Source organism: Carcharhinus amblyrhynchos, chromosome 23 (assembly GCF_965287045.1).
Source record: "Carcharhinus amblyrhynchos chromosome 23, sCarAmb.v2.hapA, whole genome shotgun sequence".
Classification (NCBI taxonomy): domain Eukaryota; kingdom Metazoa; phylum Chordata; class Chondrichthyes; order Carcharhiniformes; family Carcharhinidae; genus Carcharhinus; species Carcharhinus amblyrhynchos.
Genome location: NC_137346.1, coordinates 3,032,788 through 3,104,650, shown reverse-complemented (window position 1 = coordinate 3,104,650; position 71,863 = coordinate 3,032,788). Strand labels below are relative to the sequence as shown.

The 71,863-nt window shown below is 47.5% G+C and overlaps 1 protein-coding gene across 1 annotated transcript; it reads left to right on the top strand.

Annotated features, from left to right (window-relative positions):
* The first annotated feature begins 12,142 nt into the window (after positions 1 to 12,142).
* ncbp3 (nuclear cap binding subunit 3) lies at positions 12,143 to 52,924 on the top strand. The gene is made up of 13 exons (XM_080210321.1): positions 12,143 to 12,357; positions 21,920 to 21,985; positions 23,964 to 24,069; positions 29,937 to 30,062; positions 31,823 to 31,951; positions 33,448 to 33,563; positions 41,363 to 41,471; positions 43,648 to 43,747; positions 47,778 to 47,884; positions 48,491 to 48,755; positions 50,886 to 51,064; positions 51,735 to 51,887; positions 52,474 to 52,924. Exons 1-13 carry the CDS (start codon positions 12,178 to 12,180, stop codon positions 52,743 to 52,745), a joined length of 1,908 nt encoding a protein of 635 aa, XP_080066447.1. The 5' UTR covers positions 12,143 to 12,177; the 3' UTR covers positions 52,746 to 52,924.
* The last annotated feature ends 18,939 nt before the right edge of the window (positions 52,925 to 71,863 follow it).

The window sequence follows — 71,863 nt, the reverse complement described above, 5'->3', positions numbered from 1 at the left end:
CTGCTAACCCACCATGCCACCCTGGTGTTCCCAGGCTGTACCAAGTTTGGAGATCTCGGGTGAGGGGAGAAGCCACCCTGACACAGCTTTACCTGTACACAGGCCACCTTACAGTGTAATAATAACACCCCAAATCTGACTGTTCAGTGACTGAGGGAGGGAGGGGGAGTGGAGCAAGGTGAGAGGGAATAAGGCACAGTCGCTGAGACAGGCCAAGAGATGAGTGGGGTAGTCAGAGAGTCTGAGAAGGATTGTGTCTCCCTCTGCCCCCTCAACCCAGGAGCAATGGGCCCAGGTCACTGAGCAGAGGGGCCGTGTGAGTCATGTCACTAATCTGCTTAGTAACACGTCACATTACATTTGACCCTCATTGGGCCATTGCTCAGTGAGCTGTTAACTCCAGTGAACATCAAAAGGGGCCGAGAAGAGGCTCTGGGGAAAGGTCACATCTTTTGGGGTTGCTGTAATTCCTCTGCTGAACAGACAAGTGTGTACATCAGTGAGTGACACACTGGCAAGGGATGGAGCCAGCCAGCTGGCTCGGAGCATAGCTGAGAGGTCAGGCAGCCTGTGGAGGCGTGCTTGGCCTCATCTGTCACAGCAACACATTCCAGCCCTGCACAGAACCCCCCCCTTCATCCCTGTGCCCCCCTCGGTGACCTCCCTTGAGAACTCATCACACACTGCAGGCTGAGGGTCATTTGACCGGGCGGGGGGGGGGGAAGGAAGAACTGGATAAGAGGAGGGGAGTGGGGGAGAAGATGGGGAGGGGAGGAAAGTGGGAGAAGAGAGGGACCTCGGGGTCCTTGTGCGTGAGTCGCAAAAACCCAGCTTGCAGGTGCAGCAGGTGGTCAGGAAGGCAAATGGGATGCTGGCCTTCATAGCGAGGGGGATTGAATATAAAAGTAGGGAGGTCTTGCTGCAGCTGTATAGGGCATTGGTGAGGCCGCAGCTGGAGTACTGTGTGCAGTTTTGGGCGCCGCACCTGCGCAAGGATATTTTGGCCCTGGAGGGAGTGCAGAGGAGGTTTACTAGGCTGATGCCGGAGTTGAGGGGGTTGAGCTATGAGGAGGGGCTGAATAAACTAGGCTTGTACTCGTTAGAGTTTAGAAGAATGAGGGGAGATCTTATTGAGACGTATAAGATGATGAATGGGATGGATAGGATAGAGGTGGAGAGGCTCTTCCCGCTCAGAAAGGACAGTAGGACTAGGGGGCACAGCCTCAAGATAAAGGGGGGCGGTTTAGAACGGAGTTGAGGAGGAACTTCTTCACTCAGAGGGTGGTGAATCTCTGGAATTCTCTGCCCGTTGAAGTGGTGGAGGCTGCCTCGCTAAATATTTTTAAGAAGCGGGTTGATGGGTTTTTGATAAGAGAGGGGATTAAGGGTTATGGGGAGAGGGCGGGAATGTGGAACTGAGCCACGACAGATCAGCCATGATCTTATTGAATGGCGGGGCAGGCTCGAGGGGCCAGATGGCCTACTCCTGCTCCTATTTCTTATGTTCTTATGTTCTTATGAGGGGGAGGGACAGGAGGGAAGAAGGATGGAGAGAAAGGGTGAGAGGAAATGAGGGGCAGGGAGTGGAGGGGATGGAGAGGAGGAGGGGAGGGGGAGAAGAGGGGACGGGGAGAAGAGGGGAGGGGGAGAAGGCAGAGGTGGGAAGAAGTGAGGGTGAAGGGATGGAAGGGAATATGGAGGGAAAGAGGGGCAGGGTAGAGGAGGAAAAGGGAATCGACACCTCCAGCCTCGACTGTTCCCATGCACACTACTTCTGTCACCTTCATCACTGTGTTAACCTCAGCTGATCTGGAACCTGCTCCCTGAATCCCAAATTGCACTGAGCCCTATTCACCCATCACCTCCTGCGTTTGCTGACCAGCACTGGCCCCACCTGGCAATGCCTCATCCTGGATATTCTCATCCCCTTGATGGCCTGCTCCTTTCTGATCCCAGTCCCCTTCTCCGACCGTCGGACATCTCTGTCCTCCTCCAATTCTGGCCTCATGTGGCCCTGATTTTAATCACTCCACCATTGGCCACTTGGAGGGGGGACTAAGCTCTGGAATTCCCTCCCTAAACCTTTCACCCCCCCCTCCTCCTCCCTCTCCCCCTCCCTGCTCCGCCCATTCCCCTTCCTACACCCCTCCCCGCTCCCACTTCCTACACCACTCCCTCCCCCACCTCCCTCTCCCTCTCTGCTCCCCCTCGCCCTTCCTACACCTCTCCCTTCCCCTCCACTTAAAACCGACCTTTCTCACTCAGCTTCGAGTCAGTGTGATATAAGTGTTGGGCATCTACAGGGTTAATGTGGTACTGCCCAATCAGTGATGTCAGAAACTCGTAGCCAGGGTCACCAAGTGCTGGACAGAGCTGAGTGTACTGGCCAGCATGGAGAGAGCTCTGAGCTTGTAGTCTTTGCTGTTTATTTGTAAATTGTTGTAAAACTCAGTAAAGGCTGACAAGTTCATCCATACTGAAATGAAAACTTCTTCAGACCTACTGAACTGTAACCAACACCCAACAACACTCACCCTATCTGAATGTCCCCTGGTGTTGCTCAGTGTTACACACTGCCTGATTTAAGGTCCAGTGTAGGGTCTCGGGGTTTTACACAGAATCATAGTAAAGTTTATTTATTAGTCACAAGTAGGCTAACATTAACAGCGCAATGAGGTTACTGTGATATTCTCCTAGTCGCCACATTCCAGCGCCTGTTCAGGTCAATGCACCCTAACCAGCACATCTTTCAGACTGTGGGAGGAAACCGGAGCACCCGGAGGAAACCCATGCAGACACGGGGAGAATTTGCAGAGTCCACACAGACAGTGACCCAAGGCAGCACTCGAACCCAGGTCCCTGGCGCAGTGAGGCAGCAGTGCTAACCCACTGTGTCACCGTGCCACACAGTGAGTTATGTGAATGAAAGTTGTTTGTGAATTTTGAAGCTTGGTGAGTTTTGCTCTGGGTGATCTGGAAGATTGGGTGAGTTTTGCTCTGGGGGATCTGGAAGATTGGGTGAGTTTTGCTCTGGGGGATCTGGAAGCTCAGTGAGCTTTGCTCTGGGTGATCTGGAAGGGTTAATGGGACAAAGTTGAAGTGGCTCATGGAAAAATGAGCAGAGATAACGGTGTGCGAGCAGCTGGAACAGTCTCTGCGTTTCCTGGGATTCTGGCTGGAGCTGATAGGAATAGAATGAGCGGGACTGTGAGGCTGGGATCTGTTATCGGGAGCGCCTGTGAGAAAGGGAGAGAGTTTCAGTCCCCGAAGATAATGGCATTACATCAGAGGAGAGTAAACCTTCCGTATTATCACCAGTGAATGTCACTGGAGATTTAAGAGCTGCTGAACCTCAGATAGCACCAAGCGATAGAAATAACAGCAGCACAAACACTGAAAGGCAAATGAGACACTTGCATTTACATAGCACCAGTAACAACCTCAGAATGTCCCAAAACATAAAGCATTTCTGAAACATAGTCACCGTTTTAATGGAAGAATATAAAGGAGAGTATTACAAAGGAGAGTATGAAGGAGAGTTATGAAGGAGAGTATTAAATTAAAAGCTGATGTGTTTAGAGTGGCTAAAAGTAGTGGGCAAGTAGAAGATCGGGAGAGGTTCAAAAATCAACAAAAAATGACTAAGAAGTCGATAAAGAAAGGAAGGATAGACTATGAAGCTAAACTAGCACTAAATATAAAAAAGGACAGTAAGAGTTTTTACAAATATATAAAGAGGAGGAGGCTGGCTAGAGTGAATGTTGGACCCTTAGAGGATGAGAGAGGGGATTTAGTGGTTGGAGATGAGAAAATGGCTGAGGCCTTAAATAAGTTTTTTGCCTTGGTCTTCACAGAGGAGGACGCGAATAGTTTGCCGGGTATTAAAGATAGAAGGATGGTAGGAGTTGAGGGCCTGAATGCGATTACTGTCACGAGAGAGGTAGTGCTTGATCGACTAGTGGGACTGATGGTGGACAAGTCCCCAGGACCAGATGGAATGCATCCCTGGGTTCTGAATAAATGGCAGAGGCGATAGTGGGCGCCTTAGTAATTATTTACCAAACTTCGCTGGATTCCGGGGAAGTGCCGGAAGTTTGGAAAACGGCTAATGTTACGCCGCTGTTTAAAAAAGGTAGCAGGCAAAAGGCAGGGAATTATAGGCCGGTTAGTTTAACGTCTGTTATTGGAAAAATGCTTGAATCCGTCATCAAAGAAGAAATAGCAAGGGCACCTGGAAAGGAATGGTTTGATAGAGCGGGCGCAGCATGGATTCGTTAAGGGGAAGTCGTATTTGACGAAATTATTGGATTTCTATGAGGATGTGACTAGTGCGGTGGACGGAGGGGAACTGGTGGATGTGGTGTTTCTCGATTTTCAAAAGGCGTTTGATAAGGTGCCGCACAAAAGGTTGCTTCAGAAGGTTAGGGGGCATGGAGTTGGGGGTAAGGTGTTAGCGTGGATAGAGGATTGGTTGTCTAATAGGAAGCAGAGAGTTGGTATCAATGGGTGCTATTCTGATTGGCGGTTGGTGACTAGTGGAGTGCTGCAGGGATTGGTGCTGGGGCCTCAGCTATTTACCATTTATATAGATGATCTGGAGGAGGGGGCTGAGTGTAGGGTGTCGAAATTTGCTGATGACACGAAGATGAGTGGAAAAGCAAATTTGCGGAGGGTGTGGAAAGTCTGCAGAGGGATCTGGATAGGCTGAGGGAGTGGGCGAGGACCTGACAGATGGAGTACAATGTTAGCAAGTGTGAGGTTATCCACTTTGGCAGGAATAATAGTAGGAGGGACTACTTTTTAAGGGCGAAAAGCTGCAGCATGCTACGGTGCAGAGGGACCTGGGGGTCCTTGTGCATGAGTCGCAAAAACCCAGTCTGCAGGTGCAGCAGGTGATCAAGAAGGCGAATGGGATGTTGGCCTTTATAGCGAGGGGGATAGAATATAAATGCAGGGAGGTCTTGCTGCAACTGTACAGGGCACTGGTGAGGCCGCAGCTGGAGTACTGTGTGCAGTTTTGGTCGCCGCACTTGCACAAGGAAATATTGGCCTTGGAGAGAGTGCAGAGGAGGTTCACTAGGCTGATACCGGAGATGAGGGGGTTGGACTATGAAGAGAGACTAAATAGACTGGGTCTGTACTCGTTGGAGTTTAGATGGATGAGGGGGGATCTTATAGAGACGTATAAGATAATGAAAGGGATGGATAGGGTAGAGGTAGAGAGATTCTTCCCGCTTAGAAAGGATAGCAGGACTAGAGGGCACAGCCTCAAGATAAGGGGGGGTGCAGTTTAGATCGGAGTTGAGGAGGAACTTCTTCACTCAAAGGGTGGTGAATCTCTGGAATTCTCTGCCCGTTGAAGTGGTGGAGGCTACCTCGCTAAATATATTTAAGTCACGGGTAGATAGGTTTCTGACAGACAAGGGAATTAAGGGTTATGGGGAGAAAGCGGAAAGTGGAACTGATCCACTTCAGATCAGCCATGATCTTATTGAATGGTGGAGCAGGCTCGAAGGACAAGATGGCCTACTCCTGCTCCTATTTCTTATGTTCTTATGTTCTATTGACAGCCATTTTGTGCACAGCAAGCTCTCACAAACATCACAGTGACAATAAACCAAATCGTCAATGTTTTCTGATATGGAGGGAGAGCAAATATTGGCCCAATGATAACAGGGAGAACTATCCGATTCCGCTTTAGAATAAGAATATTCCAGTTTAATGAAACTTCCAAACTACAGCATCACAGACAGTGCGGCACTCCCTCAGTACTGACCCTCTGACAGTGCGGCACCCCCTCAGCACTGACCCTCTGACAGTGCGGCACTCCCTCAGCACTGACCCTCTGACAGTGCGGCACTCCCTCAGCACTGACCCTCTGACAGTGCGGCACTCCCTCAGCACTGAACCTCTGACAGTGCAGCACTCCCTCGGTACTCACCCTCTGACAGTGCAGCACTGCCTCAGCACTGACCCTCTGACAGTGCAGCACTCCCTCAGTACTGACCCTCTGACAGTGCGGCACTCCCTCAGTACTGACCCTCTGACAGTGAGGCACTCCCTCAGCACTGACCCTCTGACAGTGCAGCACTCCCTCAGTACTGACCCGCTGACAGTGCAGCACTCCCGCAGCACTGACCCTCTGACATTGCAGCACTCCCTCAGCACTGACCCTCTGTCAGTGCGGCGCTCCCTCAGCACTGACCCTCTGACAGTGTGGCACTCCCTCAGCACTGACCCTCTGACAGTGCGGCACTCCCTCAGCACTGACCCTCTGACAGTGCGGCACTCCCTCAGTACTGACCCTCTGACAGTGCGGCACTCCCTCAGTACTGACCCTCTGACAGTGAGGCACTCCCTCAGCACTGACCCGCTGACAGTGCAGCACTCCCTCAGCACTGACCCTCTGACAGTGCGGCACTCCCGCAGCACTGACACTCTGACATTGCAGCACTCCCTCAGCACTGACCCTCTGACAGTGCGGCACTCCCTCAGTACTGACCCTCTGACAGTGCGGCACTCCCTCAGCACTGACCCTCTGACAGTGCGGCAGTCCCTCAGCACTGACCCTCTGACAGTGCGACACTCCCTCAGCACTGACCCTCTGACAGTGCGGCACTCCCTCAGCACTGACCCTCTGACAGTGCGGCACTCCCTCAGCACTGACCCTCTGACAGTGCGACACTCCCTCAGCACTGACCCTCTGACAGTGCGGCACTCCCTCAGTGCTGACCCTCTGACAGTGCGGCACTCCCTCAGCACTGACCCTCTGACAGTGCGGCACTCCCTCAGCACTGACCCTCTGACAGTGCGGCACTCCCTCAGCACTGACCCTCTGACAGTGCGACACTCCCTCAGCACTGACCCTCTGACAGTGCGGCACTCCCTCAGCACTGACCCTCTGACAGTGCGACACTCTCTCAGTACTGACCCTCTGACAGTGCGGCATTCCCCCCGTACTGATCCTCTGTCAGCACCTTCAGGAACTGTATCCCAGTGAGAGTCAGCACCTTGAGGAACTGTATCCCAGTGAGAGTCAGCACCTTCAGGAACTGTATCCCAGTGAGAGTCAGCACCTTCAGGAACTGTATCCCAGTGAGAGTCAGCACCTTCAGGAACTGTATCCCAGTGAGAGTCAGCACCTTCAGGAACTGTATCCCAGTGAGAGTCAGCACCTTCAGGAACTGTATCCCAGTGAGAGTCAGCACCTTCAGGAACTGTATCCCAGTGAGAGTCAGCACCTTCAGGAACTGTATCCCAGTGAGGGTCAGCACCTTCAGGAACTGTATCCCAGTGAGAGTCAGCGCCTTCAGGAACTGTATCCCAGTGAGAGTCAGCACCTTCAGGAACTGTATCCCAGTGAGAGTCAGCACCTTCAGGAACTGTATCCCAGTGAGAGTCAGCACCTTCAGGAACTGTATCCCAGTGAGAGTCAGCACCTTCAGGAACTGTATCCCAGTGAGAGTCAGCACCTTCAGGAATTGTATCCCAGTGAGAGTCAGCACCTTCAGGAACTGTATCCCAGTGAGAGTCAGCACCTTCAGGAACTGTATCCCAGTGAGAGTCAGCACCTTCAGGAACTGTATCCCAGTGAGAGTCAGCACCTTCAGGAACTGTATCCCAGTGAGAGTCCGCACTGGGGGTTTTGTCTGGGATGGAGCTGCGATTCTGTGTGGGCTGTGAGCCACTCTTACGCTGGGCTGTATTTAAGATTGGCAGTGGCTGTTTATCATATTGAGATCAGACGGGATAGCTATCTGAGCTTTATGAGGTTGTGTGCTGTGAGCTGTCAGGAATCCTCTCACTGTCTGAGATTCTGTTTGGAGTCAGGGTTTCTCTGTTTATTTGAAGCTTTCTCACAGCAAGAGGATTTCAGCCACAATCTAAACACCGTGTACACAGAAAGCAATCAGCATCAGGTGGAATCCAAAACCCACAGGGATCAGATCTGGATTGGAACGGGATCCGGATGGGAGAGGGATCCAGATGGGAGAGGGATCTGGATCGGAGCGGGCCAGATCATGGGGTCCGGATCAGAGCTGGATCCGGGTTGGAGTGGGATCCAGATTGGGATGGTTTCCGGACTGGGACTGCATTGACTGCACTGGGCTATGGTTTAAAAAGAGTTTATTCGTATCACAAGTAGGCTTACATTAATACTGCAATGAAGTTACTGTGAAAATCCCCTAGTCGCCACGCTCTGACCCCTGTTTGGGATCACTGAGGGAGAATCCACCCATGGCCAATCCACCCAACCAACACATCTTTCAGACTGTGGGGGGAAACTGGAGCATCTGGAGGAAACCCATGCAGACACGGGGAGAATGTGTAGACGACACACAGACAGTGACCCGAGTGGGGAATCGAACCCGGGTCCTTGGCCCTGTGAGGCAGCAGCACTAACCACCCTGCACAGGATACGGGGCAATGCACAGGGTGGGGACAATAAGCAGGGTGGGGGTGCAGTGTGCAGGGTGGGGGGTTCGTGAGCAGGGTGGGGGCGTAGTGAGCAGGGTGGGGTGGTAGTGAGCAGAGTCGGGGGGGGCAGTGAGCAAGGTGGGGGGGGTAGTGAGCAGGGTGGGGGGGCAGTGAGCAGAGTGGGAGGGCAATGAGCAGGGTGGAGGGGGCAGTGCACAGGGTGGGGGGTAGTGTGCAGGGTGGGGGCAGTGTGCAGGGTGGGAGGTAGTGAGCAGGATGGGGGGGCAGTGTGCAGGATGGGGGGGCGGTGTGCAGGGTTGGGGGGTCAGTGTGCAGGGTGGGGGGTAGTGACCAGGGTGGGGGGTAGTGAGCAGAGTGGGAGGGCAATGAGCAGGGTGGGAGGGCAATGAGCAGGGTGGGAGGGCAATGAGCAGGGTGGAGGGGGCAGTGCACAGGGTGGAGGGGGCAGTGCACAGGGTGGGGGGTAGTGACCAGGGTGGGGGGTAGTGAGCAGAGTGGGAGGGCAATGAGCAGGGTGGAGGGGGCAGTGCACAGGGTGGGGGGTAGTGTGCAGGGTGGGGGGTAGTGTGCAGGGTGGGGGGGTAGTGACCAGGGTGGGGGGGTAGTGACCAGGGTGGGGGGGTAGTGTGCAGGGTGGGGGGTAGTGTGCAGGGTGGGGGGTAGTGTGCAGGGTGGGGGGTAGTGAGCAGGGTGGGGGGGCAGTGAGCAGGGTGGGGGGGCAGTGTGCAGGGTGGGGGGTAGTGTGCAGGGTGGGGGGGGGCAGTGCGCTGGATTGGGGGACAGTGGTTAGAGTGTGGAATCGGACGGTGTAGGAAAGGCAGGGTCCTTTCTGCTGCAGCTGTAAGTGAGCTGAAGCTGTTCAGATTCCCCCCGATCCCAGGGAGGCTATCACACCCCCTCCCCACCCCTCGGTCTCTGTCTGCCCAGACACTAAGCCCAGAGAATGTCACTCTGCCCCTAGCAGTGCCCCCTGCACCCCCTGTCCCCCTCCCTACCCCACTTTTGCAGCATCAGTTCTCAGTGTCTGTGACAGTAAGAATATACCCAGCCACTCAGAGTGAAACACACCCAGACACCCAAGAAACGACCCACCAGAAACTACTCCTTCCCCAGAGACCACCCAGGACCCCCCCGAAACACCCCCTCCCAGAGACCACCTGTAAACCCCACCCACCTCAGACATCCCCCAGAAACACCCCCCCAGAGACCAACCAGAAACCGTCCCCCCTGCAAACACCCACTTCCCAAAAACACCATCCCAGAGATAACCCATAAACCAACCCCCCTCCCAAGAAACACCCACCCCAGAAACCACCCACAGACCACTCACAGACCACTCAAACACCCCAACAAAAACACCCCACCAGGAACCACCCCTTCCCCAGAGACCATCCTGAAACAACCCCTCCCCAAAAACATCCCCCCAAAAACACCCTCCTCAGAGACTGCCCATAAACCCCACCCACCACAGAACCACCACCCCCACCCCCAGAATCTCCCCCAAAAAATCACCCAGAGCCACCCCCCCACCCAAAACACCTCCTCCCCAGAAACCCACCCAGACGGTGGGACAGTCCTTGCTGGCAGGCAGCACAATCTCAGCACTCAGCTTGTCACAGTTAACAGGGAGGTTTGATTCTGAGAAAACTTCACAATGAGAACAATATAAAAAATAAATAAATCAAATAAATGATAAATTTGATCAAATATCTGAGGGAATTGGTGATTGGGTTTCACACAGGCCCAACGATTTGTTGGAATGGGTTTGTGTTTTGTCTCTTCCCACAGAGATGGTTCGGTCCCTGGCAGCTTTCCTGTTCCTCACTCCATGGCCCATTCCTTGGAAACTCAGTGAGTGTGGACAGAAGTTCAGCAAAGGAGTGTACCACGTTGAAACCGATGATATCCTCCCTGGACATCGTACAGCTGTATTTTTCCAAGATCAGGAGTGGGATCCTGGGCTGATTTCACCACCGGTGTCTGGAGATATTGAGGCAAATGACAGCCTGAGGCATTGCTTTGTTTTTCTTGATTTTGGGATGTGAGCATCGATGGCCAGGCCAGTCTGTTTTGCCCATCTCTAATTGCCCTTGAGAAAAGGTCATTAGGGAGGGAGCCTCGGGACTTTAACCCAGTGATGTGAAGGAACGGTGATATATTTCCGGATCAAGATCCTATGTGATTTAGAGGGGAACCTCCGGGTGGTGGTGTTCCCAGGTATCTGCTGCCCTTGTTCTTCTAGATTGGAAGGTGCTGCCAGTGGGACCTTGGGGAGTTCCTGCGGTGTATCTTGTAGTCGATACACACAGCTGCCACTATTTGTCAGTGGTTGGGACTGACTGTTTGTTGAAGGGGTTGCAATCAGGTGGGCTTCTTTCTCCTGGATGGCTTATTGAGTGTTGTTGGAGCTGCACCCATCCAGGCAAGTGGGGACTATTCCATCACATTCCTGATTTTTCCCTGTAGATGATGGACAGACTGTGGGGACCTGCTCTTGTAGCCACAGGTTTATATGGCTGGTCCAGTTCAGTTTCTGGTCAATGGTAACCCTCAGGACATTGATAGTGGGGGATTCAGTGATTGTAATGCCATTGAATATCAAGGGGAGGTGGACAGCTTCTGCTTTGTCAGAGATGGTCATTGTCTGGCACTTGTGTGACACAATGCCCAGTGCCATTACCACTGTACAACTGTCTCCACCTGAGATGCAGCTCAGACATCAATCAACATTTATAAAGTATCATTAATACTGTCAAATATCCCACTGTCTTTCATAGCAACATTGGATAGAAAATGACACAAAGTCAAAGAAGTTCAGAATAGATACACAGTCATGTAAGGGTAGGTGAAGAAATGCTTGAAGGCAGTGAGGTGGAGAGATTTAAGGAGGGAATTTCAGAGCTTAGAGGCAGGCACCTAGAGGCACAAGTAGGCTTACATTAACACTGCAATGAAGTTATTGTGAAAATCCCCTAGTCACCACACTCCAGCTTCTATTCGGGTACACTGAGGGAGAATTTAGCATGATCAATCCACCTAACCAGCACATCTTTCGAACTGTGGGAGGAAACTGAAGCACCCGGAGGAAACCTGCGCAGACCCACAAGGAGAACATACAAACTCCGCACAGACGGTGACCCAACTGGGAATCGAACCTTGGTTCCTAGCGCTGTGAGCAGCAGTGTTAACCACTGTGCTACTGTGCCACCCCATTCCAATAGGCTAGTGATTAAAGTCAGGGAGGCATGTGATACCAGAACTGGAGGAGTGCAAAGATCTAGGAGAGTTGTAGGACAGGTAGAGGTTCCAGATATTGTGAGAGTCGTGGAGTGGATTTTAAAACAAGGATGAGAATTTTAAATCAAAATGTTGCCAGATTTGGAATGGATGTAGGTCAGTGACCAGGAGGTAATGAGTGAATGAGACTTGGTGTAAGTTAGAACATGGTCAGGCAGCAGGATTTTGGATCAGTTGAAGGGTGGAAGATTGGAGAGTGTTGGAGCAGTCAGGGAGGGGACTTGCTCACTGAGTGCAGAATGGCTCTGTCAATGTTCTGCTGTGTGGCTGAAGTGACTCTCCGGGCCAGCAGGTGGCGGGGGCAGGTTTCCGCCGAGAGTCTGTGCGTGCTGGGTTCCCTCCTGTATCCGCTCACACTCGTTAGCGCTGGATGGTCCTCCGGCCGCGGCTCCGGCGGGCAGCGGGGCTGCTCTTGCCTCCTGGTGCTTCTTCTTGGCAGCAATGGCGGCGGTGCGGGGCCTGCGGCTCTGCTTGGAGCCTGGCGCCGAGGCCCAGCAGCCGCTCCCCGGCTCCGAGTCCGAGCGGGAGGACGAGGAGCCCATGGAGGTGGAGGAGGGAGAGATCGAGCCCGAGAAGCTCCACTCGGTCTCAGTGCGGAGGTCGCTCAAGGACCTGCTCCCGGTGAGGAGGCGGCGGCGGGGAAAGGCCGAGGCTTCGGCCGGGCCTAGTGCCGGCTACAGCCTGAGGCCCAGAGCCAGCGGCGGGAGGGAAAACCGCCCGGGGTTAACACCAGAACCCAGGGGGAGGGGCTACTGAGGGAGCGCCGCACTGTCAGAGGGTCAGTACTGAGGGAGCGCCGCTCTGTCAGAGGGTCAGTGCTGAGGGAGTGCCGCACTGTCGGAGGGTCAGTGCTGAGGGAGTGCCGCACTGTCAGAGGGTCAGTGCTGAGGGAGTGCCGCACTGTCAGAGGGTCAGTGCTGAGGGAGTGCCGCACTGTCAGAGGGTCAGTGCTGAGGGAGTGCCGCACTGTCAGAGGGTCAGTGCTGAGGGAGTGCCGCACTGTCAGAGGGTCAGTACTGAGGGAGTGCCGCACTGTCAGAGGGTCAGTACTGAGGGAGCGCGGCACTGTCAGAGGGTCGGTGCCGGGGGAGCGCGGCACTGTCAGAGGGTCGGTGCCGGGGGAGCGCGGCACTGTCAGAGGGTCGGTGCCGGGGGAGCGCGGCACTGTCAGAGGATCGGTGCCGGGGGAGCGCGGCACTGTCAGAGGGTCAGTGCCGAGGGAGCGCGGCACTGTCAGAGGGTCGGTGCCGGGGGAGCGCGGCACTGTCAGAGGGTCGGTGCCGGGGGAGCGCGGCACTGTCAGAGGGTCGGTGCCGGGGGAGCGCGGCACTGTCAGAGGGTCGGTGCCGGGGGAGCGCGGCACTGTCAGAGGGTCGGTGCCGGGGGAGCGCGGCACTGTCAGAGGGTCGGTGCCGGGGGAGCGCGGCACTGTCAGAGGGTCGGTGCCGGGGGAGCGCCGCACTGTCAGAGGGTCGGTGCCGGGGGAGCGCCGCACTGTCAGAGGGTCGGTGCCGGGGGAGCGCCGCACTGTCAGAGGGTCGGTGCCGGGGGAGCGCGGCACTGTCAGAGGGTCGGTGCCGAGGGAGCGCCGCACTGTCAGAGGGTCGGTGCCGGGGGAGCGCGGCACTGTCAGAGGGTCGGTGCCGGGGGAGCGCGGCACTGTCAGAGGGTCGGTGCCGGGGGAGCGCGGCACTGTCAGAGGGTCGGTGCCGGGGGAGCGCGGCACTGTCAGAGGGTCGGTGCCGGGGGAGCGCGGCACTGTCAGAGGGTCGGTGCCGGGGGAGCGCGGCACTGTCAGAGGGTCGGTGCCGGGGGAGCGCGGCACTGTCAGAGGGTCGGTGCCGGGGGAGCGCGGCACTGTCAGAGGGTCGGTGCCGGGGGAGCGCGGCACTGTCAGAGGGTCGGTGCCGGGGGAGCGCGGCACTGTCAGAGGGTCGGTGCCGGGGGAGCGCGGCACTGTCAGAGGGTCGGTGCCGGGGGAGCGCGGCACTGTCAGAGGGTCGGTGCCGGGGGAGCGCGGCACTGTCAGAGGGTCGGTGCCGGGGGAGCGCGGCACTGTCAGAGGGTCGGTGCCGGGGGAGCGCGGCACTGTCAGAGGGTCGGTGCCGGGGGAGCGCGGCACTGTCAGAGGGTCGGTGCCGGGGGAGCGCGGCACTGTCAGAGGGTCGGTGCCGGGGGAGCGCGGCACTGTCAGAGGGTCGGTGCCGGGGGAGCGCGGCACTGTCAGAGGGTCGGTGCCGGGGGAGCGCGGCACTGTCAGAGGGTCGGTGCCGAGGGAGCGCCGCACTGTCAGAGGGTCGGTGCCGGGGGAGCGCGGCACTGTCAGAGGGTCGGTGCCGGGGGAGCGCGGCACTGTCAGAGGGTCGGTGCCGGGGGAGCGCCGCACTGTCAGAGGGTCGGTGCCGAGGGAGCGCCGCACTGTCAGAGGGTCGGTGCCGAGGGAGCGCCGCACTGTCAGAGGGTCGGTGCCGGGGGAGCGCGGCACTGTCAGAGGGTCGGTGCCGGGGGAGCGCGGCACTGTCAGAGGGTCGGTGCCGGGGGAGCGCGGCACTGTCAGAGGGTCGGTGCCGGGGGAGCGCGGCACTGTCAGAGGGTCGGTGCCGGGGGAGCGCCGCACTGTCAGAGGGTCGGTGCCGGGGGAGCGCGGCACTGTCAGAGGGTCGGTGCCGGGGGAGCGCGGCACTGTCAGAGGGTCGGTGCCGGGGGAGCGCGGCACTGTCAGAGGGTCGGTGCCGGTGGAGCGCGGCACTGTCAGAGGGTCGGTGCCGGTGGATCGCGGCACTGTCAGAGGGTCGGTGCCGGGGGAGCGCGGCACTGTCAGAGGGTCGGTGCCGGGGGAGCGCGGCACTGTCAGAGGGTCGGTGCCGGGGGAGCGCGGCACTGTCAGAGGGTCGGTGCCAGGGGAGAGCGGCACTGTCAGAGGGTCGGTGCCGGGGGAGCGCGGCACTGTCAGAGGGTCGGTGCCGGGGGAGCGCGGCACTGTCAGAGGGTCGGTGCCGGTGGAGCGCGGCACTGTCAGAGGGTCGGTGCCGGGGGAGTGCTGCAATGTTGACGGATGTATAAGATCCGTGACCGCTGATTTGAAGAAGAGCAGGGAAGTTTATACTGTGAACTGGGACAAAGATATTCAGGCAGCATCAGTTAGCTGGATAGCTGGTTTGTGATGCAGAGCAGCGTCAACAGCGCAGGTTCAATTCCCGTACCAAATGAGGTTATTCATTGAGGTCCCCACTTGTCAATCCCCTTGCTTGAGATGTGGTGATCCTCAGGTTAAATCATCACTAGTCACAGCCTGTGTTCATCAGGAACTAAGGAGACTTTACCTTTTTAATCTCCTCCAGCCCCTCAACCCTCCGAATTGTCTGTACTAATCCAGTTCTGCTCTCAGTCCATTCTGATTTTAATCAGTTCACAATTATGGCTGCACCTTTACCTTCCCGGGACACTATCTGTGGAATTGCATTCCTAAAGCTCTCCACTTCACTTTCATCCTGTAAAACACTCCTTAAAATTTCCTCCTTTGAGCAAGATTTTGGTCACCTGCGCTATTTCTTTCTGCGGCTGGTTGTCACACTTTGTTTTGTGATGCCCCTTGGGACATTTCACTGAACCCCTACAGTTTACTGGTTTCCAGCAATTCAGTAAGTGGTTGAGTTTAAAAAAATAGGTGTTACAGTATTAGCACTGCTGCCTCACAGCACCAGGGACCTGGGTTTGATCCTGGCCTTGGATGACTGGAGCTTATACATTCTCCCTGTGTCTGTGTAGCCTTCCTCCCACACTCCAAAGAGTTAGGTTGCGTGGCCATGCTAAATTGCCCCTTAGTGCTAGGAGGATTAGCAGGAATAGGGCCTGGATAGGATTGTTATTGCTGTCGGCTCAATGAGCTAAATGGCCTCCTTCTGCACTGTAGGGATTTTATGATAATGCAAATAAAAGTTGTTGATTGTTGTGAGTAGTTAGCTCCATAATTCTTATTGTCATCATGATGGTAGATGGGCTGAATGACTTCTATTATACTGTATGACTCTGAGATGGATCTTTGTCTTATCCAGCAGCGCTTACGTAAATACCTGTTTTTATATTTGTGAATGATCTGAACTCCAAATTCCATTTGTCCTGCCACAGCCCAAGTGTTTCCAATGCAAGAACATAAGCAAGGGGAAGCAAGTTTGGCCAAAAGGAAACTTTTCGGTAAAGCTCCTTCCTGTTTTCTTGTATTCCTGTGCTTCCTCCTAACTCACCAATGTGACTTAAACCTCACAAATAATGCTGAAACCGACATGTAAGATTCAGGAAGCTCCTCGTGACTAGGTTGTCTCATCAAATGATGAGCACTTCCCACTGAGAGATAGCATGTGAAAATGCATTTGAAAGAGACTGGCCCAGCAATGATGGGCTGAATGGCTGGCATTCCTCTGCTGTACTTATGGAAATGTTTTGATCACCGTTGAGCATTGACAGTTGGTGAATGATGTGTTTTTTTTTTGCAGTCATGAGGCAGATGCTCTCCTCAAACTCCCTTTATGGTGTAATCCAATCAGAGTGGCCCCAGTGCACAGGAAGAGCAGTCAGCCAATCAGCAGCTCAGTTACTCTGTTATATCATTGGTTGAGCTGGAGCTTGATCTTCTTTCCCCATCTTTGTTTAATTTCCCTGTACCGCCCGAGCTCAATAATCCACCCGTCTGAAAATTCCATCTGAGCCCCAGTACCCGCTGTCTGTGGGAAAGAGAGAGGTGGAGCAGTGAGAGTTCCAGGTTTCTGATTTCACTCCATAATAGCCAGGCTCTAGTTTTATGACACAAACCTAAATAAATGTTGGAAATATTCAGCAGGTAGACTGTGTCTGTGGAGAGAGAAAAACAGTGAATCTTTCCAAGTCAAAATGACCTTTCATTTTGAAAGTTCTTGTTATGGAATCCCCCACCAGAGGAAATAATTTCTATAAAATGTAACATATGCATGAGGTCTTTTATCCAATTGGATTGCAATATTGCTCACTGATTGAGGCATTGTAGCAGCTTCCCCCCCCCCCCCCCCACCCCCGTCTGTTTCCTTGAGTGTACTGGATAGTAAGAAGTCTCACAACATCAGGTTAAAGTCCAACAGTTTATTTGATAGTAAACCCACAAGCTTTCGGAATGCTGTTCCTTCGTCAGGTTTATATGCCCTGTTTCTGAACAGAATTCTCCACTCACCTGATGAAGGAACAGTGTTCCGAAAGCTTGTGGGTTTACTATCAAATAAACTTGTTGAACTTTAACCTGGTGTTGTGAAACTTCTTACTGTGTTTACCCCAGTCCAATGCCGGCATCTCCACGTCATGTACTGGATCGAGCCAGCAGTGTATAATATACTGCAGACTAAGTCCACAGTCCCATCTCCCAACTTCTACAGCAGCTGTTTGCAAACTGCAGACATCCTGCTGTCTGTCCCCCTGCATCAACTGAAGGTCTGGCTCAAGAGAATTCCTTGTACAATGTTATCCAGCCTCTGAACGCAGCTCAGTCTAAGCTCTTTGTTCTGATTTGGGGCGGCACGGTGGCACAGTGGTTAGCACTGCTTCCTCAGAGCAGCAGGAACCCGGTTTTGATTCCTCGCTTGGGTCACTGTCTGCCTGGAGTCTACACGTTCCCCCCCCATGTCTGCATGGGTTTCCTCTGAGTGCTTCTAATTCCTCCCACAGTCCGAAAGACAAGCTGGTTGGGTGCGTTGGCCATGCTAAATTCTCCCTCAGTGTACCCAAACAGGCATTGGAGTGTGGCGACTAGGGGATTTTCACAGTAACTTAATTGCAGTGCTAATGTAAGCCTTACTTGTGACACTAAGAAATAAACTAAACTGCAGCACCTACCTGTTTGCCCTTGTACTTGTTGATTCATGCTGGATGCTGGTCTGACAGTCACTCAGATTTAAATTTCTCCTACTTTTTTCAAATCCCTCCATGGATTTGCCCTTCCCTAATCTCCAACAAACCCTACAGCTGTGATCACTACTCTCTGCTAATTCTGTCCTCTTGAGCATCCTTGGTTTTAATATTGGTGCCGTGTCTTCAGCTGCCTGAGCCATAAGCTCTGGAATTCTCTCCCTAAACCTCTCCGCCTTTCTCTCCACCTTTAGGATTTGTCTTAAAACCTGTCTCATTGACAAAGCTTTCATCACCTAGCCCAACATCTCCTTACATGGCTTGGTGTCAGACCATTCTGCTGTGAAGAGCTTTGGAACATTTCACTTCATAAAGGTGCTATATAAATGCAAGTTGTACATGCAGACCTACATTTTTGAAGGGTGCTTTGTGGTTCCAAGGACTCAGCTCGTAACCTTGCCACCAATCACAGCAAACTCCTGAGAAAGTGGGTGGAAAACAGAATGGCTTCTTTTTTATAGAAGTGAAAGACCTGTATTTCTATCGCATCTTTCACAATCTCAGCATGTCCCAAAGCATTTCATAGCCAGCGAAGTTGAGTGATTTTTGTAATTGAAGTAATCTCTGGACAGGGCCTAGGGTGAGCATCTTATCTGAAAGATGGTATTTTTGTCACAGATTGCATGGATGTTATCTGCGAAGATATCTCGACTTGAAACACCGGTTTGTGATGGTGTAAAGTTTTGTTTTTGGAATGGTGTGAGGAGTCAGGAGAAACCCCAGCCAGAAGCCATGTAATGATCACTAAAGACTATTTACTAAATTAAAGACAAATATACAGGAGTGGGACTATAACATTCTAAGACAATTAAAGAAATTAACTACTAAACATACACAGATTATATGGAAATTACGCCTTGTTCTAGAGTGTATTGCAATCCCTGAACTCATTAAGACTTCCCGTTCCCAAATAACATCCATATTAAATAAATCTTTCAAGCAAATCCAATTTATTCAATGCGAGGCGGATGACCAAGTATTGGTCCAGTGAAGTTATTCAAACAGCCTTTACAAAGGTTTCTGCACTGCCTTGGCTCCAAGACTTCTCAGATGTAAATGGCCTGTTGACTTTGAGATGTTAAGCTGGCCTCTGAGATATTACAAACAACAAACATAAGAACATAAGAAATAGGAGCAGGAGTAGGCCATCTAGCCCTTCGAGCCTGCCCCGCCATTCAATAAGATCATGGCTGATCTGTCGTGGCTCAGTTCCACATTCCCGCCCTCTCCCCATAACCCTTAATCCCCTCTCTTATCAAAAACCCATCAACCCGTGTCTTAAAAATATTTAGCGAGGTAGCCTCCACCACTTCAACGGGCAGAGAATTCCAGAGATTCACCACCCTTTGAGTGAAGAAGTTCCTCCTCAACTCCATTATAAACCGCACCCCCTTTATCTTGAGGCTGTGCCCCCTAGTCCTACTGTCTTTCTGAGTGGGAAGAGTCTCTCCACCTCTATCCTATCCATCCCATTCATCATCTTATACGTCTCGATGAGATCTCCCCTCATTCTTCTAAACTCTAACGAGTACAAGCCTAGTTTATTCAGCCTCTCCTCATAAACAAAGAACAATACAGCACAGGAACAGGCTCTTCAGCCCTCCAAGCTTGCGCTGCTCATGCGCCCAACTAGACCATTCGTTTGTATCCCTCTATTCCCAGTCTGTTCATGTGGCTATCTAGATAAGTTTTAAACAATCCCAGCGTGTCCGCCTCAACCACCTTGCTTGGCAGTGCATTCCAGGCCCCCACCACCCTCTGTGTAAAATATGTCCCCCTGACATCTGTGTTGAACCTTGCCCCCCTCACCTTGAACTTGTATTACATTGCCTGCTTCTGCTGGTGCTGGCAATTATACCCTGGTTCCTCCATAATTCTCCCTTCTGTGTATTCGGGCTGTCTGCGTCTCACACTCGATGACTCTCGACATTAGCATCTGTGTATCTCCACTGATCTCTGTTGTCTAGATGACCTGTTTCCTGATGATTGGGCTATTTACACCTGACTATGTCTAGATGCTTGTTAATCTCATTACTGGGGAAGGTTAAATCTCATCATCCCCTTTGAATGTTGTCATGAGGCAGGTTTTAACCTGTTGCTGGGCAGATCATATCCTGCATTCCTTGTTGCAATTCTTGTTCCTGCTGTTACCAGGCTGATCCATGATGTCTCTCTCCAATAGTTCCAGAATTCCACACTGTTTGTAATGCTCCTTTTCTCCTGGGTGGTAGGTTAAGGGCGTGGCTGGATTTTGTGCTTTGTTTCCAGGGTGATAAGTTTGGAAGAATTCCCATTCCACCTGTGTTTTCCATAAGCTTCCTGGGAACTCACGGCAGCGTGAATCTTGCTGGGAATATTAAGAAATTTCATTACCCAGGAACGTAAATAATGGGAGTTGAAGGATTGGGGAATACTGGTACATGTTACAGGGCTGGTGCATTCAAACAAATGAGTGGGAGGCCACTCGGCCTCTCGAGCCTGCTCCACCATTCAACAAGATTGTGCTTGATCTGATTGTAACCTCAAATCCACATTCCTGCTTACCGCGATAACCTTTCACCCTCTCGTTAATCAAGGATCCAGGTCTGCCTTAAAAATATTTACAGATTCTGCTTCCACAACTAAAGCATAACCCCACCAACTCCTGTAATCAATTCCTTCACAATGAATATTAACATTGTATTAGTCTTCCTGCTCCCCGCTTAGCAAATTCCCATTCAGCTTTCTTGATACACTGAAGACTGAATTTATAGTAGACTGAACTGGGACGACAGTAATCAGATTAAAGATGATTAACGACTCAGCCGCCACAGCTGAGAGTAAGTTTACCCGGTCTAACAGATAGGAACAAAGAACTTTGCCTGCTCACACAGTACTTTCCAGTTACTACTCATGGCAGACGAGATTAAATTTGAAAAGCAAAATTGAAGAACAAGATTAGCACGTTAAACTCCCCTGCTGGGAGCTCAGGAACCCGGGTACTGGAGGTGTTCAGTTACTGACTGCAGCAATGAGAGCGGCTGGGACATCGGGACTGATTTGTGCTCACGAGCATTGTCCAGAATCACCTGCTACATGGACAGCAATAAAAGCGTTAAAATAGAAGGACAATTTGCATAAGCTTGGCTTGTATTTTGAAGTTAGCGGGCTTAGGGTAATGTGAGTTGAGATGTTTAAAATATTAATAGGATCAGAACATACAGTAAATTTATCAAGAGTTATTGAGCTTTTGCAGGAAAGTAGAACTGCAGAATAGATTAGCCATCATCTACTTAAATGATAAAGCATACACAAAGGACTGAATGGCCTTGTGTACTTAGAAAGCAACAAAAGTGGGCAGGGCTTCTGTGATGACACCCAAAGTCAATTAACCCGTTAGTTCCCATTGTCGAGGCTTATGTTTGGAGAATGGGAACATGAACAAGGTACAGAGAGACATAGACTAGTGAGAGTTAGCACCTTTAGCCCCTGTCCCCAATGAGAGTCAGCACCTTCAGGAACTGTATCCCAGTGAGAGTCAGCACCTTCAGGAACTGTCCCCCAGTGAGAGTCAGCACCTTCAGGAACTGTATCCCAGTGAGGGTCAGCACCTTCAGGAACTGTATCCCAGTGAGAGTCAGCACCTTCAGGAACTGTATCCCAGTGAGAGTCAGCGCCTTCAGGAACTGTATCCCAGTGAGAGTCGGCACCTTCAGGAATTGTATCCCAGTGAGAGTCGGCACCTTCAGGAACTGTATCCCAGTGAGAGTCAGCGCCTTCAGGAACTGTATCCCAGTGAGGGTCAGCACCTTCAGGAACTGTATCCCAGTGAGAGTCAGCACCTTCAGGAACTGTATCCCAGTGAGAGTCAGCACCTTCAGGAACTGTATCCCAGTGAGAGTCAGCACCTTCAGGAACTGTATCCCAGTGAGAGTCAGCACCTTCAGGAACTGTATCCCAGTGAGAGTCAGCACCTTCAGGAACTGTATCCCAGTGAGAGTCAGCACCTTCAGAACTGTATCCCAGTGAGAGTCAGCACCTTCAGGAACTGTATCCCAGTGAGAGTCAGCGCCTTCAGGAACTGTATCCCAGTGAGAGTCAGCACCTTCAGGAACTGTATCCCAGTGAGAGTCAGCACCTTCAGGAACTGTATCCCAGTGAGAGTCAGCACCTTCAGGAACTGCCAGTTTGCTTCAGAATATAGATTTTTAATATCTCGGTCAATAATCTCGCAGAGGTGTTTTTAATCGTTTATCTTTCAATTCCTTTCACACAGGACACCAGCAGGCGTTATGAGAACAAGGCTGGTACTTTCATCACTGGCATAGATGTCACCTCAAAGGTAAAAAATCGCTTCCACCTTTTTGTAGATTTGAGATGTGTTTAACAATCTGAGGAGGAAGAATTTCATTGTTCAAGTGAAAATGATATGGGGATCTAAGAGCCCCAGGTTGGCTGCAGAAGACACTAGTTTAATTCCATATTATTATGGGCAGCACAGGGTGGCACAGTGGTTAGCACGACTGCCTCATAGCACCAGGACCTGGGTTTGATTCCGGCTTGGGTCACTGTCTGTGTGGAGTTTGCACGTTCTCCCCATGTCTGCGTGTGTTTTCTCTGGCTATTCCAGTTTCTTCCCACAGTCTGAAAGACGTGCTGGTTTGGGTGCATTGATCCAAACAGGCGCCAAACTGTGGCGATGAGGGGAATTTCACAATAACTTCATTGCAGTGTTGATGTAAACCTTATTTGTGACTAATAAATAAACTTTATCTGTCAAAGGAGACCTTGCCAGAGGAGTTGGACTATCCATTCATTCCAGACATTTTGTTGTGGTGAGATGCCTAGCCTGTGTAGCTAGCTATGATGTGAGGGCCATGGTAAGCACCTCATTGCATGGGGCGGAGTTGCTCTGCCCATTAAAAGCAGTGGAATTTCATCCTGCTGCTTAGAAAACAAAAAGAATTTCTTCAGTGAAGCGGAGTGGGTGTGTAAGTGGGGTATGTGAGGTGGTGCACTTTGGTGGCAAGAATGACGGAGACAGCTAACTCTTGAAAAAAGGAATTAAAATGAGGTGGAAGAACAGTAGGATCGGAGATACAGATTCACAAATCAGAGAAGTAGCAACTGTGCTGATTAGACCATTTGTGGTTAAAGATTACCCAGTACCTGCTATTCATTACCACAGCAGCAGAATTGTAAAACAACGAGGCTGACTGATATGGAATCTTGGAATGCTGTGAGCAGGAAAGGTGTAGAAGGGATTCACAAAGGTGTTATCAGAACGGAGAAGTTATAACTATCAGTAAAGATTGAACGGGTGAGGAGATTTTTCTTTGGAAAAGAGAAGGCTTTCAGGGTCACCTCCGAGAGCCCTTCATAATTCTGAAAGGGTTTGATAAGGTAAGCATAGAGAAAATGTTCTCACGTACTGAGACCAAAACTAATGTAAGGCAGTCACTAACAAATGTAATGAGGAATTCAAGAGAAACTTTATCCAGAGAGTGGGGTGAATATGGAACTCAGTGCCGCAGGGAGGGGCTGAGGGATATTATAGATATGTTTAAGGGGAAGCTGGATAAACATGAGGGAGAAAGGAACAGAAGGATATGATAGGATGAGATGAAGCAGGTGTGAGAGGAAGCTGGTGTAGAGCATCAGCAATGGTTGAAGTATCTTGTTTCTGTGCAAAACCAAACAAAACTAAATGTTGCATTGAACACCAGCAAAAACACAAAGAAATTAATCTATTGATCACATCAGGGTGGATAAGTTGGTTTTGATTCTCTGAAATCTGTGTAGCATGGGATGGGGGACAGATTTTACAGTTGTGGCAGGAGAAGTCTGCTCCACTGCCCCTCACCGCCCCTCATTCTCTCCCCCCCCCTCCCCCCTCCTCCCTCCCCCCCCTCCCTCCCCCCCTCCCTCCTCCCTCCCCCCCTTCCTCCCCCCTTCCTCCCCCCTTCCTCCCCCCTTCCTCCCCCCTTCCTCCCCCCTTCCTCCCCCCTCCTCCCCCTTCCTCCCCCCTTCCTCCCCCTTCCTCCCCCCTTCCTCCCCCCTTCCTCCCCCTTCCTCCCCCTTCCTCCCCCCTTCCTCCCCCTTCCTCCCCCTTCCTCCCCCCTTCCTCCCCCCTTCCTCCCTTCCCCGGCCTCCTGTCCCTCCTCTCACCTCCCCCCCCGTCTTCTGTCCCCTGTCTTTTTTTCCACCCTCTTCCCCCCTCCCCTGTCTTTTTACCCCCCACCCCCTCTCTTCCCCAGTCTCTCCCCTCCCCTCTGTCCCCACCACCACCCTGGCATTTATCAGTTTATTTCATTATGCAGGAAGCAGTGGAAAGGAAGGAACAGCGAGCAAGGAGATTTCACTTCCGGGCAGAGGTGAACCTCACTCAGAGGAAGGTGGTGCTGGATAAGGAGATCTTGAAAGAAGGTGATAATTTGTTTTTGTTCTGAAAATCCTTTGTAGACTTAAAAAAAACAATTTTGGAAGGTCTTTGAAATCGATTTGCTCCCCTGTCCATTGTTTGGACACTGTGTCGAGTGGCACATTTAATCTAACATCTAACTAGTTGCATAACTTTATTAACTTTTCCCAGTTAATGAGTCACCCAGGCTGTAGCGGCAGCAATTCTAACAGTGCACTGATATAACATCATGTAGCTTCTATAATATTGAAATATTATTGATTATAGATTCTTGCTGCACTGGACGCATTTAGCTTTTTGGCAATTTTTTTCTGTCACCTTTTCACCTTTATGCTGTGTTGATTGTCTGAAAGTTAAAACTGCTGCAAATTAGAATTGAAAAGCTTGAGAATGTGTGAATTGAAAACTCAGAGAAGGGTCAATGGGAAATTACTACAAAGTGCTTGTGGAAACAGCCAATCTTGAATTGATGTGGAAGGCAAAGTAGATGGTAAGTTATACACAACACTTCTTCAGAGAACAATGGATGCCGTTTTATTTCATGGAAACTGAAATATCTTGATTTGATTTATTATTGAAACATGTATTAACGTACGGTGAGAAGTTTCTTGCGCACTATACAGACAAAGCATACCATTCATTGAGAAGGAAATGAGACAGTGTAGAATGTAGTGTTACAGTCATAGCGAGGGTGTAGAGAAAGGTCAACTTAATCCGAGGTAGGTCCATTCAAAAGTCTGACGGCAGCAAGGAAGAAGCTGTTCTTGAGTTGGTTGGTACGTCACCTCAGACTATTGTATCTTTTTCCTGATGGAAGAAGGTGAAAGAGAGAATGTCCGGGGTGTGTGTGGTCCTTAATTATGCTGGTTGCTTTGCCGAGGCAGCGGGAAGTGTAGACAGAGTCAATGGATGTGAGGCTGGTTTTCATGATGGATTGGGCTACATTCACAAACTTTTGTAGTTCCTTGCGGTCTTGGGCAGAGCAGGAGGCCATACCAAGCTGTGATACAGCCAGAAAGAATGCTTTCTATGGGAGGAGCCGAGGCCCAGGTCACACAGTTTGGAGATGAATTTTGTAGGAATAGTGATGTTGAAGGCTGAGCTGTAATCTATGAATAGAAATCTGGTTATAGTTGTTCTAATCTCCAAAGTAAGGTTATTAAGTATGTAATATAAAAAATGTAAATTTCACAGCGTGTTAAATTTGCCCTCTGTTGTCATTCAATAGCCTATCTAGTTTTTGCCTGAAGAAGTGTATACTTAATATTTTTGTCAGACGAGAGACTCAGTACAAGCATGTGCAAAATCCTCCATTTCCTGTCATGAACCCATGACACACAGTCTCATATCCATCTTCAGATTCTAGCAAAATGTGCTCAAATTCTTTTCAAAATCGTTTGAAAAAAAGTTATAGGGCAAATTTTAAAGCAGGTTAATGCTGAGTTTGTGTGTATATAGAGAGATGCAGTCAGTATGAGGGAGTGATCCACTTCAAATATAACAGACAATATTTGTTCATGTTTCAGTTATAACAATCTAATTAATTTCTGTCTGCTGAAGTCTGGCTGTGTCCCTAACAGAATTTCAGTGTGTGTATGTGGAAATGATTTGAATACAAACTAGGTATTAAATATGGGTAGGTTTTTAACTATAAAGCTATTAATTTTGTTACAATGGAAAGTGGTAGAGTAACAGGCAGTGTCTTTCTTTCACCTAATTTGATTTTTTTTCCCTAAAACCAAATTTTATTGCATTTTAAAAGCTCAAAACTTGCTATTCTGATTACCATAACCAGTGTTTGAGAGTTAGAAAGTATAAATATTCTAATTATTGACTTCTGTCAGACAAAGCCTGAGTAAACGAAAGACTGTCGAGTCACCTGTCCAGGAATCAGTTATAAAGACAGGTCTCTGGAACATTTGCAAAGCATCCTTGCCAGTCAGGTTGCACACATTCCCAAAGTATGTATTATTCACCCAGGTAGCTGTGACATTCCACTGGTGAACCACAATGCAGCATTACCTTTCCAGTTCAGCTATATCTCAGCTTCCCCTCCAATCTGAGGTAATGCCAACCTGCAGCACCAGTCACCTTCGCTGTTAGCGAAGCTCCATCCAACAATGCTTCCCCAGCTTGGAAAGCGAGGTAGATTGAGAATTCTTTATCAGCAAAGGATTTTTTCTCTCTTTCGTGGGATGTGGGTGTCACTGGCATGGCCAGCAGTCATTGGGTTGGCACCGTGGTTAGCACTGCTGCCTCATAGCTCCAGGGATCTGGGTTCGATTCCCAGCTTGGATCACTGCCTATGTGGAGTCTGCACATTCTCCCCGTGTCTGCGTGGGTTTTCTCCAGGTCCTCTGGTTTCATCCCGCATTCTGAAAGACGTGCTGGTTAGGTGCATTGATCTGAACAAGTGTCAGACTGGCGATTAGGGGAATTTCACAGTGACTTCATTGTAGTGTTAATGTAAGCCTACTTGTGACGACTAAATAAACTTTCCTTTTTCACTTTGTCCATTCCCAATTGCCCTTGAATTGTGTGACTTGCTGTGCCATGTCAACCAACAGTTAAGTGTTAATCACATTGCTGTGTGTCTGGAGTTACATGTAGGCCAGATGTGGTAAGGATGCCAGATATCATTCTCTAAGGGACATAGGTAAACAAGATGGGTTTTTACAACAATCAGTGATAGCTTCATGGTCATCATGGTGGCACAGTGATTAGCACTGCTGCTCACAGTGCCAGGGACCCGGGTTCAATTCTGGCCTTGGGTGTCTCTCTGTGTGGACTTTGCACCTTCTCCCTGTGTTGGCATAGGTTTTCCCTGGGTGCTCTGGCTTCCTCCCACAGTTCTCCCACAGAGAGGTTTGACATGATCAGGAATAGTCAGCATGGATTTGTCAAGGGCAGGTCGTGCCTTACAAGCCTAGTTGAGTTCTTCGATAATGTGACTGAACACATTGACGAAGGAAGTGCCGTGGACGTAGTGTACATGGACTTCAGCAAGGCGTTTGATAAGGTCCCCCATGCAAGACTTCTTGAGAAGGTGAGAGGGCATGGGATCCAAGGGCCTTTGGCCTTGTGGATCCAGAACTGGCTTGCCTGCAGAAGGCTGAGAGTGGTTGTGGATAGGGCTTTTTCTGAATGGAGGTCAGTCACCAGCGGAGTGCCTCAAGGATCTGTTCTGGGACCCTTGTTGTTTGTCATTTTCATAAATGACCTGGATGAGGAAGTGGAGGGATGGGTAAGTAAGTTCGCTGATGACACGAAGGTCGGTGGTGTTGCGGATGATCTGGAAGGATGGCAAAAGTTGCAGCAGGACATAGATAGGATGCAGGACTGGGCGGAGAAGTGGCAGATGGACTTCAACGCGGATAAATGTGTAGTCGTCCATTTTGGCAGAACCAACGGGATGAACGAGTACACTATCAAGGGCAGAAGTCTGAGTAGTGTTGAGGAGCAGAAGGATCTTGGGGTCCGGGTCCACAGGACTCTTAAATCGGCCTCGCAGGTGGAGGAGGTGGTCAAGAAGGCGTATGGTGTACTGGCCTTCATTAATCGAGGGATTGAGTTTAGGAGTCGGGAGGTAATGCTGGAACTTTATAAGACCCTTGTCAGGCCTCATTTGGAGTATTGTGCGCAGTTCTGGTCACCTCACTATAGGAAGGATGTAGAAGCTATTGAAAGGGTGCAGAGGAGATTTACAAGGATGTTGCCTGGACTGGGAGGCATGCCTTATGAAGTTAGGTTGAGGGAGCTGGGACTCTTTTCCCTGGAGAGACGAAGGTTGAGAGGCGACCTGATAAAAGTTTACAAAATGTTGAGAGGAATAGATAGGGTGGACTCTCAGAGGCTATTTCCCCGGTTTGAAATGGTCGCTACGAGAGGACACAGATTTAAGGTGCGGGGAGGGAGGTTCAGAAGTGATGTGAGGGGTAAGTTTTTCACTCAGAGGGTGGTGAGTGAATGGAATCGGCTGCCGTCAGTGGTGGTGGAGGCGAACTCGCTGGGGTCTTTTAAAAGACTTCTGGATGAGTATATGGGGTTTAATGAGATTGAGGGTTATAGATAGGTCTGTAGGTTGGTAGGTGATGATGTGATCGGTGCAACTTGTGGGCCGAAGGGCCTGTTTGTGCTGTAGTGTTCTATGTTCTATGTTCAAAGATGCGCATTTAGATTGATTGGCCATACTAAATTGTCCCTTAATGTCTCAAGCTGTGTAGGTTAGGGGGATTAGTGGGGTAAGTGTGTGGGATAATGGGATAGGGCAGGAGTGGGCCTGGTAAGATGCTCTGTTAGAGAGTTGGTGCATGCTCAATGAGTTGAATGGCCTCCTTCTGCACTGAAGCAATTTTCTGATTTACTGAGACTAGCTTTCAATTCCAGATTTTATTAATTTAATGTAAATTCCATCCCTAATGCTGTGTAGGGATTTGAACTCATGGACCCAGGGCATTAAACTAGGTCTCAGGATTACTAGTGCTGTGGCATTACCATTGCACCACCATCTTCCCTTCAGTGAATGATATCTATAGATAAAATAAAGCTAACACAGAAATGAGAGTTAATGAAATCTTTGTGTGTTTCCTGTGTGATGCTTCACAGGTCTGTCACATATCAGATGTCACACATTATTTAATTCTTCCTTTAACCAGTGGTTGAGATCACTCTAGAGTTCAATTCTTCCGTATTTACTGAAAACCCAGGATGTTTATTCAGTGTTTAAAATGCTTCATTGCTGTCAGTAAGCTGCATGGGTCTTTGAAGTTCTTTTAGCCAAGTATACCATTCACATCCCTCATGGTCTTGCCGCTCCCTATTTCTGTAATCACCACCAGCCTGTCAGTCATCGGAGATCTCTGCACTATTCCGACTGTGATTCCTTGTACATCTGATTTCTGTTCTACCACTTTTGGTGGCTATCTGTCCTAATATCTGCTTCTGTGGCAGAACATCTGATTTTTATCCAACTGTACTCCAGTAAAACACCATGGGATATTTTCCTGCATTAAAGGTGCTATTGTTATAATCCAGGCCAGTTTTATAAAGTCAGCCTAGACCATAGGTTTTCCGCTTTAAATTTGGCACGGGTAAGCATGAGATGTTTCACTCCAGGTACAAATCAAGTGACCCACTAGGAAGCTTTTGTTAAAGTTTATTTAAGAACACAGTTAAACTATAACACGAAAAATCAGCATAACTCTACAAACATGATGATGTATCAATTGTAACAGCTAAGTATACTGTTCCAAACCAAACAACCCCCCCAAATTTACACTTCGTTCTAGGCTTAGCACAGAAAGCAAGTATACTCACCTGCTGCTGGATTTTTGCAGCTTTCTAACACCTGCTGTGAATTAGTCCTTCGGATGTTGAATTAAACTGAGTCTTCCCAGTCCTGGAACCTTCAGCACACCTCGAGGTAGAGAATTAGAGGCACTGCTTAGATCTAGCTTCTAGTTAGTAATCACAGACAACAAAATTTTCGACACCAAGGAGAGAGAGAGAGAAAAGCAGTGCTTTCAGTCTGCAGTCCAAACAGCTTCTGACTAAAATGAAATGAAAAACCTGGATTTTACTGTGGAAAAACCTATCCCTCGGGCATTATCTGTCCTGTCAATCATTCACCACCAGCAGTTCCAAAACAATGGTAAAACTCCAGAACACTGCATCGGAGCAAATTAAAAATAAACATTGCTTCAGTTATCTTGCTTCAGTTATACTGGTTATAGACAGCACAGCTTCGAAACAAACCTGCCAGGCTTGCTTAAAAAAGCCCTGCAGCAAACGTGATTAAGATACATTTCTTGAGCATTGTCACACTGTGTGAATGCAAGATGCTTCATGTTGAAGATTGTCCTATGTTTTACAGCCATTCCCAAGGTTCGCCTAGAGGCTCTTCACGTGACCGGGGTGGATGAGATGAGCACAGAAGAGATCTTTGCCTATTTTAAGGAATATCCTCCATCAAGTATCGAGTGGATTGATGATTCCTCCTGTGAGTGAGCTTTGGGAGATACAAGCTTCTCAGCTTTGGAGGATGAGATGTTCAAACTCAACCTGGCAAACCTTCCTCTGTTTATTTTTGACTTTCATACTGTGCTCCTTTCCCAAACCATTTTTCAACCATAGAATCTCTACAGTGCAGAAGGAGGCCATTTGGCCCATCGAGTCTGCACCGACCATAATCCCACCCGGGCGCTATTCCCGTAACCCCACATATTTAGTCATCTAATCCCCCTGACACTAGGGTCAATTCATTATGACCAGTCAATCTAACCCGCACAACTTTGGACTGTGGGAGCAAACCAGAGCACTCAGAGGAAACCCATGCAGACACGGGGAAACTCCACACAGACAGTGACCAGGCCTGGATTGAACCCAGGTTCCTGGCGCTGAGAGGCTGTAGCGCTATTCACTGTGCTGCTCATGAATAAGCATTCAGCCCTGGAATTTGGAATTCAAATACATTGCATTGAAAGAGACCATAAGACATAGGAGCAGAATTAGGTCACTCGGCCTATTGAGTCTGCTCCGCCATTCAATCATGGCTGATAATTTTTCTCATTACCCATTCTCTTGCCTTTTTCCCATAACCGCTGATCTTCTTGTTAACCAAGAACCTATCTATCTCTGTCTTAAAGATACTCCATCATCTGGCCTCCACAGCCTTCTGTGGCAAAAAGTTCCACAGATTTACCAGAGAGTAGTGGGTTATTCACCCACTTCCTCCATTATGGGGTTGGAATGTGGCAGAACCTCAAGCACACAACTCAACAACAGGCAAAGTTGCCACAAATAACTGAACCCTCTGTCTGGTTCCTCCTCCACCTATTCAGTTCTGAAACTTTAATAGATTTTTACAGTCATTCTGGTCTCTAAGCAGGCAAATAATGTCAGTGCAGTGCAGTGCCGAGGGAGCGCCGCGCTGTCAGAGGGTCAGTGCCGAGGGAGCGCCGCGCTGTCAGAGGGTCAGTGCCGAGGGAGCGCCGTGCTGTCAGAGGGTCAGTGCCGAGGGAGCGCCGCGCTGTCAGAGGGTCAGTGCCGAGGGAGCGCCGCGCTGTCAGAGGGTCAGTGCCGAGGGAGCGCCGCGCTGTCAGAGGGTCAGTGCCGAGGGAGCGCCGCGCTGTCAGAGGGTCAGTGCCGAGGGAGCGCCGCGCTGTCAGAGGGTCAGTGCCGAGGGAGCGCCGCGCTGTCAGAGGGTCAGTGCCGAGGGAGCGCCGCGCTGTCAGAGGGTCAGTGCCGAGGGAGTGCCGCGCTGTCAGAGGGTCAGTGCCGAGGGAGCGCCGCGCTGTCAGAGGGTCAGTGCCGAGGGAGCGCCGCGCTGTCAGAGGGTCAGTGCCGAGGGAGCGCCGCGCTGTCAGAGCTGCTATCTTTGAGATGAGATGTTAAATCCTGCGTGCTCTCTCAGGTGGTACGTATGCCATGGCTGCTATTTTGGAATAGTTCAGTCCAATGTTCTGAGGGAAATATTTATCACCTCACTCAAGTTAATTGATTGAGATTACCTGTCATTATCAGAGTGATCTTTGTGTCCATGTGCTGAATGTCTTTGGCTGCTGCATTTCCTACCTTATAACATGGCACTACACCGTCCTTCACAAGCACTTTGTCGGTGCTGTGGGACGTTTTGACGTCATAAAAAGTCAAACCACGCACAATGAGTTAGTACTGGTTAAAGCTGTGTGTGCAAGAATTTTAATGTTAATACCATTTTGTCCATGTTTCTGAACATCTCATTGTTTGGCCTTTCCCCAGGTAACGTGGTGTGGCTTGATGATGTGACAGCTGCCCGGGCAATGATAAATCTGAGTGTTGGGGCAGATATGAATAGCCGTACCCCCTCAGAGGCTGCAGTCAAAGACAAACTCAACTCTGCGAAGCAAGGTAACTCCAGAATACTCCTGATGGTGAATCTCTGGAATTCTCTGCCCGTTGAAGTGGTGGAGGCTGCCTCGCTAAATATTTTTAAGACGCGGGTTGATGGGTTTTTGATAAGAGAGGGGATTAAGGGTTATGGGGAGAGGGCGGGAAAGTGGAACTGAGCCACGACAGATCAGCCATGATCTTATTGAATGGCGGGGCAGGCTCGAAGGGCTAGATGGCCTACTCCTGCTCCTATTTCTTATGTTCTTATGACCTGTGGCAATCTTCTCAACCTGCGGTGACAGTTTTGTGCTGCTGTGTGTATCACACTTACCGTTGAATCATATTGTGACCTGCACTGTGCCTTGCTTCAGATTGTTTGCTGTAAGCACTCTGCTGTTGCGCAGCCGCTATCCCTGGGGATAATACCTCACCCTTCAGTGCATGGTATTGACAGCACACCAACTGGTCTGTGCCAGAGTTTATGCTGCATAAGAAGCGCCTCCTTTCTTTTCTGTAAGGCTACCCAATGGGACCCCAATGTATTTTTAATGATCTCTTGCCAGGTCACTTCCTCTTTTCTAGAATAAAGACCCCCAATCCGTCTGCTCTTTTAAATCAATAATTTGATTTTTCTGTCCTTAACCATTTCTTCTCAAGTATTTGAAAGTAAAACGTTAATGGACCGTGGGGAAAAAAGCAGTGTGGCTAATTGGATAGCTCTTTCAAAGAGCCAGCACAGACACAATGGACTGAATGGCCTGTCTCATTCTGTGACAAAAGAGAAGGATCATTCAGCATGTTGCTCTACGTGTCATCTTTTCTGAACAGTGAAAGCAGAGCGTTTGACTGAAAGGTATCGCTGCTAATCTTCCTGAGATCCCCCCCCACCTCACACTTTCCTCCAGGGCATTGGTTTGTGATTCAGAGTTGAGAAACCTTGCTTAGTTACTCCCCCCCCCGCCCTTTCTTATCTCAGGGACTCTCATGGGATGCTGAAGTCAGTTGCCTGCCTTGCCTCAGCTGTGGTAAACAAACTCAGCACAGGGCAGGAAGTAGAACACTGGGGCATCCTGATGTGTGTGGTTTACAGCTACAACCAGCATTCCCCCACTGAGAAACCTCCATATATGGTCATGTTGCAACCGTACTTTCAGTTGCTCCCTGGGTATGTCGAATGTACTGGTATCTTTCTAAACCAGCAATGTGCTTTCAGAATGCAATGTGCTTCCTATGTGATGCTCTTAATTCATTGTCTTCCCTCAGTGACAAAACTTCACCCAACGTTACACAGCTCAAATTCACTCTCTTTAAATTTCATTTCTATGTTCCAATCCACCTGGCTTTCAGCCAAACACTGGTGAGAACGAGGCTGAATCTGCCAGGTGTCCCAGCCTGTGTGTGATATAACTCTGATCCGTATGGTCCACTTGACGTCATGTTTGGCAGCTTGCCAATTGCTCTCAGTGAATCCCGTGCACGTTTATTGCCAATTAGTTTGCAATGTTTTGCTGCAGATAGTTCCGGTGAGCCTGAGAGGGCTGATGATGAAGAGGAAGAAGAGGGGGAGTTAGAGAAGGAACCCAGGGACTCTGAAGAAGCTGGATGCAAGGCAACCACAACAGACAGTGAGGTACGTCTGAGAGTGAGAGTAAATTATCAATCAGTGAGTATATTCCAGCCAGAAATGGTTAAATTTTTCAGCAAGAAGCGAATCAAAAAATGTGAATGTTGTAGGAAAGTTGATTTGATGTTTTAGTATACAATGAAAGGTATTGGAAAGCAGAATTTAGGCTAAATGTGATCTATTTAATGCTGAAACAGGTTCAAGGGGCTGAATAGCTTTTTAGAAAGTTTAAATTTTCACTAACTTCATGTAAGCCTACTTGTGACACTAATAAATAAACTTTTAAGCTCGAGGGGCTGAATGTCCTCATCCAGTTCCTTATTCTTCAGTTCTTATCAACACAATCTCATTCACACCCTTTCCCTCAATGTGGTCTCCAGTGTGTCAGATATACTGAAGACAGGAAATTTAAAAGGGTTGCAGGTTTGCTTTAAGAGCTGATCACATGATTTGATGGTGATGTCGTTAGGGTGCTGGCACAGGCTGCTGCTTTAATTTGTTTGTACTCTATGCAATGCAGAGAACATCTCCTGGTATCAGTCTGTTGTTACTTGAATCCTGGTTTGCAAAACGCATTCTTTTCTTGTTAAAGCCCACATCATTGAACAGAGTTAGGACATTAGAGAGAGAAAATTGGTGTCGAGTCAGGATTTTGGTTGATGAAGAACATTGAGAAAGAATACTGAATAGAAGAAAGAAGCATCATTGGTCCTCACTTTGAGTATGAGAAGGCTGGGGAGAAGCAACAACAGGATTAAAAATTAAGTGCCACTGAAGGAAGACTCAACTAAGATTCTGTGTGGTTTTGAGTGTTTTTTTTTCCCCAATCAGAGAAGTGTGTGATTCCAGGCAGTATCCAACAGATTTGAAGAAGACTTGGTGCCTTGCTGTATAGCTGGCATTTGTGAGAAAGATACATCAAGTCAACAGTCTCCAGGATAAAAACGGAGTATAGGGAAGACAGTAAATATAAGAATATGTACTGAACAGTCTCGAGTGGCTGGTGCCTATAAGAGCAATGCCGAGTCAGTTAGGATCCACGTGGCCTTTCGGTGAAGAAACTGAGAGTTCCCATGCAGAGCGCTTCAGTACATTGTAAAAGTGAATAAATTTGCAAACGAGTTGCTCATACCAGCTTTTCTCAGCACCATAGGAAGTAAAACTGTTAATTTGCTCCAGAGCTTGGTCCATCCAGCAAAACCTGGAACCAAAACTTAAGATGACTTGACAAAGATCCTTGAAGAGTGTTACCCTCAAACCACTGATCATCACAGATCGGTTCAGGTTCCAGTGAAGGAATCAAGAGGAAGGTGAAAGCATTGCTCAGTTTATGGCAACTTTAAAAAGGCTGGCATGACATCGGGAGTTTGGTGAATCATTAGAAGATACTCTTTGAGATCATCTAGTTTGTGATCTTCAAACTGAGGCAATCCAAGGACAGTTGCTTACTGGACATGCTTTAACTATAAAGAATGCAGGAGAAATGGCAGTGTCACTGGAACTGGTTGCTAAAGAGAAGTCACAGTTTGATGCAGGAATGAAGATCCTCAAGTCGGAAACTGCCCGTAATTCAAAACAGCAACAAGGATGTCACAGATGTGTCAAAATGGGCCATTCAGCAAGTGAATGCTGGAGTAAGGATAGTCAATGCAAGAATTGTGGGAAAATGGGTCACAATGTGAAAGCTTGTTGGGCTAGACCAGCTTCCCTGAGAAGAATGTTCAGAAGAAGAATCTGAGTATCTTCAAAAAGAACAAGTTGCATTCTACCCAAAGAATTTACAACATGGAGGAATTATAACTGTGAAGAAGAGAATGTTCAGAAAGATGATGAGCTCCAGCTGAATGTTTTATCCATACAGGGTGAATCACAGAGATTGAGTGATTCCAGTGTTAAGTGGACAGTCTGTTAGGATGGGGATTGAATCTGGTGCTGCTGTAACTTTTAATTCCTGAGACTACACACCAACAAAAGCTGAAACATCTTCCTTTAAAACCAGCTGATGTGATTTTAAAGATATACACAGAAGAGATTGTGTCGTTAAAAGGTTACATCATGGTCAATGTGGAGTTGAGTGGACAAACAGCAGAGTGCCTGTCCATGTGGCCCCTGGTAATTTTCCAGCTGTATTTGGGAGATCATGGTTGGAGAAGATAAAGCTTAACTGGAGTAGATTGGTCAATGTCAAAACAGACCTACAGCATCTTCTGGATAAATATAAGAGGGTATTTGAAGAGACACTGGACTCAATGAAGGGAGTTCAAGTGAAACTCATTAAATCTAATAGTCAATCAGAAAGTCTCAAAGCAAGAGCCATATGCAATTCATCCCAAAGTTGAAGAAGAATTAGTATGATTTGTTAACACTAGTGTGTTAGAGCTGGTCACAGAGAGTGACTGGGCTACCCCCATTGTGCCTGTGATGAAACCAGGTGGTTCAGTTTGTATTTGTGGTGATAAAACAATCAATTTGTGTAAAATAATGTAATGTTGTGTGCTGATCAATATCCGCTTCCATTAATTGAAGATTTGTTTGCTGGGTTATCAGGTGGACAGAAATTCAGCAAGATTGATCTTTCACAAACATATTTACAGATGTGTGCAGCTGCTGAATCATAACCATTGCTTATCATCGTTACTCTTTTCTGCCATTTTCATTCTAAAAGATTACCTTTTGAAATAACATCCACACTAGTCCTATACCAAAGATCGATGGATCAGATTTTGAGTGGCCTAGATTACAAAAGCAGCGATGTACTGCTGAGGCATTATAAGGCACTGATGAGCCCACATTTGGAATATTGTGAGCAATTTTGGGTCCTGTAACAAAGGAAGGATGTACTGGCTTTGGAGAGGGTCCAGAGGAGGTTCACAAGAATGATCCCAGGAATGAAAAGCTTGATATATGAGGAGCATTTGAGGACTCTGGGTCTGTACTCGATGAAGTTTAGAAGGATGACAGGGAATCAAATTGAAGCATACAGAATACTGAAAGGCCTGGATTGAGTTGATGTGGAGATGTTTTCATTAGTCAGAGAGACTAAGATCCGAGGGCACGGCCTCAGAGTAAAGGGACAATCCTTTAGAATGGAAATGAGGAGGAATTTCTTCAGCCAGAGGGTGTTAAGAATGTAAGAACATAAGAAATAGGAGCAGGAGTAGGCCATCTAGTCCTTCGAGCCTGCCCCGCCATTCAATAAGATCATGGCTGATTTGGAGTGGCTCAGTTCCACTTTCCTGCTTTCTCCCTGTAACCCTTAATTCCCTTGTCTGTCAGAAACCTATCTACCCGTGTCTTAAATATACTTAGCGAGGCAGCCTCCACCACTTCAACGGGCAGAGAATTCCAGAGATTCACCACCCTTTGAGTGAAGAAGTTCCTCCTCAACTCTGTTCTAAACTACCCCCCCCTTATCTTGAGGCTGTGCCCTCTTGTCCTGCTATCCTTTCTGAGCGGGAAGAATCTCTCTACCTCTACCCTATCCATCCCTTTCATTATCTTATACGTCTCTATAAGATCCCCCCTCATCCTTCTAAACTCCAACGAGTACAGACCCAGTCTATTTAGTCTCTCTTCATAGTCTAAACCCCCTCATCTCCGGAATCAGCCTAGTGAACCTCCTCTGCACTCCCTCCAAGGCCAAAATATCCTTGCGCAAGTGCGGCGACCAAAACTGCACACACTACTCCAGCTGCGGCCTCACCAGTGCCCTGTACAGTTGCAGCAAGACCTCCCTACTTTTATATTCAATCCCCCTCGCTATAAAGGCCAGCATATCATTCACCTTCTTGATCACCTGCTGCACCTGCAGACTGGGTTTTTGCGACTCATGCACAAGGACCCCCAGGTCCCTCTGCGCCATAGCATGCTGCAACTTTTCGCCCTTTAAATAGTAATCCCTCCTACTATTACTCCTGCCAAAGTGGATAACCTCACACTTGCTAACATTATACTCCATCTGCCAGGTCCTCGCCCACTCCCTCAGCCTATCCAGATCCCTCTGCAGACTTTCCACACCCTCCGCACAATTTGCTTTTCCACTCATCTTCGTGTCGTCAGCAAATTTCGTCACCCTACACTCAGCCCCCTCCTCCAGATCATCTATATAAATGGTAAATAGCTGAGGCCCCAGCACCGATCCCTGCGGCACTCCACTAGTCACCAACCACCAGTCAGAATAGCAGCCATTGATACCAACTCTCTGCCTCCTATTAGACAACCAATTCTCTATCCACGCTAACATCTTACCCCCAACTCCATGCCCCCGAACCTTCTGAAGCAACCTTTTGTGCGGCACCTTATCAAACGCCTTTCGAAAATCGAGAAACACCACATCCACTGGTTCCCCTCCGTCTACCGCACTAGTCACATCCTCATAGAAATCCAATAAATTCGTCAAACGCGACTTCCCCTTAACGAACCCGTGCTGCGTCTGCTCGATCAAACCATTCCTTTCCAGGTGCCACGCTATTTCTTCTTTGATCACGGATTCAAGCATTTTTCCAACAACAGACATTAAACTAACCGGCCTATAATTCCCTGCCTTTTGCCTGATACCTTTTTTAAACAGTGGCAAATCAGTGATGAATCTATGGAACTCATTGCCACAAAAGGCTGTGATGGCCAGGTCATTGAATGTATTTAAGACAGAGATGGAGTCATAGAGGTTTCCAGCATGGAAACAGGCCCTTCAGCCGAACTTGTCCATGCCATCCCTTTTTTAACCACTAAACTAGTCCCAATTGCCCACATTTGGCCCATATCCCTCTATACCCATCTTACCCATTTAACTGTTTTAATGCTTTTTAAAAAACAAAATCGTACCTGCTTCTACCTCTGGCAGCTTGTTCCAGACACTCACCGCCTTCTGGGAAAAAATTGCCCCTCTGGACCCTTTCTCTATCTCTCCCCTCTCACCTTAAATCTGTTCCCTCTAGTATAAGACTCCCCTACCTTTGGGAAAAGATATTGACTCGCTGATCTATGCCCCTTGTTATTTTATAGATCTCTATAAGATCATCCCTAAGTCTCCTACGCTCCAGAGGGAAAAGTCCCAGTCTTTCCAGCCTCTCCTTATAACTCAAAACATCAAGTCCTAATAAATCTTTTCTGCACTCTTTCTACTTTAATAATATCCTTTCGATAATAGGGTGACCAGAACTGTACACAGTATTCCAAGTGTGGCCTTACCAATGTCTGGTACAACTTCAATAAGACGTCCCAACTCCTATATTCAATGTTCTGACCAATGAAACCAAGCATGCTGAATGCTGCCTTTACCACTCTGTCTACCTGTGACTCTACTTTTAAGGAGCAATGAACTTGCACCCTTAGATCCTTGTAATTTTCCCCAGCACCCTACCCATTAACTGAGTCCTGCCCTGGTTCAAGCTACCAAAATGTATCACCTTGCATTTATCTAAATTAAACTCTAACTTCCATTTATCAACCCACTGGCCCAATTGATCAAGATCCCATTGCAATCCTAGATAACCTTCACTGTCCACTATGCCACTAATCTTGGTAAGGGGATCAAAGGTTACGGGGAAAAAGTGGAAAAATGGGGTTGAGAAATTTATCAGTCATGATTGAATGGCAGAGCAGACGCGATGGGCCAAGTGGCCTAATTCTGTTCCAATATCATATGGTCTCTCTGGTGTATAATGTTACCTGGATAATAGTCTAATGATAGGGTCCAGTGAACAAGAGCACTTGAATAATTTAGAAGCAATATTGGAACAAGTTCAAGCACACAAATGTTTATTTATTGGTATCACAAGTAGGCTCACATTAACACTGCAACGAAGTTACTGTGAAAATCTCCTAGTCGCCACACTCCGTGGTTGTTTGGGTACACTAAGGGAGAATGCACCTAATCACGTCTTGGACAGTGGGAGGAAATCGGAGCACCCGGTGGAAACTCATGCAGACACGGGAGAAGTCCTGATTTGAAACCATGTGTATCAAGAAAGCTTAACTTGACTGTCCAAGGTGGTTATCCATTGTGGGGAATCTGAGTGATCATTCCTCCTAATCTGCGCGGAAGAGTTCTTGAACAATTACATGGAGGATATCCTGATATAGTCTGGATGAAGAAATTAGGTTGTGGTTATTTTTAGTAGCTGGATCTGGATGCTCAGGTTGAAGGAAAAGTGGCACAGTGCATGACTAAGAAATACAAAACTGTCTCGTTACATCCTTGGGAGTGGCCTGAAGTACCATGGCACTGATGGCATTTAGATTTTGCTGGTCCGTTTGAGGGTTACATGTTCTTAGACATAATTGATGCACTTTCAACGTAGCTGGAAGTTATCATGAGATCTACTACATTGAAACAAATATTGGAAAACTTGACCAATCTTTGCAAGATTTAACAATCAGAACAGATTGTTAGTGATAATGGTTCACAGTTTACTTCACAAGAGTTTGAGGATTATCTCAGGGTAAATGGTATTCTGTCTATAAAATCCACACCTTATCATCCAGCAACCAATGGATTGGTGAAAGATTGATCCAATCATTGAAACATTCTTTATAAGGTTGAAGAGAGCACGGTTTGTTATCACATTGTGTGCATATCTTTTTGGCATCTTATGGAAACACTACTCACATGACGACCCAACATTCAGGCTCTTAAAGTTGGGAACTATGTTTGATTTGTTATTGCTGGCAGAATCTTCAGCAACAGTGGAGTGTCAACAACAATCTCAAGTTGCGAGACGAGAAGTGAGGGCAAAACACAGCTCATTTTGACAAGGAGATTGCGTGTTTGTGTGTAATGATGCAGGGAGTGAGAAATGGGTAGCAGCCATTGTTTTAGCAAAGTTCCCTTTCTGACACGGTTTAAACTGAGGATGGGCTGGTTTGGTGACACCATGCTGACCAATTTTATCATCTCAAAATGATTTCCCTGAATCATCTCCAGAAACACCAATTTCTTCAGTTCCTGGTGTTGTGAATGCTACCATGGGAGACTTAGTTAACTCTCAGTTGCCTGATGATTGTGTCTCTGCTATTACACCACATTAAATTATACCACATTAGTAGTAGCTCCAAGAGAAGAGGTGTCTGCTAAAGTTCCATATCGTGCTTCTCAGGTCAAGGACAGCCAGATTCCAGAGGTTCACATACAACTAAACAAATAAACAGCCTTCTGATGAACTTTCTTATTGACTGTGTATAATGATGAATGATGCACCGTACTGAGTCTAGAGGATTACTGATCTTATGTATAACATCATAGTAATTTATTATGACCACAGAAGTAAAAGGAGAGGGGTGTTATATATTTAAAAGGGTTGCAAGTTGCTTTAAGAGCTGATCACCTGATTTGATGGTAATGTCATTAGGGTGTTGCAGACTGCTGTTTTACTTTCAGTTTGTACTCTGTCCAGTGCAGCAAATATCCAGAGTGAATCTATTGTTGTTAGTTTAAATCTAAGTTTGCAAGCCACATCTTTTTGTTAAAACCCAGAACCTCTAACATAGTTTGGACACTACAAGACACCAAACTTGCCTCTTGATGTATTTTGCATTCTCCCTTCCTATCTACAAGTCACCTCCTCATTGATCATTTCACCCCTTGAGCTTTCCCTGTTCAGCACAGGTGCAGCAGTGGTCTTTAGAGAGCTGATATTTACCTGGTCATTATTACTAACAGCCATGCAAAGTTCCATGGGAACAATGGCATTGCTTTGTCCTGTACTGAGCTCTAACTATACTCAAGGCTGAGTATCTTCTTTTCAGCCTGTGCTGAGCAATGAGAAATTAGCCAGCCAGTCACTTTTCTGTCTCTCTTTGCCCAGTTGGATACGCTATCACAGACTGAACAAGCCTCAATCCTTCGAAATGATCTGCGGCCAGCGATCCGGGCGCCACAGGGAAACAAGCTGCAACTGAGATTCGCCACCAAAGGTGAGTAGGATCCAGCAGCCCCTCCTGCAGTACAGGATCACCTGACTCAGTGAAGATAGGCGGGTAGTTCGACTGTGGTGGCATTCGCCTCCGTGGTTTAGTGTCCTCTGTGTGACAGGAGCAGGAGCCCAGCTGCTTTACCATTGGGAGGGAGACTAGCGGCTGTGGAGGAGCACAGGGATGAGACCAGGCTTGTCCAAGCTCTCCATGTGAGAGGGTCACATTTCCATTTCTTCTTGCCCAAGGGGCTGCTGAAGACACTTTGGGAAGATGAGGTGGTACAACATCTCACACTGCTCTAACGCTGATATCTGTAAAGAATCCAAACAAATCAAGCAATCAACTGATCTGTTTTAACAATGAGTGATAAATAAAGATGACCCTTACACAGGATGTGTGTCTCGCACTGAATCTCCATGCTCACTCACCCTCTCCCACACCCACTCCATCTCACATTTATAATTAACATCATTAAAGTGGTCAGACCCGTCTGTAAAGTGGCGCTGAAAGTGAGCAGGATGCACACACACTCCTCCCTCTCTGTCGCACACTCCTCCCTCTCTGTCGCGCACTCCTCTCTCTATCACCCCCCTCCTGTGCGTGCCCCCCCCCAACTGTTCGCCCCCTCATGCTCTCTCACTCCTACTCAGAATTGGTATTGCTCCTTCTTGTAGTTGAATGGGTAACTACAGTAAACATTCAGTCTGCCGGCTGTGTGGATTGGATATTTCCATATTAGGTGTGACTGTTAAAAGCTCCAGTTTTGCTGTGGCAAATTAGGTCGTGCTGTAAGTCAGTCTTCATTGAGAATCCCCCTGCTGCAATGGTTCAGGGACATCGAGCCAGATTTTCCTGCTGCACTCGCCCCAAAACCAGAAAATCCCATCTGAGGTCAGCAGAGCTTTGCATTGTTCCGTCCCCCACCCCCTCAATTACCTTTGACTCACTTGCTTAACAAGAATCTATTGCCCTCTGTCTTAAAGATACTCAGCAACCCTGCCTCCACCCCCCTCTGAGGCAGAGAGTTCCAAAGTCTCACAACTCTCTGAAAGAAAAATATTCTCATCGCTGTCCTAAAAGGATGCTCCCTAATTTTAAACAGTGCCCCCTGGTTCAGGGTGCTTCCACAGAAGGAAACATCCTCTCCACATCCACCCTGTCAGGACCGTTCAGCATCTTATAAACTTCAATCAAGTGTCCCCCCTCACTCTTCTAAACTCCAGTGGAAATCTGGATGAAAACTCTCTTCTTCCCTCTAGCCTGTATGCCATCTCGCACGTCTCTCATCGAACAGCACCCAGAATAGCCTGTGAAAGCAAACGATCCTGTTACTAAATCAATGGTAGTTGTTCTCCATTCAATGTTTGTTCCTTGAGTGACTGCTCACTCACTGAAATATTGTTTCCACAACTCAGTCAGTGACTGCGATATTGCTCTTTATTGGAATGGGGCTGGAATACAAAGGTGGGTGGGGGGGGTGGGGGGAGCGAAATGATGTTCCAGTTTATATAAAGATCTAATCAGACCCCATCTGGAGTCACCGTGTTCAGTTCTGAGCTTCCCACCTCAGGATTGGCCTGGGAGGGAACACTGTGGATTCAGCAGAACCGGACTGGCAGTGAAAGGGTTAAACGATGGGGACCGGATTCTTAGACGAAGGTTTGTTCCCTCGAGGAAGGAATTGCAGCATAGCGCAGGGAGGGGAAGGAGATTCCAGTATGTGAGAGCAGAAGCTTCGGATTGGAGTCGGCTGTTCAGGGTGATGTCAGGAAGCACTGGGAAGCGGGAATCTGGAAACTCTCCCCCCCAAAACACCCCAGAGGCCGAGGGTCAGAATGGAGGTCAAGATGGAGATCAGTGGATTATTTTGTTGACCTATTCTGGGACGTGTGATTAACACAAGTTACCATGATCGAGTAGCAGGATAGGCCCCAGGGGCTGAATGGTTTCCGTTCTCTGTGAAGCCCCAGGAAATTGATCATCCCCCTACGACGAAGCCACTAATGCAGCAGGGTATTGAAGTTTGCAACCTCAGTCTCTGTGGGGACTTGATTCCTTGACTTGGGCTGAACTTGCCCACCCTCCCTGGGTGGGCAATCCTGTGTATTGTGTAAGTTGCTCAGTTGTCCAGAGCTTTTACTCTGGGCTGATGCTGACAGCTTGTTCTCTCTTGCAGATGACCGGAAGGAATTAGGAGCAGCGAGGCGGAGTCAGTATTACATGAAATACGGCAATCCGAATTACGGTGGGATGAAAGGGATCTTATCAAATTCCTGGTAAGTAACTGGGGGCTAGAGGGGAAGGTAATGTTTACTGGCGGGCACTCACACTGTCCATGTGGAATTATTTGTAGTCATTTGGTTGTGTGTGAGGTGCCTTGCTGAATTATTTCAGAGGGTAGTTAATTGTAAAACAGTGTGGGACTGGAGTTACATATTGACCAGACTGGGTAAGAACAACAAGTTTACTTCCCTAAAGGACATTGAAGAACCGGGTGGGTTTTTAACCATAGTTGACAACTCAAGCCAGTTTTACTGAGAACAGATTTTTTAAAAACTTTGAATTCTAACTCTTTAAGTGGTCAGGATTTGAATTGAAAACTGCAGAAGGATGAGCATCTGCTCTTGTTGGTAAGAATGAAACATTGGCCCATCCCTAGTTGCCCTTGGAGGGCAATTGAGAGTCAGCCACATTGCTGTTGCTCTGGAATCATGTGTAGGCCAGACCAGGTAAGGATGGCAGATTTCCTTCCTTCCCAAAAGGACACTAATGAACCAGATGGATTTTCTCAAAAATTGAGAATGGTTTTTTGGTCATCAGTAGATTCTTCCAGATATTGTTTTATTATTGAATTCAAATTCCCCTATCTGCCATGGTGGGATTGGAACCTGGGTCTCCAGAACATTAGCTGGGTTTCTGGATTAACAGTCTAGCAATATTACCACTAGGCCATTGACTCCCCTGAAATATGAGGTGTAATGACCCAGCTCCGAAACTCCAGGGTGTTTTATAAGAATGTTTAGGCCATAAGTTTTACATTTGAATTTGGTATTGTGAGCCTAAGATGTTTCATTCCAGTGACTCACTCAGAAGCTTTTATCAAACAAAGTTTACTTAAGAACACAGTTAAACTATAATAAGAAAAATAAACATAACTTTTACCAGTTACAAGAAAAAACCAAGATAAAGTATCAACCTTAATAGCTAGCTATAAGAACATAAGAAATAGGAGCAGGAGTAGGCCACTAGCACTTCGAGCCTGCCCCGCCATTCAATAAGGTCATGGCTGATCTGAAATGGATCAGTTCCACTTTCCCGCTTTCTCCCCATAACCTTTAATTCCCCTGTCTATCAGAAATCTATCTACCCGTGACTTAAATATATTTAGCAAGGTAGCCTCCACCACTTCAACGGGCAGAGAATTCCAGAGATTCACCACCCTTTGAGTGAAGAAGTTCCTCCTCAACTCTGATCTAAACTGCCGCCCCCCGCCCCCCCCCCCCCCCGCCACCCCACTTGAGGCTGTGTCCTCTAGGCCTGCTATCCTTTCTAAGCGGGAAGAATCTCTCGACCTCTACCCTATCCATCCCCTTCATTATCTTATACGTCTCTATAAGATCCCTCCTCATCCTTCTAAACTCCAATGAGTACAGACCCAGTCTATTTAGTCTCTCTTCATAGGCCAACCCCTATCTATGATGTTCCAAGTCAAACAATATGCCACAAACAGGCACCCCTTTGTAGAGTGTAGGCACAGAAAGCAAGTATGCTCACATGATGCTGGATCTTCAGCTTTTTAACACCTGCTGTGAGTTGTTCCTTGGAATGTTGGATTAAAATTCTGAGGCTTCCCAATCCTGGAACTTCCAGCACAGTTCTGGAGAGAGAGGGAGACACACACACATAATGCCTGTCTCCACCAGCTTCTAGCTAGCAACTAACAGGTAACAGAATTCTCAACTCCAGAGAGAGGGGAAACAAAAGACACTGCTCAATATCTCCACTCCAAACAGCATCTGAGAAAAATGAAACTAAAACCATGGACTTTGCTCTGGAAAAAAGAACTGTTCCCAGTCAGCACTTGACCTGTCAACCATGTTGCACCCAACAAATCTAAAAGGGCCATAAAACCCTAGGACATTGCATTAGCCACATTAACATAAGAACATAAGAAATAGGAGCAGGAGTAGGCCATCTGGCCCTTCGAGCCTGCCCCGCCATTCAATAAGATCATGGCTGATCTGTCGTGGCTCAGTTCCACTTTCCCACCCTCTCCCCATAACCCTTAATCCCCTCTCTTATCAAAAACCCATCAACCCGCTTCTTAAAAATATTTAGCGAGGCAGCCTCCACCACTTCAACGGGCAGAGAATTCCAGAGATTCACCACCCTTTGAGTGAAGAAGTTCCTCCTCAACTCCGTTCTGAACCGCCCCCCCTTTATCTTGAGGCTGTGCCCCCTAGTCCTACTGTCTTTTTTGAGCGGGAAGAGTCTTTCCACCTCTATCCTATCCATCCCATTCATCATCTTATACGTCTCAATGAGATCTCCCCTCATTCTTCTAAACTCTAACGAGTACAAGCCTAGTTTATTCAGCCTCTCCTCATAGCTCAACCCCCTCAACTCCGGTATCAGCCTAGTAAACCTCCTCTGCACTCCCTCCAGGGCCAAAATATCCTTGCGCAGGTGCGGCGCCCAAAACTGCACACAGTACTCCAGCTGCGGCCTCACCAATGCCCTATACAGCTGCAGCAAGACCTCCCTACTTTTATATTCAATCCCCCTCGCTATGAAGGCCAGCATCCCATTCGCCTTCCTGACCACCTGCTGCACTTGCAGGCTGGGTTTTTGCGACTCATGCACAAGGACCCCGAGGTCCCTCTGCACCGTCGCCTGCTGCAGTTTTTCGCCACGTAAGTAATAGTCCTTCCTACCATTCTTCCTACCAAAGTGGACCACCTCACACTTGCCAACATTAAATTCCATTTGCCATTTCCTGGCCCATTCGCCCAGCCTATCTAGATCCTTCTGCAGACTCTCCACACCCTCCGCACAATTTGCCTTTCCCCCAATCTTGGTGTCATCAGCAAATTTCGACACCCTACACTCGGTTCCCTCCTCCAGATCATCTATATAAATGGTAAATAGCTGAGGCCCCAGCACCGACCCCTGGGGCACCCCACTAGTCACCAACCGCCAATCCGAATAGCACCCATTGACCCCCACTCTCTGCCTCCTATTTGACAACCAATCCTCTATCCACGCTAACACCCTACCCCCAACTCCATGTCCTCTGACCTTCTGCAGTAACCTCTTGTGAGGTACCTTATCAAACGCCTTCTGAAAATCCAGAAAGACCACATCCACCGGCTCTCCTCTATCCACCGCCCTAGACACATCCTCATAGAACTCCAGTAAATTTGTCAGACACGACTTCCCTTTAATGAAACCGTGTTGCGTCTGAACAATAAGCTTGCTGTCCATTCTATTGCTTCAGTTACATGATACCAAAACAAAATGCTAGCAGCTGCTTGCAAAACCTCTTGCTAACCCACTGTGCCGCCCTAATCTACATTTGGTAAAGGCACAGTGTCATCACACAGGAGAGACTAAGTGGGTTAGGATTATATTCACCAGAGTTTAGAAGAGTGAGAGGGGGTCTCAAAGAAATTTATAAAATTCTAACGCAGTTAGACAGGGTAGATTCAGAAAGAATGACCAGAGTCCAGAACTAGGGGTCATAGTTTGAGGATAAGGGGTAAACCTTTTAGAACTGAGGCAAGGAGAAATTTCACCCAGAGGGTGGTGAATGTGTGGAATTCACTACCACAGAAAGTAGTTGAGGCCAAAATGTTGTGTGATTTCAAAAAGAAATTAGATGTAGCTCATGGGGCTAAAGGGATCAAGGGATATGGAAGGAAGGGGCCGATCAGGATATTGAATTTGACAACCAGCCACGATCAGAATGAATGGCGGTGCAAGCTTGAAGGGCTGAATGGCCTACTCCTGCTTCTAGTTTCTACCTTTCTATATAGTAATGCCATGGAGCCATTCCCATTCACCTGCACAGACAGCTGAGATCATGATTTCTTATCTGAAGTGCAGCACATCTGGCAGTATGGCTCCCTCTCAATGTGAGTTGTGTGCTGAGTGGTGCTGCAGTTCCTAATACAGGGGGAAGCCAGACTGGCAGTTAGGGAGTTTTGCATTGTCACCTTTCACTGTAGTCACTGGGGTTTAGTTCTTCTCCTGGTTTGGAACAGGAGCTGGTTTCTTGCTGATTCCTCTCGCGTTGCCTTTCCACAGGAAGCGACGGTATCATGCCCGGCGAATCCACAGGGATATTCTAAAGAAAAAGACCTTCTTGCCTGATGATGTGGGATTGACATCGCATTATAAACACCATCACTCTGGTCTGTCTACATTCACTGGGCAGGAGTGGCGACTGGGCACGGTTGGGGGGGTCTCTGTGGAGAGAGAAACAGGGCTTGAGCTCTTATTTAAATTAGCGGATATTTAATGATGAACTCTGTACAGAAGTGAGGGAAGAGGGGATTAAAGGCAAATGGGATGATGGTACAAGAAATAAAACTTGTGGCCACAGAATGTGGCAATGGTTGCAGAATGTCTGAGAAAATGAGAGCGACAATTAATACCTAGAATTGATTAGCTTAGTGTTAACTTAGAAGATGTGAGGCAGATTAAAATGCCCCTGGGTGCCAGGGGCTCAGCTTTCCAAAGTGAACTCCTAGTCTGTCACTGGGATCCCGCTGAAGCAGTGCAGAATACATAAACTCAATTGAAAGAATACAAGCAAATTGCGGTTTCAGCTGGGAAGTGTGTCTGGGCTGCTGGATAGTGGGAAGGAAGCAGATGAAAGGGCAGCTGTTGCCTCTCCTGCTGTGAATTTGCTGTGGGTGGGTGTGGGTGGTGTTGGGGTGATTTGAAGAGTGAGGGGTTACTGTCACCGCTGGCTTGTTGAAGGTTTTGACAGGTTGATGGGGGTTCCCTGTTCACAGGCCTGGGCAATGTTCCTGAGGAGCCAATCCAGGAGGAGGATGAGGATGAGGATGATGCAGAGCAGGATATGGAAGCAGATGACCGGGTGGTGGTCGAATATCGCAACGAGAGCCATACGGGTGGGCAGTTCAGCCCCTGCAGCTCAGACTCTGATGAGATGGACTACGATCTGGAGTTGAAGATGATCTCAATGCCATTACCCAAGAAGAGTTTGAAGATGACCATGTATGCAGATGAAGTGGAGGCTCAGCTGAAGACTATTCGGTGAGTGTCCACACTGTCCAGCAGTGACCACTGGGTAGTGATCAGGAGGCAATTGATATTCTGGTAGGAAGGACAAACAATATAAACTAAAAGGTCAAATAAAAACAAAATACTGCGGATGCTGGAAATCTGGAATATAAAACTGAATGTGCAGCAGGTCTGGCAGCATCTGGGAGACAGACTTAACACTGAGTTTGTATGACTCTCCTTCAAAACCTGTTAACTCGGTTTACTTAAGAACGTAAGAAATAGGAGCAGGAGTAGGCCATCTAGCCCCTCGAGCCTGCCCCGCCATTCAATAAGATCATGGCTGATCTGTCGTGGCTCAGTTCCACATTCCCACCCTCTCCCCATAACCCTTAATCCCCTTACCTATCAAAAACCTATCAACCCGCGTCTTAAAAATATTTAGCGAGGCAGCCTCCACCGTCTCAACGGGCAGAGAATTCCAGAGATTCACCACCCTTTGAGTGAAGAAGTTCCTCCTCAACTCCGTTCTAAACCGCCCCCCCCCCCCCCCGCTTTATCCTGAGGCTGTGCCCTCTAGTCCTACTGTCCTTTCTGAGCGGGAAGAGCCTCTCCACCTCTATCCTATCCATCCCATTCAACATCTTATACGTCTCAATGAGATCTCCCCTCATTCTTCTAAACTCTAACGAGTACAAGCCTAGTTTATTCAGCCTCTCCTCATAGCTCAACCCCCTCAACTCCAGAATCAGCCTAGTAAACCTCCTCTGCACTCCCTCCAAGGCCAAAATATCCTTGCGTAAGTGCGGCGACCAAAACTGCACACAGTACTCCAGCTGCGGCCTCACCAATGCCCTATACAGCCGCAGCAAGACCTCCCTACTTTTATATTCAATCCCCCTCGCTATGAAGGCCAGCATCCCATTCGCCTTCCTGACCACCTGCTGCACCTGCAGGCTGGGTTTTTGCGACTCAGGCACAAGGACCCCGAGGTCCCTCTGCACCGTCGCCTGCTGCAGTTTTTCGCCCCGTAAGTAATAGTCCTTCCTACCATTCTTCCTACCAAAGTGGACCACCTCACACTTGCCAACATTAAATTCCATTTGCCATTTCCTGGCCCATTCGCCCAGCCTATCTAGATCCTTCTGCAGACTCTCCACACCCTCCGCACAATTTGCCGTTCCACCAATCTTGGTGTCATCAGCAAATTTCGACACCATACACTCGGTTTCCTCCTCCAGATCATCTATATAAATGGTAAATAGCTGAGGCCCCAGCACCGACCCCTGGGGCACCCCTGGTTTCTCTCTCTCTTCACCGATAATGCCAGACCTGCTGAGACTTTCTGGAACTTTGTGTCTTTATTTAGTGTTATAAACTAAACGGTATTATTGAAAGAAGATACAGCAACAGAGAGGCTTGAGGGTGCTGTATGGGAAGTCTTTGATGTATAGGGTGTGTGACCTTATGGAGGGATTGAGTACGAGAGCAAGCTTTCCAAACAGGAATCTCAGCGGATGGGATTCTGTCTAACTCTCGTTAGGATGTTGGAGATGCTGTGAATGCAACTCCCACTCACCTGATGAAGGGTCAGCGCTCTGAAAGCCTGTGGCTTGTGTTACCAAATAAACCTGTTGGACTTTAACCTGGTGTTGTGAGACTTCTTACGATTCTTAAGAGTCCCTACTCTCTCCCTTGTTACTCTTTTGCCCTTTATATATTTGTAGAAGCTCTTTGGATCCTCCTTTGCCTTATCTGCCAAAACAATCTCATGTCCCTTTTTATCTTCCTGATTTCTCTCTTAACTCTACTCCTACACCCTCTATACTCTTCAAGAGAGTCACTTGATCCCAGCTGCCTGTGTATATCATATACCTCTTTCTTCTTTAATTCTCTTCACCTCAATATGATCGGACATTAATCTTTGCTAGCTGACCTGGTAAAATACCCCTTTCCGTCATTCTGCTTAATCCTCATTGCTACGGCTTCCCCACCCGCCCCACCCACAGAAGGTCGACCCTGAGCAGGGTGAGGGGAGCTCGGAACTGAACACAGTTACCCCGGCTGGAGCTGTATAAAAGTTTTAAGAGCTTTTAGTGCGAAGTGATTGCTGAATTTCCCACTGACGGGGAGTGTTCACTCTGCACCTTTTGTGCTTCCTAGGAACTCGATGAAGCCGGAAGCAAACATGACGATTGTATCGAGCAACGTGAGGAACCGGATCGGACCCAGGCTTTCCACTGAGAAAGTGTCGGACGTGCGGCTCCTTCTGGAGGAGAAACGGCAGCAAGCGGAGCGGCAACAGCCCACAGGAGCAGGCAGCAGCTCAGTGACTGGCACTGGTACTGGCGCCCACCCCCTCCCCAACTAACCCCCCCATCACCCAGAAACCAGCACCCACCCCCTTCCCAAGTAACACCCCCCACCCAGTCACCCGACTAGCCCCGTCACCCGGAAATCACCAACAAAACACTTAGATTTGGGGAAGAAACTAGCACTAACCATCTTTAAAAAATTCATTAATTTGAGGCGACTGGAGAAACGGGGATTGTTCTCCTTGGAGCGTGGAGGGAGGGGGAAGGGATCAGGGAGGGGGGCGGGGGGAGGGAGGGGGAAGAGAGCTGCGAGGGAGGGGGGCAGGGGGATGGGAGCAGAGAGGAAGGGGATTTAAGGTGTTCAAATTCATCAAATGTTTTGCTAAAATAAATAAGGAGAAATTGTTTCCAGTTTTGGGGAGGGTCAGTAACCAGATTTAAGATAAACGATTGAATTTAATCGGCAAAAGAGCCCTAGGGGAGATGAGAATATGTTTTACACAGCAAGTTGTTGCGATCTGGAACTCCGTGAGGGTTAATTGTAAAGGGCTGGCGCAGGCACAGTGGGCTGAATGGCCTCCTCACGCTGTAATGATTGAGTGCAGTCAGTTTGGTGGTGGCACTCGGAGCCGGTTTTGGGATACGCTATAGCGGGTGACCTTTATTGATGGTGCTCTCTCTCCTGTGTTGGTTACAGGTGTCAGGCAGCGGCTCGGGAAAAGGCCGCACTCTCCACAGGCCGGCAGTGTCTCCGTCACTCGCAGAGAGCCCCAGACAGACGTTCACAGCAGGCTGGGATTCCCCAAACAGGAGAGCAGGAGCTACGCACCCGACAAGAGCAAGAAAGCTGGTAAATGTTTGGGGGCTGTCCCCACTCCCCCATCCCACTGCCTCCTCCCCTTGCCCCTCACCCTTCCTCCCCAGCCGAGTGAGCAGTTATCAGTATGATCTTGTGGGCCGTACGGAGGAGCCACCGCCTTGAGAGTCAGCAGCGGAACCGTTTGCTGGGGGATATTAAGTTTGGACAATTTGGTTTTGCCAGGAGCCCAAGAATCACTTAAAACACAATCCCATTCCAGTGTTCCGTGTAATACGGGGAGATTTGATTCAACTATTCAAATGGTATCACTTTTAAAAAAGTGATCAGGTCATCACTGCCTTGCTGTCTCTGGGATCTTGCTGTGTACAAATTGGCTGCCCTGTTTCCCACATCACAACAATGACTACACTTCAACAATATTTCATTGGTTGTACAGCAGTTTCGAACATGGTGAGCTTATGCAAGGCACTATAGAAATAGAAATATTTCCTGCTCTGCACTGAGACCGGGAGCACTTGCCATGTTTAATTCAGCAATCTGTCAGAAAATCATTATTAAAATATATACACTCAAAGCACAGGAGCTGGTTTTTATTCCGCTATTTTCTTCACAATAGGGAATTTATGGAGTCGCCTTGGCAAGCCCCCAAGCAAATGCGAAAAGATCCCAGAGAAAGAGGCAGAGAAGGAACCAGCTGCAGAGAAAGAGACAGAAGTTGTGGCGAAAGAGGAGGAAAAAGATGAGGATGATGACACAGAACTCCAACGCGCCTGGGGCGCTCTGATCAGAGAGAAGGAGCGTTCACACAAGAAGAGTCGATTAGACAACCTCCCATCACTACAGATCGAGATCAGCAGGGAGAGCTCCACCTCAGACAGTGAATCTTGACCTCTTAAAGCCCTGGCAATGAACTCTGACCCACCACGGAGAGAAATGGCAGCTCCCTGAACCACATGTGGACAATTTGCCAACCCAGCTGAAAGCAAGCGTCTGTGTTTGGAACAAACTCACCCCGAAATGTTACTGTTTACCTTCTGACTGAATTAAATTTAACCTTGAAGCCAAAATTGTCAGCTGAATTTATTCCACTGATTGTTTGCCTGCAAAAGAATCTTGGCTAATCCCTTCTTTCTTTTTCCCCTTTCCCTCTCATCCCCCCAACCTTCCTTTGGACAGCTATGTTGTGAGGGGACTGGGTGGGAGGTGTAACCTGGGCTGTATCACTCTGTTGTGGTTTGTACTCATTTCTGGTTGAGCAGGAGGAACCTCTTTGCAGTTTGGGTGGAGAATGCTCTCATTCTCTGCATCATATTAATTGTTCTGGTGTGGTTCAGTATCTCACCAGCCAGTATCCTGAGCATTCTACTTGACCAACTGTTGTACTTGAGTTATACCGTATGCTGTGCTCCAATCCTGAGCCTGATATACTCTAAAAAGTTGCTGTATCCACTCTGTGCTGCTCCCATTGTGTGAACCTCGCTCACAACCTGAATTTACCTCATCTTTAATAAAAAAACTTCAAGGTGTTTCACAGCTGTACAGTAACCAACGAACCAAGCAGCAGATATTGAGGCAGACAGCTACAATTCTGGTAAGAGGAGGTTTCAGTGAGTTTTTGGCTAAAGGAAGGACAGCCATGGATCCAAACAGCTGAAAACCAGCAGAGTTCTTACAATTGATGCTGGAAAAGTCAGAATTAGAGGAGCACAGATACCCTGGAGGGTCATGGGGTTAGAGGACTTTAGAGACAGGGAGGGGTGAACCAAAGAAGAGTTTGAAAATAAGGATGAAAATTTTTGGTGTTGCTTAACTAGGAGTGAAGATCAATGAGGACAGAATATTATCTACCAGCAATGGGAATGGGTTGGTGCAGAGTTAGAATCCACAGTGTAGCCAACATTTGGGTTTGGAAGCAGTTTTTCTGTCTGCCCCTCCATGTCCAGACTGTCCCATTGGGTGTTGTATCAGAGACTTTGCTGAGTATTCATCTTTTCAGTATTTAAATGCTGTTGTCACCAAAACCTGAGGTTTGATTTGACCATTGGGACATTTCAGGAAGTGACACCATTTCAGATGAGCTTAGTGCCATGTTCCTTACTGCTCCGACCTTTCCTGCAAACAGTAATCCCCTCTGCTCACAAGTGAAGAGTTGAAGCCATCCAGAGTTAGCTGATGTTTGGCATCAGTTACACATGGCAATTACTTCCCCAATTTAGTATATGCTGTATTGGAGATCCTAGGGTCTGTGGGCCCCTGTACCTCTTGTATTGGAAACCCGTGGTGAGTGGGCTGTTCCACTCTGGAGGTCATCACAGCCAAGCCTGATTTTGCACCTCCCCCTTCACCCCTCCCCTCAATTCCCACATACACTTTTCTGTAGATGCTGCCTGTGAGTTTGTGTCCCAGTAGTTGGATATGTTTAACAAATTTGTGTTTCTAAAGCACCTGCCACTACAGTCAATGTCTACATAATGTAGGAAACATGGAAGCCACACACATGAAAATGTGACATTAACCAGCTGACCTGTTTGTTGGTTGAGTGAGAAATATTAGCCCTGGGTTCCTGGCGCTGTGAAGCAGCAATGCTAACCACTACGCCATTGTGCCACCCTTTGTTTTGAAGCATCGTCCAAACTCCTATCTGCAGGCCAAACTCCACGGTACCAAGACTGGCAAATATCACATGGACAGGGAGACCTTGAGAGATTCCTTATCTGTCCATTGCCCTCTACAGTGTGGGTCAGCAACTCGCACACAGTTACACTCCTGCCTTCCAGTAGAAGGCTGTGGATGAAAGCCTTGACAAGTTTTCTGTCAAGTGGTGGCTCTGAGGTCAGTGGTAAAAGAGGATTTTTGAGGTGAAGCTGAACAGCTCCTAGTTCTTGGCTTGTTGCGTCAGGCCACTCCCTCGGGTTATCTGCCATATAGTAACTGCCTCACGCTTAGTGACCGACTTGAAAGAATCAGGACTTAAGTCAGGCAAAAGAACAGGTGTTAGATAGTTCAAGAAACAGATCTGGTCAAGAAACAGATCCGGTCAAAAAAACAGAAAGATTAATCGCTTAGAGAAACTACAATGGTTTGTAAAACAGCCAGAAAATGGTCGACACAGTTGGGAGGCAAAAGGTAAGATGTTTCACATTGATTCATTGGTAAATCTCTGATCAATCCTCAGCTCTAGGGCAGAATATGGCCAAGTGGTATTGTCGCTGAATCTAGAAACTCAGCTACTGTTCTAGGGACCTGAGGTTAGAATCCTGCCACAGCAGACGGTGGAATATGAACGCAATAAAAAAAAATCTGGAATTAAAAATCTACTGATGACCGTGAAACCATTGTCAATTGTCAGAAAAACCCATTTGGGTCACTAACGATCTTTAGGGAAGGAAATCTGCCGTCCTTACCTGGTCTGGCCTACATGTGACTCCTGAGTCACAGCAATGTGGTTGACTTTCAACGGCCCCCAATTTTGTGAAATTAATCATTTAGATTCCTGGATCACTGGGACCATTTCTGGGGAAGGAGGAACCTGTACAAATGGGACAATTTACATCTGAACCAGAACAGAACAAACATCCTTGCAGGACATTTTGCTCGTGCTGTTGGAAGGAGTTTAAACTAATTTGGCAGGGGGAGGGGAACATAGCGTGTTAGCAGAGTAAGGACACAGAATCATACAGCAAAACAAACCTGTCAAAGGGAGTGCAGCTGTATTAAGTGAAAAGAGAGTAAGGCTAGGCTGGATGGCCTTTACTTTAACACCAGGAGAATTGCAGGTAAAACGGATGAGTTGAGGGCAGTGATGTGTGATTATAGTCGCCATCACAAAGACATAGCTGAAGGAAGGAACGCAATTGGCAATTCAACATTCCGGGATGAAAAGCCTTCAGGCAATACAGAGGAGGGGGGTAAAATAAGTATATCAATGGGAAGAGGTTACTCAAGGAAAGAGTAGAGCTCATTATGGACAAAAGGGGTGTTATAATTCAGGTCGGAAACTCCAAAGTGTTTTCTGGAGCCCACCTGGATCATAGGTTTTTGCATCATGAATTTGACTAGAAGCAGCATGATAGGTTTCACTTCAGGTGTGATGCTAATGACCCACTGGGGAGCTTTTATTAAACACTGTTTATTTAAGAATTATAGTTAACATGTATAGTAAGAAAATTAGCAAGAACTTTTATCAATTATAAACAAAAATAAAACAACCACGATAATGTATAACCTCAACAAATATATCTAAAATGTTCCAATCAAACAAAACTTCCCATAGACCCAAAAAAAACCCCATTTTCACAGGTTTAACATGGCACAGACTAACGCTCACGTGCTACTGAAACTGGGTCATGTCTAATGGCCTCAGCCAAATGTTCAATAGTTAAAGTAAACAAAAGCGGCCTAGTCCCTTTCTGAAAACCAAAATGTTCCAACGTATAAACATTTGTAAGGACCGTTGCCATTGGGTTCTTATGGAGTATCTGAACCTACTTCACAAAGTTTCCTCCTAATCCAAACGTATGCACCCTTTTGAACAACTAATTCCATTCTATTACATCAAAGGCTTTTCTGGCATCTAGGAAGATCACTGACCCATCCAAAGAATGTTTTGGAAAGACTTAGGTAATATTCAGTAATCTCCTCACATTATTACACATGTTCCGACCCTGAACAAACCCAGTCTGATCATTCTGGATAATCACAGGAAGGATTTTCTCCAGGCACATCGCCAGAAACTTAGACAACACTTTCAAATCAACATTCAATAAAGAAATAGACCTGTAAGATGTTCACTGCCCAAGAACCTTGTCCCGTTTCCAGATTGCAGAAATATTTGCTCCCAAAGTGACTGAGAGCGCAAACCTACACTAGATGAATGATTATACACACCAATTAATGGGTCCAATAACAAGTCTTTGAATTCATTGTAGAATTCACACAATAATCATCAGGCCAGAGCACCTTCTCAGGCTGAAGCTCCTTTATGGCAGAGACCAGCCTTTCCCTCAGGGAGCAGAACATTCAAAGCTATTCTCAAACCCTCCAAAAGGCAGGCAGCTCAAAAGGGTCCATAAATACCAAAGGATCCTCATCGTGTTCGTATTATGATTTGATATAAAAACTCTTAAAAGTCTCATTAAAATTTCCTGCCCTAATTCTCTTACTCCCTTGGAATCAATCATCAAAGATTTCTTCCCAGTAAAAAAAGCTAAATACTTACCAGGTTTAGTCCCAAATTCATACAGCTTCTGCTTCGCAAATCTCAAACTCGTTACACACTGGGTCAAAGTGTCCAATGTTGCCCTAATGACACCAATTTCTTTGAGCTTCACATCACTAGAATCCCTGCCACATTCCCACTTCCATACTTCCCCTCCCACACTCCCCCTCCCCCTCCATTTCAGCTAGCCAGACGTCTGACTAATTTGCTTGCTCTTTAATCTGTGCCTCTTTCTAGCTGAGAGTGAGATGACCAAATCTCTAGCAAAGCCTTGCTGATTGCGCACAGATCTCATATCAGGAAGAGAATTAATGAATAAGAAATAAAGATGCATCAAATCGCCACAACCTGGACAGAGGGTGCGCTCCCTTGAGAAGAAGCCTAATAAAATTGGAGGGTGGTCAGAGATGACAATACCACCCATAGCTCAAGAAGCAACTGATTACAGAATCATCTTGGACACAAAAATTAGTCAATCCGCTGTGACACAAATGAGGGGCTAAAATAACTGAAGTCCTTTTCACTGGGACGATAATCTCTCCACACATCCAGATAACTCACCTTTTCACAAGCCAAAGCAAATGGCCTGGGAGAGCCTGTCTTTTCTGGGAATTTATCAAGTAGCAGGTTAAAGTGACGATTTAAATCACCACCAATAAATGAATAAGCAGGGGGCCAGTTCAGCAAAGTCCATAAAGACCTCAGTGACAAAGTCTGGACAATTAGGGGAACCATAAACATTCACTATCGACTAACTCACCTCATAAACCAGCCATTTGACACTCACATACCTACCAGCCCCCTTTCCCCTTTAGTCTTTCACATAGCATTCCAAAATTAAAGCAGGTTTTTATTAACCAACGCTGCTACTCCTGAACTGCTCGATAAAGAAGCAAAAGAAACACCTGCCCCACCCAGACCCTCTGAATTTGAGGTCCTTCCTCCTTCCAGGTGAGTTTCTTGCAACTGAGCTGGGTCAGCATTCTCCTCAACAACACACAAGATTTTTTTTTAAATCGGGTGACAAATTCCCCAAACATTTCAGCAGCAAATCTTGTTCGTAGCCATTGCCATTATTTATTTAACCACAAAAAAATACAGGATATTGACACAGGTAAAATGGTGGTTAAACCATGGTGGATTTGCACACCATTCTTGGGCACATCTCATCCTCCCAGCCATAGTGGGGCAGCAAAGTGGCACAGTGGTTAACACTGCTGTTTCACAGCACCAGAACCCGGGTTTGATTCCCAGTTTGGCTCTCTGTATGGAGTTTGCACGTTCTCCCCATGTCTGTGTGGGTTTCCTTCAGTTTCCTTCCACATTCTGAAAGACATGCTGGTTAGGGTACATTGACTTGAACAGGTGCCAGATTGTGGCGACTAGGGGAATTTCACAGTAACTTCATTGCAGTGTTAATGTAAGCCTTACTTGTGACTAATAAATTAATTTTAACTTAAGTGGAGGAACTGATGATACAACGTCTGCTCTCAGGATACAAAGTCTCTCGGTACCCTAACAGGGGTTAAACAAGAATTCTACAGTCCCAAAACAACTGAGATACAAAAAATACACGCACCCATAAGTTCTGGGGTGTTATCCTCACCCACTGTGAGAATTCGTAGGGCCCTACCCACCACATCCCTCTTAAACCATTTGCCCACCTCCCTGCAATGTTTAAAATTACATTGCGAGAGTTAGCAGATGAAGTGCTGGTGGAAATAAAAGGGGAATTTCCTACGTCTGATATGGTTAAAGTCCTTGTCCAGGATTTAAAATGAGAGGAAAGGACACCTCAAACTAGAAACTAGTATACCTCAGCTAGAGATAGAGAACATCAGGTGCACATGAAGCAGATTGAGAGAGAAACATGAGAACTTGAATTGGAAAATAAAAAGAAATGAGTAAGCAGGGAAAGGGTAGATGAAAAATAGAGCTTCTATGAGAAAATGATCAGGAAAAGGAGAAGAAAAGGTTACTCGAGATGAAAATGCAAAGTTTGATCTTGAACTTCAGAGAGAGAAGTTAGCACAGTAGCACGGGGCGGTGCAGTGTGGCACGGTAGCACAGTGGTTAGCACTGTTTATTCACAGCTCCAGGGACCTGGGCTCGATTCCCGGCTTGGGTCACTGTCTGCGTGGAGTTTGCATATTCTCCCCATGTCTGCGTGGGTTTCCTCCAGGTGCTCCAGTTTCCTCCCACAGTGCAGGTTAGGTGGATTGGCCAAGCTAAATTGCCCCTTAGTGTCCCGGGATGCATAAGTTAGGGGAATTAGTGGATCAATATGTAGGGATATGGGGATAGGGCCTGGGTGGGATTGTCAGTGCAGACTCAGTGGGCTGAATGGCCTCTTTCTGCACTGTAGGGATTCTGTGCTTCTATGATTTCTAACTGAGGACAGGGATAGGGAAAGAGATAGAGAGCTTCAAAGAGAGGAAGAAGCCAAAAAATATGAACTAAGTGGAACACAGAACGAAGGAAAAAAAGCATGCAGACGTCATGACAACGAATGAATGAACATCGCTCGCCAATCACCAGGCAAGACTGTTCTCTTCCTGTTGGGGAAAACTTCAGTGGTCACGGGCATTCAGCCTCTGACCTTCAGGTAAGCGTTCTCCAAGGTGGCCTTCAGGACACACGACAGCACAGAGTCGCTGAGCAGAGACTGATAGCCAAGTTCCACACACATGGGGATGGTCTCAACTGGGATCTTGGGTTCATGTCGCACTATCTGTAACCCCCACAACTTGCCTGGACTTGCAAAATCTCACTAACTTTCCTGTCTGGAAACAATACACATCTCTTTAACCTGTGCTTAAAGCTCTTTCCACTCACATTGTCAGTACCTTTAAGAATTGATTAGCCAGTCTTGGCTGGACATTAACCAATATAGGCTTATGAATTGAGGCAAGGTCCTGGATGGTAGCCAACACTGATGGAAGTGAAGATCTCCAGGGAGGGTAGGAGATCCCAAGAGACATTCATTAATCTGCGCAGCTGCAGATCCGTCTTTCTCCACCAAATTAACTGCCCATCAAGTGTGTTGTAGACTTAACTCCAAAGTTCTGCTCCCCATCCTGCCATGAGCTCATCATGAAGTGAAGCACCTTATTCTGATAATGAACAGGGTCAAAGTTTGCTCAGCAAAACACCCAAACAATGGCGTCCTGAGAGGAGACTGAGGGTCTAATGCCTTCGGAGGTTGCAGGGAAGACAGGTGTTGAAAGATGTCACCGTTATGGATTAATGGATAGCAGATATTGAGGGGAGATGTTATTGGATGAGAGATATTGATAGAAGTTATTCTGGAGTTGGATGCTGTTAAATGCTTGAAGAGAGGATCCTGTTCATCTTGCCGTATTGTTACTGTTCCAAGGCTATACTGCAGGAGTTGAAGTCACGACACTCACCAGCACAAAAGGAGAGTGGCTTAACCAACATCGTCACAGAGATTGCGAGCTACCAAGCCTCTGTAAGTAACCAGCTCTGAGATTGCCCACACGTCTGCTTTTAGTTACATTAAGGTGGTTCTGCCCCTCATGCTTCAGTTGGTAAATTTTCCATCAGACTAACATAGGGTCATCAGGGGACAGGTGAACCATAAAATCCCTACAGTTTAGAAGGAGAATCTGCACTTACTCTCCGAAAGAGCTGCTCATCCAGCCCCTCCACCCTGCTCTATCCCGTAACCCCACACATTTACCACGACTAATCCCCATAACCTCTACAATTTTGGACACTAAGGGACAATTTAGCATGGCCAATCCATCTAGCCTGCTCATTTTTGGGCTGTGGGAGAAAACCAGAGGACCTGGAGGAAACCCACGCAGACACGGGGAATACATACAAACTCCACACAGTCACCTGAGGCCAGAATCAAATCCAGGTCCCTGGCACTGTGAGGCAGCAGTGCTAACCACTGTGCCATCCCAATCTGTACTCAGCAAGCTAAGCTCTCACAGAAATGGTTACATCAGAGAATCAGCTTAGTCCACCACTCCCTTTCAACATCTAGGGAGGTTGGATTGTGTACACATGGGAATGAGGCAGATGGATCAGGCTCAGTCTCAACTCGCTGAAGCTTGAATATCTGACATCCTTGGATCAGCAGCATCTGTACGAAGGGAAACTGTCAGCAAATACTGAACTGGCTAAAACTCTAATTTGATTAAAATTAGAAAAACGAGTTGATCGGATCAACATAAAGATAAATATAAAGTGGTTATAAATGATCTGGAGGAAAAATGTGGGTGGTCTGATTAGTAAGTTTGTGGATGACACAAAGATTGGAGTTGCTGATAGTGCCAGGGTTTATCAGAGGATACAACAGGATATAGATAGATTGGAAACATAGGCACAGAAATGGCAGATGGAATTTAATAGAGACAAATGTGAGGTGATGCATTTTGGAGAATCAAATTTGGGTATGAATTGTACTGTAAATGGCAGAATCCTTAGGAACGTTAACATACAGAGGGATCTGGGCGTTCAGGTCCACAGTTCCCTAAAAGTAGCAACACAGGTAGGCAAGGTGATTAAGATATTTGGCATGCTTGCTTTCATCAGCTGGGGTATTGAGTACAGGAGTTGGGAAATCATGTTGCAGGTATATAAAACCTTGGTTAGGCTGCATTTGGAATATTGCGTGTAGTTCTGGTCACCACACTATCAGAAGGATACAGAAGTTTTGGAGAGAATCTAAAGAAGGTTCAACAGGGTGGTGTCTGGTCTCGAGGGTGTTGGCTACGAGGAGAGGTTTAATAAACTAGGATTGTTTTCACTGGAAAGGCTGAGGCTGATGGGAGACCTGATAGAGGTCTACAAAACTATGAGAGAGACAGACAGGTTGGATAATCAGAGGCTTTTTCCCAGGGTGGAAGTGTCAATTACAAGGAGGCACAGGTTCAAGGTGAGAGAAAGTTTAAGGGAGATGTGCAGGGGAAGTTTTTCCATGGAGAATGTGTGGGTGCCTGGAATGCACTGCCAGAGGCGGTGGTGGAAGCAGGCACATTAGCAACATTAAGAGGAACCTGGATGGGTAGGTGAATAGGGAGGAAATGAGGGATAAGGATCCAGTAAGGGCAGAAGGTTCTTTTTTGTTTAGTGAGGGGATCATGATTGGCACAGGCTTGGAGGGCCGAAGGGCCTGTTCCTGTGCAGTACTTTGTTGTTCTATGTTTCCCCCTGTGGGACAGACCAGCACCAGGAATCATGGAAATATCCGAATAAATCCAATCACAAATTCAGGGAAAACTTTACCCAGAGAGGGTTGAGATTGTGGAACTCATTACCAAAGAGAATGGCTGAGATGAATATTATCAATATATTTAAAGGGAAGCTGGATTAACACATGAGGGAGAAAGAAAAAGAAGGATAAGGGGATATGGATGAAGTAAGGTAGATAGAGGCTCTTGTGGAGTATGCACACTGGCATGGAACAGATGGGCCGAATGGTCTGTTTCTATGATATAAAGTCTTCACTTACGTTCCTGGTAATCACGACTCTAGTGAAACGACTAGAATATTGGCACCTATAGGGGTCAATGCTAAAACTGTAGTTAACTTCTGTAGGACCTTCCTTATTAGGAAAAAAAAATTAAAAACATTATACCCATCAATTTGAAATATTTTCCACTGCTGAACTCTTACAACTATAAGTGAAATAACTTTTAAAATAAGCTAAAAAACAATTGAAAACTTTTCACTAAGGATACCTCCCACTCCCCACAGACCTTGCTGTCTGAAACTTCTGCTCCCTGATCCCCCTGCTCGTTTTAGATCCTCCCCCAACCCAACCATCCAAGTTGTGGCTTCCCCAACCCACCCTCACACCATTGTTCCTGCCCCCAGACTCATCCTCTCCAAGACCTGTGTTCCTGTTCACTAGAGGTAGTAGTAGAAGTGAATTCAATTCTGTCTTTTAAAAAGCATTTAGACAGTTATGTGGATAAGGTGGGTATAGAGGGATATGGGCCAAATGTGGGCAATTGCAATCAACTTAGGAGTTAAAAAAAAAGGGGTTGGCGTGGACAAGTTGAGCTGAAGGAACTGTTTCCATGCTGTAAACCTCTGACACCAGCCAGATCCAAGCCATTGGCACAGAGTTGGCCAGCCTGGGGCTGCTACAATCGGAGGTAGGAAGAAGCCACCCCAAAATGGTACCCATCCAGTCATACAAGAAATGATGATTAAAGGAACCTCGCAACGCTCAAGATTACAGGCCACATTAACTTATCAACTTTAAAACCCAAACATTGAACAGGCAATGTTAAACAAGGGCTTGCTGTGGCTCAATTTAAAAGTTGGATTGCAGTAAAGATTTCTGAAGCAGTACGCAATCTCTGGTGTTGGACATCACTCATTGTGCTGTTTAATAATTCGCAGAGGAAGAAATGCAATCTAATCCAGTCCCGTCTGGCACTCTCTAAGCAGGTCAGTAGGTTCAAGTTGCCAGTGGACATGAAATTGTTGGAAGGTATGTCTCCACTCAGCCCATTCAGCAGCCGGATCAGGGATAAAGAACATCAGCAGAGCTCCAAAGCATCTGCAATTGCATGGCCGACTTATTCACAGTGTGCGCGTCTCTGGAAACGAGTCAATGCCTTGTCAGCCTCACTCAATGGCAGCTCCATCATCTTTCCAGGTTGTGGGCACAAGACTTGTTGCAGGCATCTAGCATATAATTGAGGATAACATATCACTGCAGTACAGAGCACGCTGCATAGAAATGACTGATCCCTCTGCTGGTCATAAGGATATTTCTCATTCTCAAATGAGGGGGTGTTCTCTTTGTTAGGAGCTGTACAAGGAGTTTTACACCACATCATTCTACCCTGTGCCGCACCCGTCTTGGGAATGTTTGATGGGGGACAGTGTAGAGGGAGCTTTACTCTGTATCTAACCCTGTGCTGTATCTGTCCTGGGAGTGTTTGATGGGGGACAGTGTAGAGGGAGCTTTACTCTGTATCTAACCCTGTGATGTCTCCCCTTGGGATCAAGGGCAGAAAAAGGAAAATTCTTGTAACAATTGCAATAATTACTGAATGAAAAGATGTAATAAATGCCTTCTTTGTCCAATTGCAGCTCTTTCACCTCAGGGGCTACATCATGAACTACTGCTCTGTCTGCAAGAGGAGACAAGCTCGCTACAAACAATCCTTTGATAAGTTTGACAGAAACAGATGAAATCCACTCATTCCAGGCAATTCTGAAAAGCCACACCCCTTTTTTACTGTCACACAAGAACTCCTACAAACACTTACTTTAGACCTGAACTTATCAGCCTGGTGGGGCTTGCTTGGCCCAGGGTTAACACAGTAAGAAGTCTGACAACACCAGGTTTAAGTCCAACCGATTTATTTGATAGTAAAGTCACAAACTTTCGGGGTTTGCCCCTTTGTCAGGTGAATGGAGAGTTCTGGCCTCAGACAGAGCATATAATGCCAGATCGTCAACATGGATGACATCATCACACATGCAAACACCATCCACCAAGTACACAGTGAATACTCTAGCAACGCAGCCAACGTTGTCTACCTAATACGCTGCAGGAAAGGATGTCCCAAATCATGGTATATTGGGGAGACCATGCAGATGCTACGACTGCGGATAAATGAACATCGCTCGACAATCACCAGACAAGACTGTTCCCGTCCTGTTGGCGAACACTTCATGGTCACCGGCATTCGGCCTCTGACCTTCGAGTAAGCGTTCTCCAAGGCAGCCTTCATGACACATGACAGCGCAGAGTCACTGAGCAGAGACTGATAGCCAAGTTCCGCACACGAGGACAGTCTCAACAGGGATCTTGGGTTCATGTTGCACTATCTGTAACCCCCATGACTTGCCTGAGTTTGCTAAACCTCACTTACTGCACTGTCTGGAGACAATACACATCTCTAACCTATGCCTAATGCTCCTTCCACTCACATTGTTGGCCTCTAAGACTTGAAAACAGGTTAGTGTAAAGATTCGCATTCTAATCAGAAATCTGTAAACTTGCATCTGCATCTTGAAGGGAATTGCTTGATAGAGCAGACGCAACACGGTTTCATTAAAGGGAAGTCGTGTCTGACAAATTTACTGGAGTTCTATGAGGATGCGTCTAGGGCGGTCGATAGAGGAGAGCCGGTGGATGTGGTCTTTCTGGATTTTCAGAAAACGTTTGACAAAGTACCTCACAAGAGGTTATTGCAGAAGGTCGAGGGACATGGAGTTGGGGGTAGGGTGTTAGCGTGGATAGAGGATTGGTTGTCAAATAGGAGGCGGAGAGTGGGGGTCAACGGGTGCTATTCAGATTGGCAGATGGTGACTAGTGGAGTGCCCCAGGGGTCGGTGCTGGGGCCTCAGCTTTTTACCATTTATATAGATGATCTGGAGGAGGGAACCGAGTGTAGGGTGTCGAAATTTGCTGATGACACCAAGATTGGGGGAACGGCAAATTGTGCGGAGGGTGTGGAGAGTCTGCAGAAGGATCTAGATAGGCTGGGCAAATGGGCCAGGAAATGGCAAATGGAATTTAATGTTGGCAAGTGTGAGGTGGTCCACTTTGGTAGGAATAATGGTAGGAAGGACTATTACTTACGTGGCGAAAAACTGCAGCAGGCGACGGTGCAGAGGGACCTCGGGGTCCTTGTGCATGAGTCGCAAAAACCCAGCTTGCAGGTGCAGCAGGTGGTCAGGAAGGCGAATGGGATGCTGGCCTTCATAGCGAGGGGGATTGAATATAAAAGTAGGGAGGTCTTGCTGCAGCTGTATAGGGCATTGGTGAGGCTGCAGCTGGAGTACTGTGTGCAGTTTTGGGCGCCGCACCTGCGCAAAGATATTTTGGCCTTGGAGGGAGTGCAGAGGAGGTTTACTAGGCTGATACCGGAGTTGAGCTATGAGGAGGGGCTGAATAAACTAGGCTTGTACTCGTTAAGAGTTTAGAAGAATGAGGAGAGATGTCATTGAGACGTATAAGATGATGAATGGGATGGATAGGATAGAGGTGGAGAGACTCTTCCTGCTCAAAAAAGACAGTAGGACTAGGGGGCACAGCCTCAAGATAAAGGGGGGGCGGTTTAAAACGGAGTTGAGGAGGAACTTCTTCACTCAAAGGGTGGTGAATCTCTGGAATTCTCTGCCCGTTGAAGTGGTGGAGGCTGCCTCGCTAAATATTTTTAAGATGCGGGTTGATGGGTTTTTGATAAGAGAGGGGATTAAGGGTTATAGGGAGAGGGCGGGAATGTGGAACTGAGCCACGACAGATCAGCCATGATCTTATTGAATGGCGGGGCAGGCTCGAAGGGCTAGATGGCCTACTCCTGCTCCTATTTCTTATGTTCTTATGTCTGTGCTGTTATATACTGTCTAAGGCCAGAACTCTCCATTCACCTGATGAAGGGGCAAACCCCGAAAGCTTGCGAGTTTACTATCAAATAAATCGGTTGGACTTAAACCTGGTGTTGTCAGACTTTTTACTGTGTTTACCCCAGTCCAACGTCGGCATCTCCATATAATGGCCTAGGGTTTGCAGTGATGCGTAGTGAACAGTCTCTCCTAGAATAACTATTTTCTTTCTTATTGGCATCTGAATGCAGCAGAATGGATATGTACTGCAAATGCAGTATTGAGGTTGCACTGCATGTCAGAGGAGCTGTACAATAAGAGGGGCTCCCATAGTACCTCGTCTCCAACAGTGCGGCACTCCCCTCTGTACCGACCCTCCGACACAGTGCGGCACTCCCTTCAGACTGCACTGAGAATGTCAGCTAGACACTGCTTGTTTCTGGAGTTTTGCTCAGGCCCAGAAATTTCATGACAAATGTATTACACAGCATCCTAGCTGACAATACATTGCTTTAATTCCCACGAAATGCATAAAGCGCTGATGGACTTGTACTGCAACACTATCGCCTCCGAAAACATCCGCCAAGTGACAAACATTCTACTGATAGATGAAAGCACCGAAATCACTTACAAACTGTTCTTTCCACTGTGCTCTCTCAGAACGCCTCCTCTACAATCTGTTCAAGTAAACGTTCACTCACTTCCAAGTGTTGAGTTCACAAAACATAGAACAGTACCGCACAGTACAGGCCCTTCAACCCTCAATGTTATGCCGAGCTTTGTCCAAAACCAAGATCAAGCTATCCCACTCCCTATATTTCTGGTGTGCTCCATGTGCCTATTCAATAATCGCTTGAAAGTTCCTAAAGTGTCTGACTCCACTGTCACAGCAGGCAGTGCATTCCACACCCCACCCACTCTGAGTAAAGAACCTACTATCCCTCCTACATCTCCCATGAACCTTATAGTTATGCCCCCTAGTAACAGCTTCATCCACCCGAGGAAATAGTCTCTGAACATCCACTCTATCCCCCTCATTATCTTATAAACCTCTATTAAGTCACCTCTCATCCTCCTCCACTCTAAAGAGAAAAGCCCCAGATCCCTCAACCTTTCCTCATAAGACCTACCCTCTAAACCAAGCAGCATCCTGGTAAATCTCCTCTGCACTCTCTTCAATGCTTCCACATCCTTTTTATAATGGTGACTAGAATTGCACAGAATAATTGAAATGTGGTCTCACCAAGGTCCTGTTTGTTTGCAGCGTAACCCCACAGCTCATAAACTCAAATCCCCTGTTAATAAACACTAACACTATAAGCCTTCTTCACGGCTTTGAGATGCCCTACCATCTCCCTCTACCCAACTCATGATCAGGAAGTGCCCTGCACTTCAACCCCATCAGTTGGAGTCTCTGGGACCACACCCCCAAGACCCCAGGGAATCAGCACTCTAACTCATATCTGAGAGAAAGCACTTTTCAGACATCAAGAGAAAAGCTAAGGATTCTTTCACTCTCTAAGAAACCACTTCTAACGTTGTGAGCAAACACCTTTAAAAACATGATGGATAGCTGATGAGAACCATGAATAGTCTGCATGGTGAAATTGAGCTAGACTGTACCCAGAGCAGACTGTGCTCCAACCCAAATTAACCAGTTAGTGAAAGGTTTAGGTGATCCAGCCACCCTCCATGTCCTGGACAAGAACAGAAAACTGCCAAATATTCACCCTGTCAATGCAGTGACCTGCACAGTGGCATTGCCAGGTGTGGAGTGAAATAAGCAAACAGTGCAAGTAAATTTTAAAAAATTAAGGTCAATTGGTAAATTTGGTGAAATGTTTCCTTCCACTCCCAGAAGACAGGCAGCATGATGAATATCAGGAGAAGTACAAAGTGGAGGAAGCTGATTTCAGTGGCTTGAAATGGAAGTTTCAAAGCTGTCACCTAAGTGATGAGAAGAAGAAATTAATCTACCTTCTGTAGATATGGTGACTCCCAAAGCAGAGCATTGCGAAATCAGGGTCCTTACACTGTAGTTGCATCGGTAACCAAGTTTTCCTCCTCATCTACTCTACCACTCCCCCTCCATCCCAAAACCAAAATTTATTGCATTGGCTAGCAGAAAGTTTCAATCACCCTGCTTCCGAAAACAGAGAGGCTGCTGACCAGCAACACTATTTAGAACATAAGAAATAGGAGGAGTAGGCCATCTAGCCCGCCCCGCCATTCAATAAGATCATGGCTGATCTGAAGTGGCTCAGTTCCACATTCCCGCCCTCTCCCCATAACCCTTAATCCCCTCGCTTATCAAAAACCCATCAACCCGCGTCTTAAAAATATTTAGCGAGGCAGCCTCCACCACTTCAACGGGCAGAGAATTCCAGAGATTCACCACCCTTTGAGTGAAGAAGTTCCTCCTCAACTCCGTTCTAAACCCCCCGCTTTATCTTGAGGCTGTGCCCCCTAGTCCTACTGTCCTTTCTGAGCAGGAAGAGTCTCTCCACCTCTATCCTATCCATCCCATTCATCATCTTATATGTCTCAATGAGATCTCCCCTCATTCTAAACTCTTAACGAGTACAAACCTAGTTTATTCAGCCCCTCCTCATAGCTCAACCCCCTCAACTCTGGTATCAGCCTAGTAAACCTCCTCTGCACTCCCCCCAAGGCCAAAATATCCTTGCGTAAGTGCAGCGACCAAAACTGCACACAGTACTCCAGCTGCAGCCTCACCAATGCCCTATACAGCTGCAGTAAGACCTCCCTACTTTTATATTCAATCCCCCTCGCTATGAAGGCCAGCATCCCATTCGCCTTCCTGACCACCTGCAGGCTGGGTTTTTGCGACTCATGCACAAGGACCCCGAGGTCCCTCTGCACCGTCGCCTGCTGCAGTTTTTCGCCACGTAAGTAATAGTCCATCCTACCATTATTCCTACCAAAGTGGACCACCTCGCACTTGCCAACATTAAATTCCATTTGCCAGTTCCTGGCCCATTCGCCCAGCATATCTAGATCCTTCTGCAGACCCTCCACACCATTCGCCGTTCCACCAATCTTGGTGTCATCAGCAAATTTCGACACCATACACTCGGTTCCCTCCTCCAGATCATCTATATAAATGGTAAATAGCTGAGGCCCCAGCACCGACCCCTGGGGCACTCCACTAGTCACCAACCGCCAATCCGAATAGCATTTCCTTCATCTCCCTCAACTTTGGATCCAATGCAACAAATCTAACCCTGCACTTGGGCCTCAGTACTTACAAGGTGCACTCTGTACTGGACTTCACAATTTCAATATCTACTTACAGTGCCTGTTGCTTCAAAGTATAATCTGCATTAAGTTTGCATTCAAATAGGCCTATTTTATTACACTACCACTAATCTTTTTATGCAAACGACTTTCCATTAATAAAGACTGTTATGCTCACTGACACCATTATTTTGGATTATTGCTTTCATTAACTAGGGTCAAAATTCGAGGTTCAAAAAAGGCAAACGCCACCCACAGAATAAAGTCAACATTGCTTGCTTGATGTGATCTAAACCAAGTGCTCAGGAAACAGTTCTGAAAGCGCTACTCAATTCTCCCCAGTGCTACTTAGCCATTTTGTTTGGTCTCAGGATGTGGGGTGATACCAGTGTTATATTACTCACCCAACCTCAAAACTGTCCAAATAATTGGTTGGCGTGTAATCCAAACTCTGCTGTCCTTCTGGTGATAGGGCTCCCATATCATGACTGCTCTGCTCAGTGGTAGAGGTCTCTGGGGAGGAAGGTGTCGAAGTAACCTTGGTAAAAGGAGGAATGTGGACCATGCTTTTGACAAGATACTGCATGGCAGCTTGATGCACAGGGTCAAATCTCACGGGATCCAGGATGAGGTATCTAAATGGATACAAAACTGGCTGTGGTTGGAGAGTGTTGGTTTTCAAACTGGAAGCCTGTGACCAGGGGTGTGCTTCAGGGATCAGTGCAGGGTCCACTGTTACGTCACTTATATTAATGATTTGGATCAGACTGTAGAAGGCATAGTTAGTAAGTTTGCAGATGACACTAAGATTGGTGGCATAGTGGACAGTGAAGAAAGTTATCTCCAATTGCAACAGGATCTTGATCAATTGGGCCAGTGGACTGACGAATGGCAGATGGAGTTTAGTTTAGACAAATGGAAGGTAGTGCATTTTGGTAGATTGAACCAGGGAAGGACTTACACAGTTAATGGTAGGGCACTGGGGAGAGTCACAGAACAAAGATCTAGGGGTACATCTTCATAGCTCCTTGAAAGTGGAGTCACAGGTGGACAGAGTGGTGAAGGCAGCATTTGGCATGTTTGGTTTCATCAGTCAGAACACTGAATACAGGAGTTGGAATGTCTTGTTGAAATTGAAGACATTGGTACGGCCACATTTGGAATACTGTGTGCAATTCTGGTCACCTTATTATAGAAAGGATATTATTAAACTAAAAACAGTACAGAAAAGATTTACTAGAATGCTACAAGGACTTAATGGATTGAGTTTTAACGAGAGGCTGAATAGACTGGGACTATTTTCTCAGGAGTGTTGGAGGCTGAGGGGTGATCTTAGAGTCTATAAAATAATGAGGGGCACAGATCAGCTAGATAGTCAATCTTTCCCCAAAGATAGAGGAGTCTAAAACTAGAGGGCATAGGTTTAAAGTGATAGGGGAGATAGACAGAAGTGTCCAGAGAGGCATTTTTTTCCAGAGGGTGTTGAGTGTCTGGGATAAGCTGCCAGAGACACAGGCAGGTACAATTTTGTCTTTTAAAAAGCTTTTAGATCATTACATGGGTATGATGGGTATAGAGGGATGTGGGCAATTGGGATGAGCTTAGGGGTTTTAAAAGAAGGGCAGCATGCACAAGTTGGGCCAAAGGGCCTGCTTCCATGCTTTAAACCTCTGACTCTATACTGAACTTGAAAGATTCTTTCGTAAAACTCAAATGAAATGTCTTTTAGATATGGTTCTGGTTTGGGCAGCAAAGGCCAGACAATCCCAAATGTGCTTATAGCTACACTCAAACAATCCAAGATAATCAATCAAGCTCACATGGCTCATTTACCCTTACTAGAAGCGACGCATTCTCTGCAAAAAGGAATCTTCTTTGAACTATCTAGGATCTTGAGGAGCCTATAGTTCCATACATTCTCCACGCAAGGCACTGATCAGACAATTTGCCTATTAATCAGTTTCCTTTTCTCTACTGTGGCATTCTTCCCATTGTCCTGCGTGGAAGATAAGCTTCAGCAGCACATCTTTTTTCAGCAATCTTAAGTTACTGCATTGCGTCCTTCACCTCGTGTACACTGTAATCAGTGTGCTGGTTGAGGCAGTGACAGTTGACAGACACCTCAAGGTGAACTACTCTATCCTGGATGGTATCAAACTGTTTTGTTGAAGTTTCACCCACCCAGGCAGGTAATCAATAT

Excerpts from the sequence above, each read along its gene's own strand:
- ncbp3 (XM_080210321.1), top strand. The coding sequence starts at position 12,178 with ATGGCGGCGGTGCGGGGCCTGCGGCTCTGCTTGGAGCCTGGCGCCGAG. Across the intron at positions 21,986-23,963 it reads GCATAGATGTCACCTCAAAG|GAAGCAGTGGAAAGGAAGGA; the intron begins GTAAAAAATCGC and ends TTCATTATGCAG. Across the intron at positions 43,748-47,777 it reads GGGATCTTATCAAATTCCTG|GAAGCGACGGTATCATGCCC; the intron begins GTAAGTAACTGG and ends GCCTTTCCACAG.